General features: G+C 33.4%; 4 protein-coding genes and 5 pseudogenes across 4 annotated transcripts; 5 read left to right on the forward strand and 4 right to left on the reverse strand.

The window, feature by feature from the left end:
• Positions 1-1,083: 1,083 nt before the first annotated feature.
• LOC120139733 (glycerol-3-phosphate acyltransferase RAM2-like) lies at positions 1,084-2,880 on the forward strand. Its single transcript, XM_039154878.1, is given in 3 exon segments — positions 1,084-1,753; positions 1,873-2,742; positions 2,745-2,880. Coding segments are annotated over 3 exon segments (1,512 nt in total). The 5' UTR covers positions 1,084-1,138; the 3' UTR covers positions 2,772-2,880.
• A 6,913-nt stretch (positions 2,881-9,793) lies between these two features.
• Positions 9,794-13,269, forward strand: LOC120139701 (receptor-like kinase TMK4). The gene is given in 8 exon segments (XM_039154856.1): positions 9,794-10,599; positions 10,602-10,810; positions 10,813-11,803; positions 11,806-11,988; positions 11,991-12,044; positions 12,047-12,139; positions 12,616-12,777; positions 12,780-13,269. Coding segments are annotated over 8 exon segments (2,754 nt in total). The 5' UTR covers positions 9,794-9,887; the 3' UTR covers positions 13,130-13,269.
• Positions 13,270-15,074: 1,805 nt separating this feature from the next.
• On the forward strand, positions 15,075-17,625 carry LOC120139728 (pentatricopeptide repeat-containing protein At3g22690-like). The gene is given in 7 exon segments (XM_039154872.1): positions 15,075-15,725; positions 15,728-16,034; positions 16,036-16,068; positions 16,070-16,350; positions 16,353-16,562; positions 16,565-16,621; positions 16,624-17,625. Coding segments are annotated over 7 exon segments (2,496 nt in total). The 5' UTR covers positions 15,075-15,094; the 3' UTR covers positions 17,601-17,625.
• A 50-nt stretch (positions 17,626-17,675) lies between these two features.
• Positions 17,676-18,937, reverse strand: LOC120139730 (annotated as a pseudogene).
• Positions 18,938-19,616: 679 nt separating this feature from the next.
• LOC120139696 lies at positions 19,617-21,752 on the forward strand (annotated as a pseudogene).
• A 611-nt stretch (positions 21,753-22,363) lies between these two features.
• Positions 22,364-23,517, reverse strand: LOC120139694 (annotated as a pseudogene).
• A 2,748-nt stretch (positions 23,518-26,265) lies between these two features.
• LOC120139742 lies at positions 26,266-29,239 on the reverse strand (annotated as a pseudogene).
• An 11,641-nt stretch (positions 29,240-40,880) lies between these two features.
• Positions 40,881-44,747, reverse strand: LOC120139741 (sulfate transporter 3.1-like). The gene is made up of 12 exons (XM_039154884.1): positions 44,413-44,747; positions 44,121-44,328; positions 43,380-43,551; positions 43,238-43,303; positions 42,994-43,107; positions 42,604-42,720; positions 42,400-42,526; positions 42,039-42,325; positions 41,778-41,968; positions 41,611-41,696; positions 41,461-41,537; positions 40,881-41,363 (listed from the first exon to the last, which is right to left on the reverse strand). The coding sequence occupies exons 1-12, from the start codon at positions 44,729-44,731 to the stop codon at positions 41,190-41,192; spliced, it is 1,938 nt and encodes a 645-aa protein (XP_039010815.1). The 5' UTR covers positions 44,732-44,747; the 3' UTR covers positions 40,881-41,189.
• Positions 44,748-64,820: 20,073 nt separating this feature from the next.
• LOC120139737 lies at positions 64,821-66,911 on the forward strand (annotated as a pseudogene).
• Positions 66,912-72,089: the final 5,178 nt, after the last annotated feature.

The raw sequence follows: 72,089 nt of genomic DNA on the forward strand, positions 1-72,089 counted from the left end.
AACTAAACAAGTTGGTAATGAAATTGTTTGATGGAAGTGCAGGGATATAATGTTCATTTATTCACATGACAATTTCTCAGATAGTCTACAAGATTACGCTGGCCGCCGGCCTTCTTCAGCCATGGGATGGGTACAAGCTTAGAGTACTTGGTCCATTGTCTTGATGCTCTCTTCCCTGGAGAAGTAAAATGTAATATTTGTGTTATCTTCTTAGTTGCATATGGTTTACTATTATGTTTGTTGCAGGTTTCAAGAAGCATTACTCATTATGCCATTCGTAACTATTGGTAAATTTCATAAAAGCACTAAACAAGTTGTTTTTCTTGTGGATTAGTCCTTAGAGGATTATTGATGTTTACTTGTTAATTTGATTTTTTTTAATTGATGTGTAATTGTGACTAGAATTCAAATTAATCCTTCATTAAGAGCATGAACTCAATTTCCTTATAAGTTAGAAAGCAATTTTACTCTTGGCTCTAAATTATTCTGAAATCTGAATACGGATACTCTAAAGATAATAATATCTCTTTTTACCACTTAGATGATTCCAAAAGGAATAACTAAAATAAGATAATGCTCTAGTAACTTAGGCATGATTACAGCATGAAGCGTGATTATCTACCACTAAAGTGACAAAACAACCCAATAAGTTTACCCCGACAAAAAGAACATGTGCTTTTTCTCTAAAAACTAACGCACGAACACAGACATGTTTAGTACCGCTACATGCTCTAAGTGCAAGAAAACATGTGCTTGGGCTTGCTCGGCAAAACAAAATAATTGGGGTTAAAATACAGACAAACAGGTTAGCGATGTAATCTAAGTACCAAACTGCCTACAATGTTTTATTATCTTCCCTACCACACAAACAACAAAGGCTTCCCCTCGGTTCTTCCATTGGCTGGCTCTCAAACACTCGTGGGAATCACGGCGCTAATCTTCGTAATTCGTCCCTTTCTTGTCCTTTAACATCCCATTTTTATGTTATTTTAATGCCTCCTTGTCCCTTTCTATTTCCTTTAACCCTATATAATTCTACTTGACATTTGCAAACATGTATCAATAATTTAGTAGCAAGTTTTTCTACTTCTTGATTAATCAATCATTTGTTCATTTGGAAACTTGGTTTTCAGAAAACATGGTTACGAATAATGCTTTCCCTGCTGTCGAAAAATGTGCATCCATAGGCCGAGAGAAGCACACGGTGGTGGCTGACATGGATGGCACCCTGCTTATAGGCCGTAGCTCTTTCCCTTATTTCGCTTTGGTTGCCTTCGAAGCTGGTGGAGTCTTGAGGCTCCTTTTCTTGCTCTTAGCTTCACCACTCGCTGGACTTCTTTATTACTTTGTGTCCGAATCGGCCGGCATCCAAGTTCTTATTTTCACAACATTCGCGGGGATGAAAGTGCGCGACATCGAATCAGTGGCACGAGCAGTGCTGCCCAAGTTCTACTCTAGTGATCTCCACCCCGAGTCGTGGAGAGTCTTCGCCTCGTGTGCAAAACGTTGCGTCCTTACGGCGAATCCTAGGATTATGGTGGAAGCTTTCCTAAAAGATTTCTTAGAAGCTGATATGGTTTTAGGCACAGAGATTGGAACATACAACGGTAGAGCTACAGGGCTTGTTTGTAACCCTGGGGTACTTGTTGGGAATAACAAGGCAGATGCTCTTCAAAAGGCTTTCAGCGAGACAAAGCCCGATATTGGACTTGGAGATAGGCAAACTGATATTCCTTTCATGGCATTGTGCAAGGTAATCTTCTGAACTATATAACATGGCACTACCAATCATATTTTATTAAAAAATCAAACCGAATGCACACCTACCAATCATGTATGATGAACTAACAAATAAATGAAAAACTATTGCAGGAAGGTTATTTTGTGACATCAAATCCATCAACAAAGGCAGTTGCAAGCGAGAAACTCCCGAAACCTATAATTTTTCATGATGGGCGGCTTGTTCAAAAGCCAACGCCTCTAATGGCTCTTCTTATAATTCTCTGGACCCCCATAGGGTTCCTCCTGGCCTGCTTGCGCATTGCAGCCGGCTCACTCCTCCCAATGCCCATGGTCTACTATGCTTTCTTGGCACTCGGAGTTCGAGTCACCGTGAAGGGAACTCCACCTCCACCAGTACAAAAATCAACCGGTCAATCTGGTGTCCTCTTCATTTGCTCCCACAGAACCTTACTTGACCCAATCTTTCTCTCTACTGCTCTAGGACGCCCTATTGCCGCGGTGACCTACTCGATCTCTCGTCTCTCTGAGATCATCTCGCCCATCAAAACTGTTAAACTAAGCAGAGACCGAGCCACGGATGCATCCATGATTAAGAAGTTGCTTCAAGAAGGTGACCTTGCTATCTGCCCCGAAGGAACCACCTGTCGTGAACCGTTCCTTCTTAGGTTTTCAGCTATGTTTGCCGAATTAACCGACGAGCTTGTGCCGGTTGCCATGGTGAACCGTATGAGCATGTTTCATGGGACCACAGCCAGGGGATGGAAAGGGATGGACCCATTCTACTTCTTCATGAACCCTAGTCCATCATACGAAGTAACATTCTTAAACAAGCTGCCACCGGAGCTAACATGCAGCTCAGGGAAGTCGAACCATGAGGTTGCCAATTACATCCAAAGAGTTATTGCTGCAACTCTTTCATACGAGTGCACAAGTTTTACCAGGAAGGATAAGTACCGGGCCCTAGCTGGGAACGATGGGACTGTGGTTGAGAACCTAAGCTTCCACCCAACAAAGTGATGGGATGTTAATTTTTTTATTGCCCTTTCCACATTTTACATGTGAATTGTGATTGATGTTTGGGATAAAACTATGAATAGGCCAAAGTACTTGCTTTGAAAAATGTAACAATAAAAGTTTTGATTTAATCATTTTAAAGTAAGATGAATGATTTAAACATTATAAGGATAAACGGAAGTAGGATATATGAAAAATGATATCGAATTGTTAAGAATTGAAGAGTGAACCAACACTATAGATGGAGTGTTGACCCTATCTTTATAATGATTCAAAACAAAGACTGTAATTTTCTATGTATAAAGAATTAGGAGCCAGTCTGTATAAAAGATTATCTTAACAAGCCACAAAATTCAATTAAAAACAAAGGAGTGAATACTCACAATATAAATATTTTCAAAAAGTTTTGTTTTAATGACATAAATGAATTCCTATTTATAGAGTTTGCAAGGTCAAAGTAATAGAGCTCTGGAAACATATGAACACAATGAAAAAAAGCTTTTGACGATAAGGAACATACAAGGCTTAACGGTGTTCCAAAACCCATTGAAACTATCGAGACTCAGGGCCTTCAACGGGCGCAAGTAACTTATTTTCTCTTTCAAAGTGTTGCACCAGGCTGGAATTTCTCCTTTCATCACGGTTGGTACGAAGGTTTTCAAGCCAAAACATAATCACATAATGACAAAATTACTCCCAATAATTGTATAAATGGATACTCTATTTCTTTTGGGAGTATTTTAGTATTTGATGTTTCAAATTTTCTATCGAATGAAAATCGTTAGTTGACCAATGATCAACACATGTTCATAACGTGATATTTTTATATGTATTCAACTTATGTTGTTACACATATCATATCATCACTTTAATGACGTTGCGCATACCTCATCATAACTTTAGTTACATGATACGTACGACATTATTATTTTAGTGATATGATACATATCATATCATTACTTTAGTAATATGATACATGTCATATCATTACTTTAGATGATATGACACATGTCATGTCAATAATTAAATACATATAAAAATATCAAGTCAGTAACATGTGTTGACCGTTAGTTAATTAATTGTTTTCATCTAACAGAGTTTGTTTTGAAAAAAATTAAAATGTTGAGATTTAAAATACTAAAATTATAAAAGACAAAATGATCATTTATACAAACGTTGAAAAATAATTTTGTCATTACACCAAATATAATAATCTATTTACAGTTTTCAAAGAAGTCTCCTTTATTTTTTACTTTGTGTTCATAACCTACTATCTCAATTATGTGATTTTGGCCCATGTATTTTAACATTAATGAATTTAATACGAAAACAGATTTATGGATTGAATCATAGATAACAGTATTTAACTTTTGACATCAAATTTAACACGACAGATTATTTTGAACCATTTTGATCAAGAAGAAATTACTTAAGATACCAGAAGTTACTTACAAAAACACGACATTAGCAACTAAATGGATCATACAGAACCATGAAAAATCACTGTTGTCTAGTCTTGGTGATGTAACCCTATTGGTACCTCAAAACCTACGAAAGACAACATCGTGGAACAAGAAGGATAGAGACAATATCCAAGTATGTCCAGTCTCGAGGACCTACCAGCTAGACTCTCAAAATCAGCCACTAAATTTTGAATGTCTTTAACAATGTCACATATTTTAAGTGAGGTAATTTCATATATTTTACTCCTCTTCCTTGACAACAGATCTACTTGCTTTTCTTTTAGTTCTCTCAGCATCCTTTGGTTTTCATCAATTTCTTCATTCGTGTTGGTTAACTCATCAGAACACTATATGTCAAATTTCAAAGCAAGAATTCTGAAGCTGTGTTAAACCTCAATTTGCTGTTTAGAATGTTGGCAAGGATGAGGAATATTGGTCCTCATTCTGCTGCTTAGGAGGATAGAGAAGCATTGAGAATGTTGGCGTTATAGAAGTGCAGAAGATGGGTGAATGTAATAGGTTTCTATGAGTTTACAAGTGGTTATGAGTTAGTTAGTGATAGGTAGTTGAGTTTCTGTTATGAAGCTGTTATGCTTCTGTTTTCAATTCAGTTGTGTATGCTCATAAAGCTATAAGTAAGCTTTGTTGTAACCAGAGATGTATCTTCTTGAATTTGATTCATCAATAAGGTTTTGAGAGCCTCTTCTCTCATATCTTTTCTCTTTGTTCATTAAGCTGTGTTAATGAACCTTGACAAGCTGTACTTTACTTATCACCATATCTCATACCAAAAGACCTAGATTATTTTGATACTTATGTACCGGTGACAAGGATGGCTTCCATTCAAATTCTTATGGTACTTGTTTCCATTTATAAGTTATATGTACACTAAATGAATGTTAAAACGAACTTTTTAAAGGGTAATCTCAAAGAGGAAATCTATATGGAGCAACATGAAGGCTTTGTGTTTCTCGATAATTAACATAAGGTATGTAAGTTGGTAAGTCATTGTATGGTTTAAAACATAAGCCTGAACAATGACGTGAGAAATTTGACTCGTTAACTTGTCATACGTTATTTTTAACATAATGGTGTGTGTAATTGTATTTACACTAATTCACCGATAAGTACGGTGTACATTAATTGTCACAAAATTCACCTATATGGACATGAAGTTGGGCTGCTTCAACGGGAGTTTTTCTTTATGATTTCTCTAGTACTCGTTCATAAAATGGGATGAGCCCCATGGCCAACTCGTTGCTAAAGAAAATAAACTCTTACTCTAATACCTTATGATTATGTGTGTAAATTTTCCGATATTGACTTTAGGAGTGATGGTTCAAACGACTAGTCACGATTCACTTTGTTAATACTTTGAAAATTTGCACTAAAGGTTTAATCTTCGGACACCCTCCTTTACGCATAATCGTTGTGTACTTAAAATTAGCAATCTAACATGGAATTGTTGAAATATATAGATTGCAAATTATTTTAATTCAAGGTTGATGATTTATCATTAAATTGTTGAAAATAATATTGACCAATCTCGTTTGTTCCAGCTCTCCAATAGCCGGAGGCGGCGGCACCAGCCCTTAAGGCTGGTTGCTAGCAGCCGATCTTTTTCTTTCTTTTGTTTTTTGTTTTCCTTTTAATTAGTTTGTTTCAGCTGCTAGGTCGATGGTGGAGGCCGCCACCGCCTCTCTTAAGAGCGGTTCGTTTGTTCGTCGCCATTGTTTCTCTTCATCGTCTCTTTGCTTGATTTGTGTGAGTGGTAAGGAAGTGGGTAGTTGCTGATAGAAGTGTTAAAAATGTATGGAAACCAGGTTATAGGGTCGTTAGGTCTTTTCAGAGATGTTAAGGAAGGTGTTAAGGTAGTTGGTGGGTAGCTAGCCATACGAGATTTTTGAGGGTTTTCAGGCTGTGATTCTATTGAGGCGCTGATCTGGTTGTGTATGTTAGAGAAGTCAGCTCTTATTCATTTCCTGAGGGCGTTTTCAGGAACATTTTATTCCCCAATCAGGAGTTTCGTGGGCAGAGAGTTGTTTGGTTGGTATTTTTTTAAATCAGTTATAATTATGTTTTTATTCTAACAACTTTTAAGCTGTAGATCTGGACTTGAAGGTTTGTATTTGGCATGATCTGTTGTTGATTTCTCAGTTTCAAAAAGGTTTCGATCGCTAGGTGTGTTCTTTCAATAGAGATAAATGGAGTTGTTTATGGTTTGATGAGTTGGGTTGACGGTAGGATTTGAGAATTGAGTTAAAGCAAAAGTTTGGGTTTCTCTGATTGGTTGTCCCTCTATCTATTGGAGTAGGAATCTGCTATTGACATTGGTAGCTTGTGGGGAAGAGTCATTCTGATCGATAAGGAAGAAGCTAGAGCCTTCATCGATGGAACCTTGGTGAGGGGTGGAGTGTGTTGTGCTGAAGACGAAGAAGGAATTATCCTTTTAATATTTGAGGTTGAGCATGCTGCTGGCGTTGGTCTCGAGGGAGGTTTGGATGGGTAGGAGCAGATGGTGTCGTGTAGTCAGTGGTGTGATATTATTTTTGGTTTCTTGGAAAGTGGTTCGGCGCTTGCAGTAGCTAACGTGGAAGGTATGGGAGTCTCTGTACAAGGGTTGCACGTGTTTCCCATCTTATCTTTTTTTGTGCCAGTGGAGCAGCACATTCTTGTTGAGCGTGTTGGGCTTTAGCAATTTTTAGGGATCCGGTTTGGCTATTCTGATTTTGCTTCAGGAGTCTAAGGTTTCCCAACTGAGTGGTTTTTGTTAATAGGTGCGTTTTAATGGTGATTTTGTGGTGTGTTAATGGTGATTGTTGTTTCTGCGTAATAGCGTTGTAGGCTTTAGCTTAGGGTGGTCCTTTTCTGCTAGTGATTCTAAATTGGGATCCAGGTTGATTGCCGCTTGATCATAAGTTCTTTTCAGGTGTATTTTAGTGTTGGTTTTAGCCTTTGAAGATTTCATCATTGTTATTATTGGTGCAGTGATAAAGCTAAATCTTCTCGTTGGTCACCTTGGTGCTCGTTTTGTTGGCCGTTTTCTCGTTGGTGTTATCCTTTTCAGAAATCTAGAAGTCATGCTGGGGTTATACTTAGTGGTGCAGTGCAGTTGAATCCAGTTTGTGTGTTTCCTCTCAGTTCTATGAACTCTCCTATCACATGCTGTCTCGACTCATGTCCAATGATTTCTGCCAAAGATCCATTATCTCTTGTATTTTGTTCTACTGTGCCAGGGTTTTCAGTCTTTCCTTCTCTTCTAGATTTATAGTTGTGGTGGTGTGTCAAGCATCCTTTGTTAGGCTTATTGTCACGGACTTAATCGCTCAATAAGCCTCGTGTGGCCTTAGCTCCTTTTCGCCCCTCGCGATAGCTAAGTCAGCCTCACTCGAACTCGTGCTAGTGAAAGGATTGGCAAGGAAGCAAAGAAGAAAGGAAAGAACTTAGAGAGAAAGCTTGTTGAATGCTTGAATGCTTACAACTCTTGGATGATTTACAAATGAGGATTCTACACCTATTTATAGCATCCCACCTCCTCAATGGACGGTGGAGATTGATTTGATCCTACGGTAGGGAGAGATTCTCTAGAATTCTCCATTATTTCCTACCTAACATGGACGATTTTAGAATGCTTCTAGAATACTCTACATTTGTACAAGTCTTGAGTGCTTCTAGAATAATCTACATTATTCTATCAACCTCCAAGACTAAATGTAGCCCATCATAGCCCAAAGTGTGTGAAAAAGCCCAAGTTCGTGACATTGTGCTCTATTGTCTTATGTTCGGAGGATGTAGATTGGTTTTGTTCATTGTTTGGATGTGAGTGTTTCTTCTTGTTTTTCCTACAGGGGTAGTATGTAGCTATATTTTTGTAGCTTGTGATGGTCGTTCTAGTGGTGTAGTTTTCGGCTTTGTGTTGTTGCAAGTGGGACCATGTTCTTCTGTTTCTCTATCTTAAGGTTTACTTTTTTTTCTCCACTTAGGTTTAGAGAGATTTTTTAATGAGATCATTGGGATTGTGTACTTTGCGTTATAATACAAAGTATTCATTTTTCAAAAAAAAAAGATATATCCTATATGAAAGATTGTGATCTTTCAAAGTGGTGTCTATTGGATGCATATAAATAGATGATCCACAGTATTTTCCCAAACAATTCAATCTTCTATAATAAGAGTAAGAATAAGGGAAATTTCTTAATTTTACTTATGAAAGGAAATTGAAAGTTCGTTGTATCTCGGAAATTTTTTTTTATCTTAAGTGTCTATCACAATTTTGTGTGAGAACAAATAATTCTTTTCAAAAAACAGCATCTGTGACTCAAAGTTTTATTCTATATTGTCTCCGTTTCTATCGTCGTGGTATAAGTTTACCAACATTTATGATTTTATATTGTATTTTTCGTCAAATAGAAAAGAAAAGACAGTTTTATATTTGATGCATCAAGTTTAGGGTTTAGTTTAAGTTTGTCAACGGTCTGGAGAAAAAAGTCGAAAATTATACCAACAGCACATGGCTTCGGCAACTTTCCTTTGAAAAAGTATGACATTCGCTAGTGCCAACTGTTGTCTTTTTCTTTTTTATTACACACAAAAATTCTAATCTAAATAATGTTTAATTCTAAATTAAATAATGGGGTATCATTTGATGCTTTGATACGTAAAACAGATCGGCTGACCAATTAAGTTAGGGTTTGAAATTATGAAGATGACAACAAATATATATATATAAAAGAAGAAAGAAAGAACATTAGTTGATGTGAAGATGAAATCATCTGTCTTAAGCTGTTACTGCCACCCACACAACGTGGTGGTTGGAAATTTTCATTTCTGGAATTTCTTTGAATTTGGTTTATTTATTTATTAAACCAATTATTCTTGGATTATTTATCTGTATTGCCACCAACTCTAATATCTTAACACCTCCGAATCATAATTTTCAGGGGCGGAATTATGTGATAAAGTTTGAGAGTAATTTAAAATTTTAATAAATCAAGAGATTTAAATAAAAAATTTTAATTTTTTGAAGAGTTTAATTTATATTTTTCCCAAAAATTTAGGGTCTAACTAAATTTTTTGAAATTTTAAGATGCTTAATGATAATTTTTAAAAATTATGGGAGGTGATTTAATTAAAAACATTAGAAAAATTTAAAATTTAATCTAAATTTTTAAAAATTTTAAGAGGACCAAAGCAATTGTTTTAAAAATTTTAAAAGATTTAAATTATAATTTTTAGATTTTAAAGGGCATGACCCCATTAATCCCTCTTATGCCACCGATAATTCTCCTTATACTTGACCAATAAATAATTAAAGTTTATCAATAGAATATGAAACCATAAAGCGACTAACGGATGGTTCCCATTCCTTAATTTGGTTACAGATTTAAAACAAAAAGGAAGCTATCCCCCTCCTTTTAGAAAAAAGAAAGGATAATACTTTTAAATTACAACTAATAAAATTCCCTTTGATTATTATTATTATTAATGTTTTCTGTTCCTCTAGTCTCCAACCATGCCCATTACCCTAAAAACATTGCCTTTGTTTTCACTGTTAAGAAATTTAAAGGAAAAGAAGAAGCAAAAGCATATTGAATAGACATTCCAACAAACGCCAACGTTGTCGGATAATCCAAATGTTTATGGTTTCCGAAACCAACCCAGAAAGATATGCTTAGCTGCCACCATCTCCTCCTTCCCCTCCTCCTTTTCTCTGTCGTTCTTGCTGCCGGTGACGACGGTGCAACAATTCTCAAGATAGCTTCATCCTTCCGTCCTACCCCCACTGGGTGGTCTTCCACTTCTTCTGACAACTACTGCAAGTGGCCCGGCATTAATTGCGACAATTCCAACCGCGTTACTTACATCAACCTCCCCTCCAAATCCCTGTCGGGTACCCTTTCGCCCGACATTGCTTCATTGTCGGAGCTCCGAACTGTTTCACTCCAACGCAACGCATTGTCCGGTACCGTACCATCTTTCGCCAATCTCTCTAGCTTACAAGAGGTTTTCCTAGACAGCAACGCGTTCACCTCTATCTCCACAAATGCGTTCTCGGGGTTGACGAGCTTGCAAAAACTAAGTTTGAGTGATAATGCCGGTTTAAGTCCATGGAGTTTCCCAGATTTGTCCCAATCGACTGGCCTAGTTGAGATTCAACTAGACAACGCCAGCTTGTTCGGTCCCTTGCCCGATATCTTCTCGTCTATGAGCAGCTTGAAAAGTATAAGGTTGTCTTACAACAATTTGAGCGGCACATTACCTGCTTCTATCCGTGGTTCGATGATTCAGAATCTTTGGATCAACAATCAGGCTATTGGATTCACTGGCACTATAGAGGTTTTGTCCAACATGACACAGTTGTCTCAGGTTTGGTTGCATAAAAACATGTTTACGGGTCTGATCCAGATTTGTCTAAATGTCTGAGTATTTATGATCTTCAGCTTAGAGACAATCAGTTGACAGGCCCTGTCCCGAAATCTCTAATTGATCTTCCAGTCTTGAAGAATGTTTCTTTGTCTAATAATAAATTGCAGGGCCCTTTCCCAATTTTCCCCAGCTCAGTTGAGAAAGTAGTTGTTGATGAAAACAATAATTCTGTAATAATGATGGGACACCTTGTAGTCCTCAAGTTACTACATTGCTTGAGATTGCTGGGGGTTTTGGGTACCCCGTGTCTCTTTCTGATAGTTGGTCCGGAAATGATGCCTGCCAATGCTCTTTTATTACTTGTGATGCTCAAAAGAATGTGATTACAGTAAATCTGGCAAATAAAAACTTGGTTGGGACGATTTCTCCGGCGTTTGTGATTCTCACAGCATTGAAGAACTTGAATCTAAATGATAACCAATTAACTGGTTCGATTCCTGATGGCCTGACTAAGTTGAGTAGTTTGCAGCTGCTTGATGTGTCTAATAACAATCTTAGTGGTGACATCCCTCAATTTTCGAGCTCGGTAAAATTCAGTTACTCTGGGAATAGTTTACTTGGAAAATCTAGTGGTTCTGGTGGAGGAGGTTCAGGATCTGGAGCATCCGGCGGAGGTTCAAACGGTAACATAAAAAGTGGAGGTAGTGGTAAGAATTCAGTTGCTATGATTGTTGGTATTGTTGCTGGTGTATTGATTTTTATTGTTGTTGTCTGCTTTGTTTCTTATAAGTATGTTATGAACAAGAGGTATGGAAAATCCGATAATGTAAAGGGAAGTGATGTTGAGAGGGGTGTAGTTAAGAGTCCAACAAACATTGGCAGAATGAATGGGAATGGGAGTGGGGAAGTCACCGGTGAAATGCAAAGGCAAAGCAGTGGTGGTGATCGTAGTGACCGCCATTTTTTTGAGGGTGGAAATGTAGTAATCTCAATGCAAGTACTAAGACAGGTGACAGATAATTTTGACGAGGCTAATATTTTAGGAAGAGGTGGTTTTGGGGTAGTGTATAAAGGGGAATTGCATGATGGTACACAGATTGCTGTCAAGAGGATGGAGTGTGTGTCGACAGGTACTAAAGGAATGAAAGAGTTTCAGGCTGAAATTTCAGTGCTTACGAAAGTTCGGCACAGGCATCTGGTTGCTCTCCTGGGTTACTGTATAATGGTAATGATAGGATCCTGGTTTATGAGTACATGCCTCAAGGTACCCTTAGTCAGCATCTCTTTGAATGGCGGGAAAAATGGTATGCTCCGCTAACCTGGAAGCAGAGAGTCACCATTGCACTGGATGTTGCACGAGGGGTCGAGTATTTGCACTCTTTAGCACAACAAAGTTTCATTCATAGGATTTGAAGCCCTCCAATATTCTCCTTGGGGATGACTTGAGGGCAAAGGTTGCCGATTTGGACTGGTTAAAAATGCACCCGATGGCAAGTACTCTGTCGAGACAAGATTGGCAGGAACATTTGGATATCTTGCTCCTGAATACGCTGGTACGTTGATTCTCAATTTGAAATGTTGAGATTTTACATAAGCTGCATATTTGCTTAGTGTTATACATATTCTTTGATAATTTGCTCTAGGCAAATGGATCCTTTCATTGAAATTTAGGTGCATCCTTAATGTCTCAATTCTGGAATAGCTAAGATATTCGCAGTCAATGATTGCGGCTCTTTGTGGCATGATTTTGCTATACATGTCAAATGGTGCTAATAGCCATTTTTTAGACTTAATTTACTCAGTAAAGGAAAATGGGGTGACCTGATCTTAAACAACATGCTTATAAGTCATGAGGCCTCAAAGAATATTCCATATTCTTGTTATAAAAGATTGTTAAATTATCTTCTTTGGGTTTTGTTGAAACCAATCTTTCTGGTTAAATCAGCAAGTGTTTTTTTATCTTTGCGTTTTACCTGGTTGTTCTGTTTCTGCAAATTTTAACAGATATACTGTTTTTTAATCTTTACAGCAACTGGAAGGGTGACTACAAAGGTGGACGTGTATGCATTTGGAGTGGTGTTGATGGAGATAATCGCAGGCCGAAAAGCTTTAGACGAAACATTACCTGATGAGAAGTCACATTTGGTCACATGGTTCCGCAGGGTACTTATCAACAAAGACAACATTCCTAAAATGTTGATGAAACATTCAATTGTGATGAAGAGACAATGGCAAGCATCTTCAAGGTGGCTGAACTGGCAGGACACTGCACAGCTCGTGAACCATATCAGCGTCCCGACATGGGGCACGCAGTAAACGTACTGGGCCCCCTTGTTGAGCTGTGGAAACCTTCCAGCCAAGAGCTTGACCAACACTCCGGCATTGGCCTTCACATGAGCCTTCCTCAGGCTCTACTAAGATGGCAAGCCGATGAAAGTACTTCAACAACGTATTCTGATATATCATACTCCCAAACCCATGCAAGCATCCCCGCTAAACCCTCAGGATTTCCGGACACATTAAGCTCATCCGATGGTCGGTGACGGAAGTCGAAGAGTACACTCTGTAAAAACCGTTACGAGCTGCTGTCGAGTTGATTACCAAGTGTATTGTGTTTATTTTTTCAGTTTGCTCTCTTTGTTTGGCTGAACATGAGCCAAAACAACTCGTGTTTCTTATTATAATCTTCAACAGCTAACCAAATGACTTGTTTTGATGGGAGTATTGCAGAGAGGAAAAGAAAATTTGTATCTTCTTTTAATATTATCCACTGTAATGTATAATTATTGTTTCAAATTATATTGAATCATGTTTGGTTCTCTTTTAAGTAGAAAAAAGAAATAAAGTTGCATCTTGGAGACAAAAGAACCTATTATGTAAATAATATTTAAAAGAGTAACATTTTAGAAAGAATTGTTTAGAAAAATAGTATTTATTTTAGAAAAATAATACTATCTTTTATTATTTATGTAAACAATATTAAAAGAAATATTTAGAAAAAGAGTATTTATTTTAGAAAGAAAATTTTATTTTACTAGATGATCATCATTTTTCAATGTTTACACTAATTAGAGTCGAAACATAAAAAAATAGTACGTATTTTATATAAAAAAAAGTGCACATGATACATGTTAAAAACATCGTATTGTAAGAGTCGGACAAAATTGACATGCATGCATGAATATTATCTTTCAGTTATTTAAAGTGTGCATGTTTTTTTTGGTTATAGAAGTGTGCATGTTTGAAAGACTATTTAAAGACTTGAAAAATGATATGTAAACAATGTGAGGTTTGAGGATCTCAGCGTTAAACTTGTCAATTTTAAGTTGTTAAAGACATATTATGAACTTTGATCAAACTTACGTCAGAATAATCATTAAAGATAATATTCAGTGTGAAACTCATTTCTTTTAAAAAAATAACAATATGACATATATCTAATCAAAATGTAAGAATTATCTTAATACTAAAAAGTTAATAAATGTAATAGTAGATTTCTTAAATCTCATATTGTTTAAATGTTATTTTTTATGTCTTTACTATAATCTTGTATTTATTGAGTAATTGAAGATAAGACTAATATACATGTCTTGTCGTTGTTGAAAGCGTAGGTGAGCACTTAATAATTTTTATAATTCGAATTATTATTGATACAAGATAAAATATGCTACAACGACATTAACCCAATACTAACTTACATTAACCCAATACTCAATACTAATTTCGGCAAGTTTACAAACAAATCACTATTCAAAACTTTCAAAAGCCTATCTCAATCTCTCAAATATATATATATATATATATATAATATATATATATATATATATATATATATATTTTACTCATAAATCTCTCGTACATCTATTCTAAACTAAGGCTACGACACATATTTATAGCCTTGGTAAACCGTCTTATTTGCTTAGTCAATTTCCACGAACATTGCTTGCCGTAATGAAGTTTCATGCTTCAATTCTTTTTGATTCCATCCACGTTGCAACTTTCATCAATTGCCATAAATTTTGTTGCCATATTTCTTCCTTGGTGAATTGTGATGCCAATTCCCAAGCTTTTATGGCATCAATTTGCTACCACGTTGTCATTTGTTGAAGCTTCTTTGCCGATTCATTTAGATAGCTACTGCTGTAATTCATTTTCCATGTGCTTGTTTCTACAAGGTGCTAATCTTATTAAAGAATCAAGTTTGATTACAACAGTCGTTACCTCCCGGCTCGTGCACATTTCTTTTTTCCAAAATTCTTACATTTTTTATATTTTTGAAAATTTCTTTTCCTTCATCTTTAACTATAATTAGTGCAAACATAATTAAGATTCACATGTTGATTTTAATTATAAATAATAAATTAAAATATTAAAAAATCTTTTTTACAGTAGTATTTTATAAAAATACGATATAACTTATTTATAATATAAGCCCTATCAATACAGAAAAGTACTAACTTAAATATACCATTGTTTCATCGTAGCACCAAAAGCTTACACCCCCAACAATGGCAGTGACCTCTCTTTCTCCTCTATTAACCTCTCAAACCTTAAATCCTCTAGCAAACAAAGCCCTACCCAAATCCAATGACTCTCCAACTACTACTTTTAAAAATTGCAAAAACCTGATTCAACTCAGAAAACTGCACTCTCGAATCACCAAGCAAGGACTGATTAACCATCCCTCTACCATAACGAAGCTTATATCCACATGTACTGAAATGGGGACTTTTGATAGCTTAGTTTACGCTAAAAACATCTTAAATCAGTTTTTACAGGATAATCAGAATGGTGCTGCTTTATATATGTACAATTCATTGATTAGAGGTTACTCTTCCATTGGTCTTGGTAATGAAGCTGTCTGGGTTTATCTGGAAATGCTGAGTCTGGCCATTTTACCTGATAAATATACATTCCCCTTCTTATTAAGTGCGTGCACAAAGGTTTCAGCGTGTGCCGAGGGTTTTCAGGTTCATGGGTCGATTATAAAAATGGGTTTTCAAGGGGATGTGTTTATATTAAATTCTTTGATTCATTTCTACGCAGAATGTGGGGAGATTGTGTTGGCACGCAAGGTGTTCGATGAAATGACTGTGAGGAATGTTGTATCTTGGACCAGTTTGATTTGCGGCTATGCAAGGTGTGCTTTGCTAAGGAAGCTGTTGAATTGTTTTTCGAGATGGTGGAGGAACGTACTATGCCGAATTCAGTTACGATGGTTTGTGTAATTTCCGCCTGTGCAAAGTTGAAGAATCTTGAATTGGGCGAGAGAGTGTGTGAATATATTAGTAAGTTGGGAGTGAAAATCAATACTTTAATGGTGAATTCCCTTGTTGATATGTATATGAAATGCGGTGATTTTGAAACTGCGAAACGGCTGTTCGACGAATCTGAAGAGAAAAACTTGGTTCTTTGCAACACAATAATGTCAAATTATGTGCAAGATGGCGAGGGAAGCACTTGCTATCTTAGATGAAATGTTGAGAGAGGATGGTGCCTGATAGGGTTACTATACTATCTACAATCTCAGCATCTGCGCAATTAGGCAACATTTTGTGGGGAAAATGTTGTCATGGTTATGTTTTGAGGAATGGACTTGAAGGTTGGGATAGTATTTCGAATGCTCTAATAGACATGTATATGAAGTGTGGTAAACAGGAAGTGGCATGTGCCGTTTTCTATCGCATGGCTAACAAGACCGTTGTGTCGTGGAATTCGTTAATTGCAGGTTATATTAGAAATGGCGATGTTAGTTCAGCCTGGGAAATCTCAATAGTATGCCAGAGAGTGATATTGTGTCTTGGAACACCATAATTAGTGCTTTGGTACAAGAGAGCATGTTAAAAGAAGCCATTCAACTTTTCCGAACAATGCAAAATTGTGGCATAAAAGCAGATAGAGTGACCATGGTGAGTATTGCATCTGCCTGCGGATACCTAGGAGCACTTGATCTTGCTAAGTGGATTCATGCTTACATAAAAAGAACAATATTCCATTTGACATCCGTTTAAGTACAGCTTTAGTCTATATGTTTGCTAGTGTGGTGATACTTCGACTGCAATGAAGATCTTCAATAAAATGGGGAAAAAAGATGTGTCGGCTTGGAGTGCTGCCATTGGAGCAATGGCTATGGAGGGAAACGGCAATCAAGCTATTAAGATTTTCAACAAGATGCTCAGGCAAGGAGTCAAGCCTGATGGAGTAGTATTCGTGGGGTTGTTAACAGCATGCAGTCATGGAGGGCTAGTCAAAGAAGGACAAGATCTTTTCCAGTCAATGAAGTCGGTCCACAAAATCTCTCCCCAAATTGTGCACTATGGCTGTGTGGTTGATTTGCTAGGCCGTGCTGGATTGTTGGAAGAAGCTCTAGATCTAATAAAAAACATGCCGATGGAGCCTAATGATGTAATTTGGGGGTCTCTATTAGCTGCATGCAGGATGCACAGAAATGTTGATATGGCAGGATATGTAGCTGAAAGGATCAAAGAATTGGCTTCTGATAGAACTGGTATCCAGGTGCTTCTATCTAACATATATGCCTCTGCTGGGAAATGGACCGATGTTGCAAAGGTAAGGTTACAGTTGAAGGAGAAGGGGGCTCGAAAAGTTCCCGGATCTAGCTCGATAGAAATAAATGGAGAAATTCACGAGTTCACTTCGGGTGATGAATCACATCCAGAAATGGTTCACGTAGAACTAATGCTGGATGAAATGCACTGCAGAGTGAAAGCTGCTGGCCATGCTCCAGATCTTAGTAATGTTCTACTTAATGTTGATGCAGAGAAAGAATCTTTACTTGGTAGACATAGTGAAAAACTAGCAATGGCGTTTGGGCTAATCAGTACCAACCAGGGAATGCCACTTCGGGTCGTTAAGAATCTCCGAATCTGCTCTGACTGTCATTCATTTGCAAAATTGGTATCGAGAACATATGACAGAGAGATCATAATCCGAGATAACAATAGATTTCATTTCTTTCATAAAGGACTCTGTTCTTGTAATGATTATTGGTGATACCAACTTGCAACCTTACTGAGTGTAAATTCCTCGTGTAATGATCATTTCATTGATATACGATTACACCTAAAATGAACTTCATAATCATCTTCCATAAATACATACAAGACATTAGCAAGCTCGACATCCAGACTACAATGTTTCCAAAGGTTTATGCAATGTAGGCTATGTAGTTCATAACTACAGACATGCATGGACAAAATGAAACAAAACTAACTTGTGCAAACCTTTTTCATCCTGAATTGATTTCATCTAATCTGAACTTACATTAACAACTAACAAACATTTTACCGGACGAAAAGGAAGGAAGATGCTCATGTTTCAAAACTCTCCTACTACTTCAGAACCATCGCTTTTGTTGAGTCATTAGAACAATTTGCCCCAGAATCAGACATGGGGTATGTGAAAACTTATGGACCTTCTGCATGCACTTCACAATTGCGGGAAAATGGAATCAATAAAAGCATGGCACATTGGATCTGACTGCCACAGTTTGGCTATGTGATGATGAGATGAGGTACGCCGATGAAGTTCTTCAACGAGCCAGATGGTGGCTTCAGCTTTGGAAGGATGGACAACAATGTCCAAGGGCCTATGCTCATCCTCACTGCCGATTCTTAAATGATCCCACTGTTTTAGGAGAATATTAGTGAGGTAATGCAAGGGTTGCCCATATAATTGTTTGATGGATCTGCCTAATCCCATCCATGTGGTAAACGGAATGATGGAGCCCCGGTGTGTCGGGATTGGCAATCGCTTCATATTCCTGATAAATTTCAGCCTTTCTGATCAACAAACCTGATTGAATGCAACACAGATATTACAATAACGAAATGTATCATAAAGAAAGCGGTTTCCATAAAAAACTATTCTTTGATGAATAGAAGATGAAATTGGGTATAAACTCCCATATCACAAAAGGTCAGATTCTAAAAGGGGAATGAAAGAGATTACACTTACAATTAGTTGTAGGCGTCAATCAAATGGAAGAAGAATTGAAACCCATATAACAAATTACCTTCAGAGGATAATTCTTTTGGAGTTGATCAACTGCGACATTTGTGGTTCCATCATTGACCGGAAAATCGACATCTAAAGAAGAGACGATGAAGAGAAGATTCATCTGATGAAATTACATCAACCTGATCACCCCATGGCAATGTCCTCTTCATGAGGTTCATACAGCAGCCTTCCTGAAACAAAACAAATACCCCCCAAGATAATCAAATCCGAAGCAACCCCAGATAGAAAGAAGAACAAAAATACCCAATGAAATTGAAAGAAGAAACGAAATAGAAGACCAAGATTTCAACGCAGGGTTTTAAACCCAGGAAAATTGAAATATTCTTACCCGAAATCTCTCTTGTTACAGGGAGTGAGTGAAAAAAGGAAAGGGTAGGCTGAAGTTTCGTTGGATAAACCCTAACTAACTAGTCCTTTTAGCTCTTGATTTTTACTGATGACCTGCTTGGTTACTAGGAAAGTGAGCACATGGAATTTCGAATATTGACCATTTTTTCTTTAAATTGCAACTTTTTATTTTTCAAGGTTTAATCCGCAATTTGCTTTTTAAGTATAGTCCTTCTTTGATTTTGCACCCTAAATTTTATATAATTAAAAAGAACAACAGAAATATGTCATGTGAGATCTATCATAAGAATTATACTACTCAAACGATCCTCAACTTTTAGCGTATTAACGGTTTGATCACTTAAATTCAAATACTTTCAAATTAGTCATAATCATTAAAGAAATTTATCAATTTGGTACCCAAGTGTTAACCCCTAGCAACAATTAATGTTTTAGTCACCCAACTTTTAGGTGAACTACAGATTAACATACATATAAATACATTAACAAATTTAATATCCAAGTCAATATAATAACAATAAAAAAAGGTTGATTGTTGTAGTTAAATGATTTCCAATATTGATTTTTGAGAAAAGCATTTTTCAATTGAATGGAAGGTTGATGCGTGTTTGTAGAAGTGAGTCCAGGTTAATGTCAAACCTACCCAAGAACAAAACAAGTCCGGAGTCGCATGTCTTCATGAACCGTCTTCTTCCATAAACACCATCCAAAATGCTTCCTAAGCACCAAATCTTGAACCTCGTCTCCTCTTCCCATCCCCAAAGAATCTCAATCTCTGTGGCTTCTCCGCTCTCTTCACCACCACCACTAACCAATCAGATTCCCCTGACTCACCCCTCACATCCGAGTTACCCGAAATCCCGAGTTGGGTCAGTAAACAAAACCCAGGAACTCAACACTTGGGGGACGACGAATTTGTCATCCCATCACTTGCCACTTGGATCCAAAGCCACCCCAAAGTTAGAATCTTTCCGTCAAAAACACCTGAAACCCAGGTCGACAAACTCACAAAAATCCTAAAAATTCCGTACCCATCTCCTGAAAAAGTCGTCCAAGTCTTGAATTCTTCTAATTTAAGTGTTTTCCCATGTTTTAGTTGAGCAATTGTTGAAACGGTTTTTCTAATAGTTGGATTTCAGCATATGGGATCTTCATTTGGGCAAAACACAATCAGGTTATAGGCATACTCCTGAGTTGTATAATCTCATGGTTGATGTGTTAGGGAAGGCTAAACTGTTTGGTTTGATGTTAGATATGATTAAGGAAATGAAACTGTTAAAAGGGTATATTAGTTTGGATACAATCCTCAAGGTTATGAGGAGGTTTGCTAATGCACGTCGGTTTAGCGAGGCTATTGAGTTTTTCAGAAGGGTAGATGAATATGGGGTTGAAAAAGATGTTATGGCATTGAATGGATTGTTCGATGCATTGGTCAAAGGGGATGGTGTAGAGTATGCTTATGAGGCTTTTGGTGAGTTTAAGGAATGTATGCCTTTGAATTCTAGTAGTTTTAACATTTTGGTACATGGATTCTGTAAGGCTAGAGACTAATTGATGCTAGGAATTTTGAATGAAATGGTTAACTGATTTTCAGCCTTGTGTTGTCTCGTATACTTGTTTCATTGAGGCATATTGTCGCGAAAAGGATTTTCGCAATGTATATGCTATTTTGGATGAAATGAAAGAGAAAGGGTGTAAGCCAAATGCTGTGAGTTACACTATCATTATGCATGCTAGAGGAAAGGTAGGTGAGGTTGGGAAAGCATTGGATGTTTATGAGATGATGAAGAATGATGGTTGTTTACCTGATACATCATTTTATAGCTCTTTAGTTTTCATTCTAAGCAAGCAGTAGGTTTAAGTATGCAGATGAAATCTTTGTGGACATGGTAAAGCAAGGTGTTAAGCCAAATACATTGACATACAATACAATGATATCTCTGCTTGTAGGCATTCACTTGAAGAAAAAGCTTTGAAGTTGCTTAAGAGGATGGAAGAGGATTCATGCAAGCCAGATATTTCAACTTATGCACCTTTACTGAAAATGTGCTGCAGGAAGAAGAGGATGAAGGTACTCAGTTTCTTGTTAAGTCACATGGTAAACAACGATGTCAGTATAGATCGTTCACCTATACTCTTTTGGTCCGTGGACTTTGTAACAGTGGGAAACTTGAGCAAGCCTGTGCCTTCTTTGAAGAAATGGTGCTCAAGGGAATGAGACCCAAGGATTCCATATGTAGAATTCTGGTAGAGAAACTTGAGGAGGAGGATATGACTGAAGCAAAACAGAAGATTCAAGAATTGGTGCCAAATGAGAAAGAGCCAGAATGAACATAGTCTTTCTCAGAGGATGGGTTATAAGATTCAGATTTCATCACCGGGTTGGACAGTTTTTGATTAAGTGAGTAGGAATGACAATTTCCCTGCACCTGGAAGCTGTTTGTGCTATTTGCAATTTGTCCATTTCAACCAACCAACCATGATTCTACATTTGGCTGAACACCAAGACGTTGTTCATGATTTTTCTTGAATTTGGTTGTCACTTGAATCTTGTTCATGGAGATGATATGAATATAATTTCTTCAGACTTTATATTATTATTCTTCGATGTAGAAACAGCAAATTCTTCTAGTTGTAGACTGTGGCAATCGACATCGGTTCTAGTTTGATGAGCCAAATGGGTGCAAAGATTTGTTGATTAGAACTTCATGGGCATGAAGTGCTCGATGACCTACATTTTTTCATCAGAATTCTGGCTCTCCCCTGCATTTTGTATGTTAACCCTTCTAAATTATGGGATAAATTACTTTAAAAAATCAATATACTTTAAATAATTAACAGCCAAATGATTTAAATAAGTCTGAATTCAAAAATTTAATAATAAAAATTAAAATAATAGTTAGAAGTTAAAAATAAAATCAAACTAAACATTAAATGACTAATGGTATTTTGGCTAAAATCACACTAAAAATTAAAATTTAAATAAGTAATGTAGTTTTAAGAAAAAAAGAATTGCGGTAGAAATATTGGAACACAAGACCAGCGGTGGAGAGTAGGTTAAGAATTATTATTTTTAGTTCTAAGTCTAATATTTTGAAAAAAACAGACTGATTCAAAATCCTTTTTAATTTAGGTATTTCTACCTACGGCTTCCTTAATATAAAATTAAAGAAAAACGTTACCTAAAACATTATTAGCTACAAAATAAATGTCAGAATTTAGGTACTTATTTGTTCCTTATCTCCCAACCTCAATGGTTGACTATGAGTACGTGATTAATAAAAAGAGGCAGCTCACCTCGACGTGCTTATGTACAAGGTTGAACTTTTCATTATTTTTATTTTTTGGCCAAAACTTTTGTTTATTCAAGAAGCATATTACATTGGGGGAAAAAAAACACCGGAGCTTTGATTTGGTCAATGGCCTGATGGCGAGTGATGCAGGTGTGGCAGCGGTGAGCAGCCAGAAATAGTACAATGAATTGGATGTGCATAGAAAGACTTGCAGTTCATGGGTGGGTTCTGCAATGGCCTATAAGGAATCAATTCTGCTATCATCTTTGGCTCGCAACTGGAGGCATTTGGAAGGTTCGGAACGAAGAAATTGTTGGAGAAGTTGAAGTTGTTTAGATTAGGCAACGAACAAATGCTTTCAGGAATATAACCAGATAGTTTATTATTAGCCACATTAAGCTGCACCAGCTCTCATTTCCCCGATAGCATCCGCAATGGCCCAACAAGCTTGTTGGAGCTTATATCAAACACCGTCACTCCCTTTAACGCCCCAATTTCTGGTTTCAAACACCCTGTAAATCCATTGTTCATCAAAATGATCTCCCTCAGAGTTGATGCCATTTTCACCAAACTCGACGATGGAAAGCACCCCGTGAGACCATTGTTGGCCATCACGATAACCGACACAGGAGAGTTTCCGAATTTTTCCGGTATGGATGATTGAAACTTGTTTGTCGTTAAAGAACAAAGCATCAAGTTTCAGATCAAACAACTGCGATGGGATTCTCCCACTGAATTGGTTGAATCTGATGTCAAGGTATTTGAGTGACGGTAAATATAGAACAACGTAAGGGAACTCTCCACTAAACTGGTTATTACTAACATCGAGCTCATGAAGAAGGTTGATTTCCTAAAGCTTTGGGTAGGGTGCCATAGAAGCGGTTGGAGTTTACGTGGAAAAGAGCAAGGTCAGTGAGGAGGCCAATCTCATCAGGAAAATAACCGGCTATGTTGGCATGGTTTAAGTCTATTCCGGCCACCACCGTAGCGAAGCGTCGTCCGGTGCCGGTGCACAAAACACTCCGGTGTAGTTGCAGACGTTCGGACCGTACCATTCGAGGTGAAGCCATTGGGGTCGGAGATCATGGCATGTTTCCAAGCTTTTAAAGCTATATAGGCATTGAGGATCGAGGTTTCAGGATCAATGGCGGATTAATGTCGATGTTGACAAGGGCATGTGAGGGTGTAGAGGAGAGAAATATGACAGTGAGGATCGCTCCAGGAATGATGATAGATGGTGTTCTCTCCATTGTTGACAAAGGGTTTGCCATGAATGAGTTGGTATTTATGCTGAGAAACCATATTAAGGATTATATATAAGATTATTCACCGGTATTGCATTTCATCGAGTCGAATTAAAAATTTCAAATTATTTAAATTGATCAGTTCTATTTTATAATTTAAATTTTATTTAAAAAATTCTAGTCAAATCACGTTTATAAAATTTGAGTCAAGTCGAGTCGCTCGAGTTTTTATTTAAATTTAATCATAAATATTTATATATTATGATAACTATTTAATTCCAATTAAAAGTTTTCTATAACCATATACATTTCATATTTTTTCGTATATGATATACATATCATACAAATTGAAAATCTTGATTCAAACTTGAAAACCAATCTACTATGTACAAAAAATTTAAAACTTTTTTAAATCGAGTATGTTTATAAAATTATAAATCGAATTAATTTAAATAAAATTTTTAAACTAAATTAAATCAAAAAAGATACATTTTTCGAATCAAGTCGTTATTTCTATTATTGACAACACTTGGAGAAGGTTGCATGTTGTTATCATTGAATTTTTTTGCCATGAGCATTAAAAATTATTAAGTAAAAGGATGAACAGCTTGACTATTTCTCGCCCTGTATTGTTTATCAGATATTGTTTGGAAAACTGAGGATATGTTTAGTGGAATACAGACAAAGCGATTTTGACTTTTATTAAAAGCAACCACCGCCAACATATTCATCTTATTCTCGACTTGCTTTACATCCTGTGTGCCAATTTACTGTCATATGGTAAAGTTTGTTGTTGTTGAGTAAATCAATCCTTCATTCATTTAAAATATTTGTTTTAGGGTATAATGTTTAAAAATGTTTTTTTAATATTTACTTAAATAATTATTTTTATTTTTTAAATATTTTAGTTTTAACATTTCATTTTAAAGAAAAAATATTTTTAATGTTTGATTAGATAATCACTTTTATACATATTCATTTTAAAAATATTTTAGCCTTAATATTTAATTTTAAAGAAAAAAACTCATTTTTGGAGTGTTATTGTGACTTAATATAATTTTTATACATTTTTTATCCTAAAATAAAACATTAAAAGTCAAAATATTTTAAAAATGGATAAAGATTGAAATATTATTTTATTAAATATTATATATTTTTTGATATTATATCTTATTTAAAAATATATATGTATTTAAAAATATTTAATATAGCATATATATATAATATTATTATTCAAGATCTTTCTAAATATAAAAAAAATTCAAAAATGATATTTAATATTTATATTTGAATTTAAATAACGAAGATGAATGGTTCAACGGACACTGAAAATTATGTTACAAAAAACATGGTTTTCACCTTCTGATGGACTAAGCGTATTTATTTAATATTTTTGAACAAAGAGCTTTATATTAGACTCTAAAGTTTTATGAATACAGGGTGGGGTGGAAATCTTATTGAAAAAGCAAACAGGTTTCGGTTTTAGTTTTTTTTAATAGTCTGGGGACTATAATATTATATATTTAGAATTTCTTAACATATTAACAATATGTTATATATTGGTGTAACTTTTGAATTTAATTTTTTTACTATCTAATTTGTTCAATTGGTTCTAATTAAATTAATGAGTGAGCAAAATAACATGCATGCGTATTGAAGAAAACAAAAATAATGGGCTAACGGCTGCCCTAGAGTGAGCAAGGAGGTCTACGGAACAGTATGTGGACAGGAAATTGGAATATGATAAATTAAGAAAGTTGCATTTGTTTAATTATTAAAGATTATAAGTTTTATAAATAAAGGCTGTCAGTTGTTCATGTTAATTATTTTAATACACGTTGTCTGAGTTACAAAAGTAAATGTTTGGTTAAAAAATTGTTGATCGTTGATAATCAATGATATAATTCACAAGCTGATTAAGCTTCCTTGGAGGTTCCACTTTTCTTGTTCTAGTGGTAAAACAAGAGCAGATAAGATTTAGATAGACACAAGTCCAATCTAACTTTTAGAAGATTTAGATATGTTAGGAAAATTTTGAGTGAAAACAAAATATTAATATAGATTATGATAAATGTTTATGAGCAGGTTATATTTATGATCATTTGATTCTGTAAATTATATTTTGATTATTAGTATTTTAATTTTATTAATTAATTAATAATAATGATATGTGTCATTATCTAATTAAAGAAAAGATAAGTAGAACAGATTGTTAGAAAAAAAAATTAAATATGAGACATGTGGAGAGAATAAGAAGCGACCTAATTTGTGGACTGATTCATCCATTCAGTTGTCTGTTCATTTACTTGTCCTTCTTTTAACCGTACCTATTAAATTGTTGATTGAGGTACTCTAAGTAGCTAAAGCTTATCGGCTGTAGACATTCGCCATGCATTGTGCATTGAGACTTTCTGCATTATTAGACCTTGTAGGCTGTTGGTTCTCATGCAATAGTGTATGTATTACCGGTTTAATTAATTGTATCATTCATCTTATAATAAATATTGTATTAGACGTTGAACATAATAATTAAGGATATATCAATATAATACATATAGTTTTATCAAGAGAATTGAAGTAGTATTCATTCAAAAGAGAATATAAGGCTAGAACATCACATGTTTATCACAAAGGTTGTCCAGAAATCCATCTATCAAACATTGCAAAACACTCTAGAGGCTTATACTCAGGAGCAGTATGTCCTCCTCCCTACAAATTCAGCATAAAAATAAAATTTACTTTAATGTTTTCATTCAAAAGAGAATATAAGGCTAGAACATCAACATGTTTATCACAAAGGTTGTCCAGAAATCCATCTATCAAACATTGCAAAACACTCTAGAGGCTTATACTCAGGAGCAGTATGTCCTCCTCCCTACAAATTCAGCATAAAAATAAATTTACTTAATGTTCATGAACATGAGCATAAAAATAAATCTCTCACCTTGACTGTAGCAAAAGTCATCCTATTAGAATATGTCCTTGCGTATCTACAAATTTTATTCATCCCAGTATACCAAGTTAGCTTCTCCCCAACACCCCTTCTAAGAAAAAGAGAAAAAAAAGAAGAAAATTTCTGAGTCATATATATACTGACCCTGCAACTTGACTTTGTACCATCCATGGTCGCCAAACACCCCTTCTAAGAAAAAGAGAAAAAAAAGAAGAAAATTTCTGAGTCATATATATACTGACCCTGCAACTTGACTTTGTACCATCCATGGTCGCCAATCATTAATAATTGAATAGTTGAGGGACCTTATCCAATCTTGAGTTGCCAAATGTGGTACCTGCATGTCATGGTCGCCGCTGCATGGAGATCAATAAAATAATTATCTCATCTGAACACAAAATATTACTTTTTTTTAAAAAAAAGTAGACTTAATAGTTGTTTTGCCCATGTATTATGATAAGTTCTACAATACAACAACCTTAATATACAATTAAAAAAATATATTATCGATTTTTTTATTATTTAAAAAATAAAATCGGTAAAAAATTACTTAAAACATTATTATTTCTAGTAAAATGTCCAACAATAACAAAATCAGTAAAAAAAATAACAAAACCAGTAAAAATAATAATGTTTTGGTAATTTTTAACGGTTTTGTTATTTAAATAATTACAAAAGTAGTAACATATTTTTTAGTCATATTAAGACTGCCGCACATGATCATTTCCCTTATTATAGTTAAAGTTTTCATATATGTTTGGCCAGTATTATATTTTTCTGATTAAAAAAGTTGATATGACCCAATGACATGGTACCTAGTGTAATAATGGAATGATAGTTCAAAGGTCACTGCTAGAAAAATTATACGAGTACCAAGTTGATAATTTAGTTTAAGTATAGGACTAAAACTTGTAGTAACCATATAAACTAGCTAACCTGTATATTAAAGAGCGGAAGCCACTCATACTGAGGTTTACATGATACGGAAAGCTGGTTGGAACATCTATGTCATAAGGTAGTTTACGATTGCACCGATGCCATTTCCTATGCTTCCCTGCATCATCATCAAGTCACGAAAGTTTCTTCTTTCCTTATAAAAAATATTTATAGTCGTAAATATTAAGATTCAAATCTCAAATTCAATGTTTCAAAAATACAAATAAAACATCATACCTTTCTAATATGAAGAGCCTTTCGGACATCATCATCGTTGGCCCAAAAAGCACAAAGGTAGTACGCATAATTCTGCGAGCATGAATATTTCATGAAAATTGATCAAATTTGAGTGCAGGAAAGTCTGAAAGCAATGAGCATTTCTGGAAAACGTGTTATTTACTCGGCAGAATAAGGGTGGAAGTAGTTCTTGAAGAAGATGTTGGTGGTGTTCCTCCGACCGGTGTCTAAACATCAGGTAATTATCGCGACCACAGTTCGGTTCCAAAATGTGGTCTACGTTAATTCTCGACGTACACTCACCTAAATATTGAATATCTTTCAGACACCTGGTTACTTGGATCTACATTTTGATACTCCCCATTACAGTTTCTCTTCAATGACTGGGAAGAAAAGAAAGTGTATAACGTACTTGAGCATTGGAAAATAATGTACATATTAGGAATAGATAACTCCACCTCATAGAGTTCATCAGAAATTAGTCCCATCCGATGAGCATAAGGAATCTTGAGGTTCTCTTCGAGATTTCGCCATGTTACCGGGTTCCCTAGTATATATCCCCGTAGAGTGATTATCGGTTTGCTACCTTGTTCATTTCCTGCATGATCAACTTGAAGGGTTGAACAGGATTTTTTTTCTCAGTTCAGGTTTAGTATTTTACCACTTGATATCTCTTGAACAAGGACTGGGACTGGAATCCCAGAATATGAATCTCCAGCAATATAGAGTGGGTTGGAAATGAAGTCTGGATGTCCATCAACCACTGGATTTCAAATTGATAGTTTTTTTGTTTCAGATAATGATTATGATTACATGATAGTGATAACCAAAGAAGGTTGTTTTAGGATAACCTTTAGAAGAAATTGATGGAGGTGACCAACTTGTTTAGAGTCGCTTGTTTGCATAGCACGATTGTTTCTCGGATAAGAGAAACCTGTGCCGACCGGTGAATCAATGATATGATGTTTGACGCCTGAAAACAAATCATTATTGTCCAAAAGAACACAACAGCTAGTTCTGCACTAAATTTCATGGCATGATCACCTTTGTCCATGAGTAAGGGTTTAGAATCAATGTAGGCAAGCTTCCATTGTACTGCACAACCTCGATTTCAATGGACCTGCAATACAAGAAGAGCACGATACGGATATGGTAATACGAGAATTTAGTAATGTCGGCTCTCTTGGTTGATTACCGATTTGGAAAACAAGACCGGAGAAGGCGGAGCAGCCAGGGCCACCGGTCAACCAAAGTAGAAGAGGGTCCTCCTCGGGTTTCCTCTCCGACTTTACAAAGTAGTAAAAGAGCTGAACATCTTCCGAGTCACCAACACCAACATACCTGACAAACAAAGAAAACAACATATATGTATAGATAATTACATCGATCAAACAAGTATTTTCAACCCCAGAAGTTTCTTGAGATTTACCCTGTTTCAAGTTCAAAAGGGAGAGGGCCCTCAAACCCAGGAAGAAACTTGATAGCAGAATGAGCAAAAGCAGACTGTGACCAAATCTGTAAACGAAAGAAGAAGAAGAAGAAGAAAAGCAGAGCCATCTTATGATTTGTTGCTTCCAGCAATGATGCTCTTAAAGTATCAATCCTTAGTGTGGGCAGGGATAAAAAACGAGTGGCGATAAGATTATCGTGCGTGTGTGAGAAGCGAGAGCAGGTGAAGTGGGATGACCAGCTGACTCAGATTTTTTGGGTCATTCATTGGATTTTGTTAATGTAAGAATTATTTTCTAAAAGATTAAGTATATAACATATTATTTAAATGATTGTTTTTGTAATTAATTTTTTAAAAATACAAAACGATTATTAGATTTATAAAATTATTTTAAATATTTGTAAATATATTATCAAAATTATAAAATTTTGATAATCGAATAAAAATATTATACTAATTTAATAACTATTTTATAATAATTTAATAATATTTTATAATAATCCAATAAATTAAATAATTAATTTTTAAATATTAATAATCAAAATAATTTTATGCTCTATTATCTCTTTAATTTATTTACCTTTTAATATTTTATAACCAAAATACAATTATTTTGAAATAATTAGATATTTATTTTTATGTTCAGTATTAAAAAATAAGTAAAATAATAATCCTATATTTTAATCATAAAATATGATATAATGAATGTTCACCTCGTCTCTTAATGATTAAAACATCATAATATAGCTTGCTGTAGTGGTTATACTCCCTTTACTCGTATTATCAAATTGTTCCTGATATGAAGTTAAATGTAATTGTTTTAATTAACTTGTAATAGAATTTATCAAGTAAATCCGGTGATTAACAAGAGTATTGTTCTTTTTTAGATGATTTGGATTCAATTAGTTAGGTTTGTAGGCTTATGCCTTTTCAATGATTAAAAAAATTCTAAACATATAATCTCTTATAATCACTTATGCTATTAAACAAATTAACCTACAATGGTCCCTCGATTATATGTTATTTTATTGAGTTCCGACTATTAAAAGTTACAAAATGATTATTTGACTATAGAGCGTCGCTTTGTTATGTCCTTTAACTATTAAAAATTACAAAATGATCACTTGATTATTCATATGTTCCAAACTCGTCCTTTTTGTTAAGTAATTGATAACAATTTGAGCTGGACATTAACCTAATACTGAGATAGTTAAAAATCTAATCTTAGAATCTCAAACGACTATATCTTATCCAGCATATTAAAGTTCAGTTTGTATTACCTCAATTTTTTATCCAAAAAGGAAGAGTTTAGAATATATGAATAGTCGGTTGATCATTTTATAACTTTTAATAGTCGATGGACATAACAAAACGACACCTATAGTATGAATCAAACTACTTCAGTGGTTAAAGAGATAGTTGTTATCTCTAGAGGTCTCAAGTTGAGCATTAAATAATGTAAAAATATTTAAATTTCATTATTAAATAATTAAAAATCATTAAAATATATATTACTTGTAATCCACTTTAGAATATTAACAAAATGTTTTCCAATACTAAGAAATGATAATTTCTATTCGTTTTTTTTAGCTAATCAAGTAAACACACAGACTAGCAATTATATCTCAACGGTACAAAGAAACTATCAAATTAAATGACACCAATTTTGTTCCTTCTTTTATAAATTAAATTAACTTTTTTTTAATTTTGTTTAGCGAGGGAGTTTTGATATTAGTTGTCGTTCTTCGACTTTATTTTTTGTTTATTTTTTAATAAGAATAATTCTACATTTATGACACATTTTTTCTTTATTTTAGTGACATATTTTTGTCTTTTTTGTCGTTTGACCGTTTTTTTATTTTAAGTTTTCTCAGCGTTGGATTTAACGATAATACGACTGATAAATATGGCTCTTATTTGTAATCTCGTTGATCTTCCCTGCTATGAACCATCAAATTGAATTTGGAAAAATAAATTTACATTCGTTGATAGTTTCTCACGACACTCGACTCTAATTTACGATTTTCGATAATCTTTCAACAATTTAATCTTATTATTATTTTTAAAACAGAAATTCATATATAAATTATATATAATATAAAGGAGAGAAAAAAGACACCATTCCTGCAAAAGTTTTGAAAAATTATTTAATAATATTTAGTCTCACCTTTTTAAGAAATTTTTTAATAATAAAAAATATAAAAAATTTAGTTTCAAAAGATGTTAGAACAGGAGAAAATGGACAAATTGGCCCATTAGGGCAACCGGTTAAATAATTTAGCTCATTAGGACATCCAAATATTTAATTTGGGGTCTACAGTAAATTGAACAGTTCAACGTGACGAGTTTCATAGGATATAATTTTTTTAATGGGTCGTGTTAGGTGGGCCCCATAGCCTAATTAAAAAAATTCTTGAGGGACTCGTCACGCAATAAAAATATTTTTTTATTTTTTAAAAGAAAATTAAAAAAAATAATATTTTATTCTGGAATTTGAGCAATTTGGTAGTATCGATACTTCCACTATATTTGGTATCGGTACTCCTTTGGGTACCTGTACCATTTTTGCATTCTGGAATTTGAGCAATGATGGTAATATCGATACTACCTTGTGAGTATCGATACTTCACTTACCTTTGGTATCGGTACCATATGAACAATATCGGTACTATGTGTACAAAAACGTATTTTGTGCTCAATTACAAGTAAAATGAACTTTGAAAACCTTGAACAAATTCAATTCAATTCCAAAAACATTATGCCTTAATTGTTATATCAAAATATAGTTCAACATTTTGTAACGCTTATTTTAGCGTTCAACACGATATTTTGAAATATGTGGACAATGTTTTCTGTTATGACCTTCACCTCTGTAGTGGCCACAAAGTTTTGGTTAACCTGGCTCTCTTTGAGGATCATCAATATCGGTATGAATTCAGCTAGATTCAGGTCGACCCTGTAACTTCCTATGCAATCGACGATTTGGCAATCATTCCTTAAAAATTGTGCATGTAGGCCAGTATGCTTCATTTGGGAGGTACTTGAAGTCACAACTGTAAATGTTACGCATAGTGTGTAGGTTATAACAGTAATCAGTATATAAGTATGGGTCAGCATTGATGTGCATACATGCAACAACAACGTGAACGTATGGGAACCTAAAAGCTTGAAACCAACCACAATCATTCCATCATCTATTCAGATTACTAGTGTATGCTATAGAATTACCTCCCTCATGTGGTCGAACTAGAGCTTGGACAACGAAATCAAAATCAAGTCTGGCAAAATTGTGGACAAACATTGATGTCGCATGTGTTTGATTCTTTTGCATTGCCTTCTCTAAATCTAGAGCCCAATTTCTCCCATCGTTGATCAGGGCATCAATTTGTGCACTTTTGTCTGCCCATACTTTACCCAACCTAAAGTAAGTCTCCCTAACAATACTTACTATCAGGAGATGTCGAGTCCCTTTCAGCACTGAGTTGATACATTCAGCAAGGTTGATAGTCATATGGTCGTAACGTCGACCCTTAACATCATATGCTTGTGACCATCTCTCCCTTGGTATTTCAGCTGCGAACTCATACACATCGTCTCCGTATCTTCTCAACTTTTCAAGTCGTGCACGGAAGTTTGGTTGGAGTAAAGCATACCCTAAAAAACAGTAACTTAAATGTTACTAAAAAACATTAATGAAGCATAAATAATTAATCACAAATACTAAGGTACTTACCCATGTTGATAATCTCATTTTTGATATTTTTATGCTTAAACCTCTTCATTGAATTCGACGCGATATGACGTATACAATATGCAAGATAAGCGTGAGGTGGCTTCCATCTATTTTCGGGTCTACCAATTGTGCTTAACAACTCAAGCGACCGATCTAAGTGACAACATGGGAACACAAGTTAGAGAAAAAGAAATTCCAAGTTTCCTCCGATTCATTTTTAACAATGGCGAAAGCAATGGGGAAAATATTTTTGTCTCTATATTGTGCAACGACTATCATCAAGACGTGTTTTGTAGAGCCTATACAGAAAAGTGTCATCGACTTGAATCATTTGTTTGAAAAATCTAAACCCTTCGATAGCTGGCTTAATCGCCTAGAACAAGCCACCAAAAATTCTCTTCCCGGGATAACGTCTCCCTCAAGCGTGACTGCAGGATGAGTATAGTACCTAACAATGGTTCCAGGGATGAAAAAATTCAATTGCTTGCAGCAGACGTGGTAGCTCATTATATGACTGATCACAATCATCATACAACAAGATTATTGCTTTCCGTTTAGCCATCCATGTCTTGTAATAAGTCAGAATATAACCCAATGTATTCCGAATGGATGCCACTAACACATTAACGGGCACTCTTGGATTTTTTCCACCAACAACTTCACATAAGAGCATATGACATCTGAATCTAAATGTCTGTGGTCTTGTGTCAATGAGGTCATTGTACATGTGTACTCTGCATTGAACCTTGTGACTTCCCACAACATCTTACGTTGTAGGTATGATACTCGTATCCTCCATTTATAGCCAACATCATGGTGTATACACCTTACGAAATAAGTTTTTTATTTGACTCTGCGATATAGAATTAAAGATGAGCTTTGATACAGTACTCTTTGATTGCTAGTTGTGCATTTTTTTGTTTCAAACTGAGACCCAATAGCCAACTCATATGATAGCTCGTTTGAAGAACCCCAATGGGTAACACATAACTCTAGCATATCAAATATTTCAGGATTCCGCATAGCATCGTAGTTAATGTCATGCATGGCAATTGCATGATGATACCGAGGCAAATCATGATGATTGAATTCAGGTTCAAGGTTTGTCATTACCCAAACATTTGGAGCATTCTGCAATCCTTTACATCGTGAAAGAGTTACCTCCCATACGTCTTCCTCAACATCCAAATCTTGTCCCTCTGAAGCAGCCTCAACAATATCAGACTCATCAACTAATGTTGTGTCGACATCATCTACCAACGGAACAATTTCTTCATCATCCTCGCTAAATTCAACAAGGCTTTCACCGAACCGTCCATAAAGGTTCTCATCACCATAACTTCCATGTGGTTGAGAGGGTCATGCTTCTTCTATTCTTCGAGCTGGTACTGATGACGTCAGAATATCAGTTGCATTCATCGTTTCGACGTACATCACCACTATATTATTATCTGATGATTGATGAAGTCCAACCATAACAACAACATCGTCATCATCATCAAGCTGAACTTTTCCATAAGTCATTGGATTTGAGGAGATCAAGTGTCGATAACTTAAACATGAAACAAAAGCTCCAACTTTTCTCTCAATTTTTTGCTTCATTTGGCGATGCGATACATCTACAGGGAACATCATATCGATCGATCTGTCTGACTTAAACACAACACCAACATCAGTTTGTAGAATTTCGCCATTATAATGGACAACTGTGAAAAATTTGTTGCTCATTGTTTGAAATGTTTTTAGTTAGATGAAAGGAGTTTTTTTGCGTAGGAAATTGAAGATGAAATGAGTGTCTAAAGTAAGAGATTGAAGATGATCTGCACAACTTAAAGGGAAAACATTTTTTCCCGTTAGAACTCGTCATGCTGACGTTCCTGACACAGCCCATTAAAAAAACTATATCCCATGGAACTCGTCATGTCTGCGTGACGAGTTCCATGGGGACTGTTCAATTTGCCGTAGATCCCAAATTAAATGTTTGGGTGCCCTAATGGCCTAAATTATTTTGTCGGTTGCCCTAATGAGCCAATTTGGCCGAAAAAAAGCCATTAGCAGGCTATTCACAATTATAACTACTGGGTTGTTAGGATAGTTTATATTGGGCTATAAATAAATGTAACTATTGGGCTAAAGTTCATGCAAATTGAGTTTCAATGAAATACCCTTGTTTCTTATCAGTTCACTTTCCCCTTCTGTCTTCTCTCTAGTCCTTTCGCTATTTCTGCAGATTTGTTTTTAACTTTTTTGACAATTTCTAAATGCTTAACATGATTTCATTCGCCGTTGATTGTACTCACTCATCATCTATTTAGTTCTTTGTATCAAAGTATTCATGGAACGTTCATCTGTTCATCTACAAACTGTTGACAAAGCAGCAGCTTGTTGATTCAGGTGTCTCAATTTTTTCCAACAAGTGTGTCAATGTGTGCCTAGAGATGCTTAATGAGTTGAGCAGCTCGAACTCAACTCGATCAAAATTCTGTAAATGTTAGATTCGGGTTGATTCAAGCTCAACTCAAGACCTTAACGAGTTGAGTCGAGCAAGGACCAACTCGACTCGATGAGTTCGCGAGCTGTTCGTTAATTTTTTTAATAATTTTTTAGTAATTACTTTAAAAATTATTTCATTAAAATATCTAAATAATAATTACTAATGTGCTAATTTATAACAAAAAAGATGATAAATTACTAATTAATAATTATTACTATTTTACTAATCTAATTTACTAGTTTAACAAATTTGTGGATTGCTTTTTTAAAGTTTAAACTTTAAAATTATTTCATACATTTTTTTATTATTCTTTTGATTAAATTTGTTAATGTATGCTTATATTAATCTCTATATAGTATCGGTAAATTTTAGCTATACTTACAAAAATAAGGTAAATATTTTGGTGAACTTAACGAGCAGCGAGTCGAACAACAATCTTTTTAACGAGCACGAGTCAAGCAAAATTTTAACGAACAATTAGTAGAGTCGAGCAATAATTTTTTTAACGAGCACGAATCGAGCACTACACAACTTGTGATCGTCTCACTCAATAAGCACCCGTATGTGTGCCTGACATAGTACTCCAATTATCTCATATGGAAGCAATTAGAAAATTTTGATATTTTGAAATTTTAAGGCATATTTTCAATGGGCAAATATAAAAATTTAAATTATAAAATTACGATTTTATATTCTATTTTATAAGACTTTTATATCAGTAAATCATATGCTCAAAATGATTGAATGATGAATAAAAAATTAATATTCAAAGTAGGTTACTTGTGAATTGTGTTAAATGAAAAGTTTATATTCCGTATTGATTGGATAAAAGCATGGAAAGTGTTTATATACATGAACTAATTTAAGTGTATAAAATATTCACATGGGGTGAATTCAAATCTTGTAACACCCTCAGACCGATAAGGGTAACCCGATCCGATCTGGAGTGTCACATTAGGGCCACCGGAGCGACCCACTGTAAAATAGCGGAAGATTTAAAACTTTTTATCAAAACTTGTAAACTTATAAAATCTTTAAATAGGTATATAGAATTAAAACAGATTTTCAGACTCATATATAAAACAAAACACAATTACATGCCCCCTAATCACATGTACCATACTCTGCAAGCAATGCCGGAAGAACTCCTTTACTGATGTTGATAGTTGTACTGGTACAATTCTTTTAACCTACAATGGTGAGTAATAGAGTGAGCTTCGGAAAACTCAGTAATACAGAACTACCAGATGATGCTGAAGAACATGCAAATACAGATAAACGTATTTTTCCTTATTGGTTCAGATATTTACAGATTTCTTTGGATGAGCTAAGGTCCCATTGATATTTCAGGTAGTAGCAGATAATATTCAGTTCAGATAGAAATATTTCAGATGTCTAGGTTCAGGATATCAAAATAGGTTATCTAGTGTGTTCCCGTAAAACCAATAAAAAGATTTAGATCTTTTAAAACATATTTTTAAAATATGAACACTACCCCCATCTGCCAAGTCCAATAGGTGTAGGTTCCCCAGAACCATACACCCACCATTAAGTCCAGTAAGGCCCTGAGCACACAGCCGAGGAGCCGGTAAGTAAGGCCCTGAGCACACAGCCGAGGAGCCTCCATGTATTCTTCCTCCAACATTACCCCCCAAATAAAACATGTTCTGTCCGTAAACGGATATATCAAAAATCAAATCATAATTCACATCAAGTATCATATCAAAATCCAGGTCAAGTATCATATCAGAATCCAAGTCAAGTATCATATCAGAATCCATGTCAGATATCATATCAGAATCCATGTCAAGTATCAGATCAGAAATCAAATCAAAAATCAGGTAAACTATTCATGTGAGTAGGGTACACACCAGAATTTACATATAGTATTCAAATATATTGGATAATCTTAACAAGTAGAGGAACACGGATCTTCAGTATACCGATAGAATATCGAAATTCAGAATCACTATTGGAAGAGTTCAATAACTAACAGAATCATCAGTTATTCATAATGTGACTTGAGCTGATAAGGAAGAAATGAAGGTTCAGGACATTTACATTCTATGTCGATTGATCGGATTATCGGACAACTCTTAGATGAATAGTTCCCAGAACTAATGCTTGTCGATTGGTCAATTCATTGTTCTTCCAGGGTATTTACTCTTTAATACCACAAATTCTTGTCCATAAATCATTTTTTTTGAAACCATCGCTGAATAGATCTTCCAATGTCTTTATGTCATTTCCACGCTTCCACAATATCATGTAATGCTGACGTTTTTGATTATTTTGTTCATAACCCATTGTAATTGTACACTATGTAAACTCATCAGAGTTTCCAGACTTATCCAAATCACTTACTAAATCCTCAGTCATTGAGGTTACCTAGTTCATTTAGCAATCATGTCCATTCCAGTACTTTGGGATTTTCCAGAGTAATTCAAATGTTCCTGAATTTTAGATACTTATACTTCCATTCCACTCAATTTGGTCTTCGTGGTTGATTTGTCGAACAAACGTCCAATTCTTAGTACTTAATGCGATATAGAGTTGAGCTGAGCTGAATACTTCCAAAATTTATCATCGAGCCAAACTTGAGAAGACGAACACGTGTTCAAGTAATATCTATGCCATCCAGGTATTGACATAGCTTTAGGGTTGATCTACTCACTTAAATTGTGTTCCATTACTTTTAAAGGTAGTCCAACACCTATGCTTATTTGGATTCCTTAATTAATCCAAGACATTTACGTAGTTTAGGCCAGAAGGTTATTTTGGTAATTTTGGTGTTCAATTTTATTCCATTCATTTCAGAGCTCGAGGATAACCAATCATTCCTGAGCTTGGTGATATTCTTGGGTTATTTCCATTACAAGGGTATTCTGGTCATTCTATAGATCTAATGTATTTCAATCATTTTCTTTCATCCTGTCTTATTATTTAATTCCAATTTATCATCTATTTCAGTTCCTTCGAACAATTCTCATAAAAGAGCACCCCGATAAATTGTTCTTCAGGTATTTACTCGAAACTCGGATATTTTCGGGTCAAGTGTCTTCTCAGATTTTTACCAACGGAATATCAAGAATTTTCTGCACTAAGTCAGGATCTTAACAATCAAATTCGTACTTAATCGAGTTAAGTACAAATTCTCAAAGTACTTTCTCATTTAGGGTCAACTCGGACTATTTTACCTCTCAGGGGCATTTTTGTAATTTCCTAACCAGATAATTTCGATATTAGCTCTTAACGAAAATAATTATAATTTAAAGATCCTATGGTCAATTACTTTCCCGAATATTCTCTAATCTTGAAATTATTCCTTAACAAACTTATAGCATCTTGCGCAAACCCTTTTTGGCATTAAAAACAAGTTATCCAAATTTTCTAAACAAAACCATTATTTCTTATGCACATATGTAATTATATCGGATCAATATGTCTTTTCAGAGTCATTAACCAACTTACAGGGACAATTCTTGTCATCCTACAACATAAAGGTGTTTTCGTACTTTTACCCTACCGGAGTATTCGCATAATTTTTCGTCCAAGTACCTTTAACATTTAAATTTTGATGATATAAAATATAAGTTACAAATTCAGGGTTGATTTCTTTATCACCAATCACAAACTTGTAATTTAATTCTAACAATTCCTCAATCTCTTATATTAGTCATTCGATCCGTAATCAGTTACATAATTTCTACCACATTCATATCGGGTATATAAATTATTCAAGTCCACTAAAGTGATCAACATTATCTTATTCATGCATTTAGCAATATCAACATGTTCCATAAAGCATAAAGAGGTAGTGAAGTATTACCTTGATTTCTATGCCATACTGGTCGATCATTTAAAATATATTTGAATGCTCTCGATCTTGAAATCAACTTCCAATAATCCCTCCGATACAAAGCAACCAAATGTACGTCAAAAACTGAACTTAATTGAGAAGGTAACTTGAATTCGAAGGTAAAATATGGAAAAATGGCTTAGCGAGTGCGAATTTGGCAAAACGAACTTCGGATTCGAACCCAGGACGTTGAAGAGAATCCAAAATATTTTTTTTAGGTATATTCAAATACGATGCCAGAGCCTCATTTTTTCTCGAATTTGAACTCATTATAATTGATTTCGAGCTTTCAATTTTTCTTTCACGTACCCGGACCATCAAATATACGAACTCGATTCCAAATAATTTCCTCGCCATAAAAATAATTTATTAGAATCTAAATAATAATAATTTTAGGACCCAATTGGTAAATCTAAAAACTTGTGGAGCCAATATAATATCTAATTACTAAAATTAGGGACTAAATTGAATTAACTTAAATTATCATAGCATGATCAAAACTACATCATAACTAGAGGACAATTTCAGAACTTTACCAAAAATTGATGACTGAAATTATGGTTTGCCCATCTTCCTTTTCATTATCTACCACCACGTGATTTATTACAAATTCAACTCAATTTCAAGTTGCGTGAAGTTTCATTTCTCACGCAACTTTCAACTATTTCTTTCTCTCTTTTCACGCATCACTATATTTCTTGGAAATGGCAGATTCAAGAGAGTTGAGGCCAACATCAGGAGCAGCCGCTAATGAAGAAGAAGATGATGCTTTTATTTGCAGTTGCAGCTCCGATTTCCATGGTACTTCATCCATCGTAGTTCCACTTGGGAAGCTCGGACGGATGTTCAACCGACTTTGATATTTCTCGAAGAACAAGCATGATACGTGGTACCAGCCATGAGATCAACCGGGAAATACTCCCACCATCTGTACATCCGAATCCAACGGCAACAAGGAAGGAACATCTCGATCTAAACAATAAGCGTCATCCGTTTGATCTTCCCCAGGACTTCAGAAAACAAGGAGTTCGACCAAAACTAAGACGAATAAGAATTGTCGAAGCCATATGGGCTACCGCACGACGTTGTATCGGGATGCTAGAGAGGGATGATTTACCTGGGCGAACCAACATGGTGGATCCGGAAGCGGTGGTGGAAGAACGAAGCAAGTCGCGGAAATTGGGTGATGCGTAGATTATCTCCATGCGCACCATCGGGGTGCAGAGTTATAAGAGGGGTGGAGGCAGGTGCTTTTTGGTGGCGCATGTTAAGAAGGAAAGCACGGTTCGAGACAACTCTTAGCCACTTGTGATTCTTTATTTTCCTACAATTATTGAAATAAATAATACAAAATATGGTGGGTGGAGGTTGAGGTGTAGACTGGGGTAGGGTGGTTGAAGATAATACAAAATTTGATTGATACATTAAACCCCCACATTTAATTAAAAAAATTTAACCCCATAAATTGGGGTGTTACAAATCTGATAGGGTTAAGGCCTTAAGGGTGCGCCGTACAATGTGAGTGACATGAAATGTTTGGATTGGTAAAGTCCCTGGAGAGCTTGCATATATTCTAAAATTATTTTTATTCTAATATGATCGTATCTTGTAAAAATAATTATTACCTTAATTTACAAGAGAATATTATGCATTCATTTGGTTCGCCTTTGCGACTATGTTGAAACTTCACTCCTGGGTTTCAGAATACAATTAAATCCTGCTTGTATTTAACAGTTATTGCTTGTATCCCATCATCACCACTAGTTAAGCAGAGAAGAAACCCAGCAGGACCTTCAATATGGTGAAAATTTAAATACATAATTCATTTATATAATATTACAAAGCTTAATCACTTCCTCAAAAGTGTCTTCTCATGCATCAACCAGAACAGGTGAATGATTTTCACGAAGCTCCTTTCTTGGCATCAAGAAGTTTACTAGTTCGATTCGACTGGCATATATATATATATATATATATATGTGAGTATTATATATATTTCTATGTAATACTAGAAGCTTAGACGTTGTTATCTTGTACAACACGAGTCGTCTTGCATGTGTGTAGCAGGAAATTACAAGCTGAAACAGCCTCTCCTACTGTCAGGAAGATCCATCCTTGCCCAATCTTGTCGATGAGTTTCGACTTGTCTAGCTTCTTCATCACCTCGCTTCGTGGGTTAGCCAATGCAAGCTGATCAAATCAATGGCAAAAATATTCATTTAAGCTTACAATTTTGAACGACAGAACAATGCTTAAGAACTGAAATACGACAGAAACTGGTTTATACCTGTAGATCTTTTCCATCGACATTCTTCAAGAGTTCTTCGAGCATGCTAATGCCACTAGTATCAATGCTACCCACGGCTGTAAAATAAATTTCTCTGGAATGTTACAAGTATAGATTCTTATATATATTTCCTAAGCTTTCTTCACTTACCACTCAAATCTAATATGACATAGTGTAAGCTTGATTCTCCTGCAGATTTCAACCTGCCTTCCTCTTCGTAAATCCATCTCGAAATCCTAGAAGAAGAAAAATATGGTGGAAAGTACAATTACATAGTAATCATCTAAGTAGGCTTAAATAAAAGTGCTTTTTGCTACCTTTCTCTTAGATAGCTTGCATTGGCAAAGTAAATAGGGGCATCAATCTGAAGTATGAGAATCCCGGGAACATTGTTGGCAACAGGGTATTGATCCATACTTGTATAGATCCCAGAGTTGGGAATATTACCGAGAACGATTGTTCTAGGCCTCGCCACAAAGAGAATAATCCTTAGCAAGGAAACAGTGATCTGCATCCATGGTTATATATTAATGATTTTTGTGTTAGCTTAGCAAGTGCAAAGATTTAACCGAGCTTACTGCTATGATTAGACCAATCTCAACGCTTCCGAGGACAACGCCTAAATATGCCCCCAAGCAGATGAAGAAGTCGAATTTGTCAATTTTCCACAGGTGAATTGCTGCTTCGTAGTCGAGCAGGCCAAGCATGGCAGCTATGATTATAGAGGAAAGCACCACCAGAGGAGTGTAATGGAACAATGGTGTTAGAAATAACAAAGTGAACATCACAGCTGTTGCCATGACGATGTTGGAGACCGCACTTTGGCTACCGGCGTTGAAGTTCACAGCAGTTCTAGAAAATGGTCCTGCAATTATACAACTTGTAAGTAACTGGGAGCATTTCTCAATGGCTCAAATCAAGCAGAGGCATGAGCAGAACCTGCAGTTAAGTAGCAGGAGGTGCAGGAGCCAGCAATGTTCATCATTCCAAAGGCTATCATCTCTTTGTTACCGTCAATGTGATAGTTCTTGAACATGGCGAAGGTTCTTCCCACTGCAATCCCTTCCTGTATAATTTTATCACAATCAGAATCTTATACATTAGTGCTCAATTTATTACTCAAAGCCAAAAAAGATGACTAACAGCAAGGCCAATGATGCCAATGATGATTCCTGTTTTTATAGCCGCCATCAAATGCGGCGACTGGAACGCCAGGTCGGACGCAGACGGTGGATTCAACCCTTTCTTCAAGTGCCCAATCTAGACAGAAAACCAACAAAATTTCCTTATATAGTATTACTTATCCACAGAGATTTAAATAGCGTTCCGCTATCGGAACAGTGGCTGCTATATAACCAAAAAAAAGCATCGTTCAAAATTGTTATTATATGACTGTAACACTCGTAATGATCACAATAACACCTGTTATGTTCGTAATAACAATAAACATATATATATATATCTATATAAGTACATGCTTATCCATAAATATCACCCTGCATAGGGGAGAGAGAGAGAGAGAGAGAAACTGACCACTTGAACCCCATGTTTTTCTGCATGCGTCAGATAAACCAGAAGGCTTCCCAAAATAACTGAGGTGAGCGGTGCCATGGCGTTTATCCAAAAGAAAGCCGCCTTTCTCTTGCTCTACATGGAATCAACACATCCAAGTATTTCGTATAAATTCAAAAAAAATTAAATAAAAAATTGTACAATGGAAGAATTTAACTTGTGAGTGGAAAATGATTAGATGGAAAAGAGGAGAAGATGCACTCACAAAGTATCTTGTGAGGAGAAGGAAGAAAAGGAAACAACAGCCGAGAACAGCACTCTCCCACCTCCACTGCAATTTCACAAATATAATTAACTAATTTTCAATAACCACGAGTATTGAGTAAATTAATTAAAGTAAATTGAACCTGGTGAATTTGGCCGAAAACGGAGCGCATAACGGAAACAATATCAGTCTCATGAGTGAAATGGACTAAACCAAGTATCCCTTTGAGTTGTTGTAAACACACAATCGTGGCTGCTCCACCCATAAATCCCACTATGGTTGCATGTGACAGAAAATCCACCATAATTCCAAGTCTACAATGTTTTAACAAACATAAATCAACCAATAATTAGTAATTAAATTAGAATAAAGTATACAAATAATTTCCTGACTACATGACGTTATTTTGTTGAGTCCACTGATTATTAATAGCTATAAAATAATCCCCGACTATGAGATTTTTTTGTTGAGTCATCCAACTATTAAAAGTTACAAAATGGTCACTGGATTATTCATATATTTTAAAATCATCATTTGTCATTAAAAAATTGATGTTTCTCTGAGCTAAACGTTAACTTGTTGATTGAAATATGATAAAAACATATTTTAATGATGTTTATTGGCACCGATGTTGCTTTCAAACACTGGTTAACGTTCATCTCAAATGACCGTAAATTTTTTAATATAAAAGGACGTGTTTGAAACATATGAATAGTCAAGTAACCGTTTTGTAACTTTTAATAGTTGGAAGACTCAACAAAGTAATGTCCTATAATCAGTGGACCATTTTTTAGCTTTTAATAATTGTGGAATTCAAAAAGTAACGCCTATAGTAGATGACCATTTGTGTAATTTACCCATTAAATTAATATTTTGTTTATACCTTAAGATGCCGAGGGAAGCTTGGAACAGACCAGCAAAGAAAGTGGCGGTGAAGACTAACTGAACATATTCCTTGGGGTCGTTAGTAGGGCTAACAACCTTCCCAAGCATTGAAGATATTAGAAGAGATGCGACGGCCACAGTCCCCACAGCCAAATCTCTGGAACTCCCCAACATGGCATATATCAGTGGCGGAACAAAGCTTGAATCTGCAATCCAAATGGAGTTTGTAAAAATGGTGATTCATTAAGAAAGAAGAAGAAGAAGAAGAAGAGGGGGATTGAATAAGTTACAAAGTCCAATAATGGGTGGAATGGAAGCCAAATTGGCATAGCTTATCCCTTGAGGAACAGCAAGGCTAGCAATGGTGATACCGGCAATCAAGTCGGCCTTGAAGAAGTCGAAAGTGTAACGAGGAGCCCATTCCAGAATGGGTACAAAGTAGTGTAATCCCAGCAAAAGCTTCCTGGGAGTAGGCTGATTCTTGAACTGCTTAAAAGGGTCATCGGGGAAGAAAGTCTCCTTCAGATTTGTTCGTAAAGACTTGAGGAATGGCTTTGAAGGAGGAACAGGTACACGGCGTTGGCTTTCATAGTCGCCTGCACTTGCCATTTTCAAGTCAGTTTTCTTGTTGCAAGATAAATTAATAATGGAAGCTATGAAAGCTAACGAGAAGGTGCAGCCTTTTTATAAGGTGGTGGAGACTGCCGGAACTTCTTCTAAGTGCTTCAGGTGACCCACACGTCAACTTACATGTGGCATGTTTCACCTTCCACTTTTTCCTACCCTTTTTATCTACTTTTTGTTTAGGTCTAATTTTTAATTTTGTCATTCTTTTTTTACAAAACGTGAAAAAAAATTAACACTTTAATCGAATATAACTATTAAACCCCAAACCCTTAAATTAATCATTCATAAATTAGTAACTCAAACAATTTTTTTTTAAAATACCTATATCTAAACTCATGGATGAATGTAAAATTTTATGTTATGACATAAATTTATAAAATTTTAAAAAATTATAAAATTTATGAGGCAAAAACATATTCTCAATCAAAAATATAAATATACGTATAGAAATTTGAGGTCTAATTTAGAGGTGATAGCCCCCACCCGTTCTTCTATCTATTTAACTCCATCTAAACCTATGCATATATATACATACTATACTACTCAAATCTAGATTATTAAAGAAAAATAAAATTTTCTGACTACTTTAAGAGTTCTTTAATAAGTTAAATACTTCAAATTAATAAAAATTTAATAATTTATGTATAAGAAATTTTTTAAAAAAAACACCTCTCAAATTCATACATTTATTATCAATATTAATAATCGAATCAACTTCAACGGTAGGTCGAGTCAAACCTACACATTAATCAAAACCCTCTCATTGTTTTTTGGGGATCTTTAAAAGAAGAATTGAAGATTTTCTTTTTGAAAGGATATGTTCAGTATCACTGCCATGATTGAAGGCGTGATAAATTATGTGGTGGTATCGGCAGGCACACGTGGTGGTTCAGTAACGAGAGCGAAGAAGATAGGCGAAATATTTGTCTTGTTTATAATTGAGGGACATATGCCCATATCCATATGGCTCCCAATTTCTGTTCAGTGGGATAATTAGCTGGTTGCGAATCCATTTTCATTTACATAAAGTATTTCTAAATAATGCAAACTCGTACATGATCATCTTCATATCATATAAATAATAATTTACAGGATTTTAAAAAAATTCAACTTACTTGGTAGAGAATTGGAGCCAACACCACAAATTTCTTCCATCTAACCTTCCCTCTTTAACGATGGCTTCCTACTAATTTATGCACAGCACATTTCTGGGCTGTTTTTGGTTTTTTCAAGTCTGAGCTCTTGGCGTGTGTGTTCTAATAAGCAGTTTTAGGCAGCTTTTTTTTTATGATTGGGTTGCACTTGTTATTCTTGCTAATTTTTTTAATAGTTTGGGTGAATATAATGCAATACTTTTTTTAAAATATTCTTAACTAATTGACAATGTATACACACTCTGTTGACACAGCTGCTCTAACTCATGACCTCCATAAAAACCAACATTTTCTTTTACCACTAAAATCAGTTGATGAGCTTATTTTGATATTCGAATTAAGCAGCTTAGAATTGCTATATTTTTCACTTGAACTAAGCATCATGGTTCTTTAAACTCATAACTTATTATCATTTATTCTTATGCATCTTATCTTGTATTCAACATATATGACTACTAAACATGCAACATGAAAATACCTCATGTACAACCTTAACTACCATAGCAATCATTTCATCAATCCTTCATGCTTAAAATTCAAATAAACCTTCTCAAAATTAACCAACATCACCATAATAACATATAACATATATACACCAAATATAGACATTCAAAAAGAGTATATGGCACGACCTAGGAATTTAACAAAATGACATTTACATTGATTTTACTAAAGTAGCTTGCAATCCCTGAATATGATCGTATTTGAAATGATCAAAACAAAGATAAAAATAAGCTTATATAGCTTAGTAATGTAGATAACAAAATGTAATATAAAGATGTCATCAATTTAACCGTTGTCAACTTAACACTATCAATGGTAGTAACTTATCAACATCACTTTAGCTTTCTTGTATGCATAAATTACATGCCATGCATGACCGTATCATATAGGAATTCCATAGATATGATCATTAAATTGAGTCTTTTTAACTTAGTTAATAATTTTGATATTTTACTAATTTTTTTTTATTGGATTGTGTAGTCTGAAATGTGTAATGTAAGCTATAATATTAACATGATTAAAATCAACTGTATGTGAACGAGAAATAATTATCAAAGAATCTTTGATGACGAAATTTAATATTCGAATTATAAATTTATCTTGTGCTCATGAGTTTGAGTTCGTTAAACAAATTTTCAATATAAATTCATATATATAATTATTGAATTACGAATTTAAAATATATTAAGTTTAATTTAAAATATAAAAATTTAAACTCATTTTTTATTTTAAATCCTTGATTAACTATTATTTAAAATATAAAAAAATATCCATTTGTAAATCAATTATAATATTTATTTCAATGATTTAGGTGCTCTCATGCTCACCAATTGTTATAGGTTTGAGTTATCACCTATTCACCTGGCCACTTTTAATTTTTTTTCTCTATCATTAGCTACAACTAAGATATATATAAAAGTTGTAACCTAAAAGCCAAGTGTGGATCTGACCCAGTACTTAGAGCACACCCCATATTCCTAACATGTATAATTTATATATTAAATTAAAATTAAATTAGTAAAATGTAGAATTAACGAGGAAAAAATATATAATTATACTAAATGTATTAATTGTCACATCAATTCTTTAATCAAATTTTATCAATAGGTGGCTAGATTGATATCATTTAAATAATTAAGTGATTTAATTGATAAAAATAAAAGATTGATAATTAGATTATAACCCTATCATAATTAAATGACCATCCATATAGTTTATTATTATTATTACACTCTTCAAGCTAAATTTATTTTTTTAGAATGCTGGTGTATTATTTTTGTATTTTTTAATGGTTTGAAGTGATTATAAGATAGTATATGCTCATAATATTTTTTAAACATTGATAATATAAATATATCTTTTAGATATAATTATTTAAACTCATCATCTTTAAAGAGAAGAATATCATTTTAACCAGTTAAACTATTTCACGTGATCTCCGTGCGAAGGAATGTGATGCGTAGATAGTAATGAAAGAGCAAATGTTTGGAAATTGGTGGAGTATGTAGTCAATGAGCTGTGCCAACCAAGTTGGAGGATTAGATCGGTGCTGCAGTTGACGTACTGTCTAAATCTATCATATTCCTTAAAAATGGAAAACTTGGCCCACAATGTTGATCAACATGTTGCCGTTTCAACAAACTCATTGTTTGCCCTACACTGATTGTGTAAAGGTGAAACACTTCTTCTCGCTTGCCCTTCACTTAAATTATTATAAACTTTCAAAAATTATTAGAGGAATAATATTGTTCGTTTTCTTATATGTTTAAAGTTTCTCAAGCTTTCAAACTTTAAAAAAATTTGAAATTGAGAAAATTAATTTATTAAATATTAAATTAAACAAATCAGATCAATTTTTTGTCTAATTTTCACTTTAATTCTAAATAAAATTCTTTCCGAAATATTACTATGTATCTAGAGATTTTTTAAAGAAGAATTTTAAAATATATTAAATTTCTAAAAAGTATTGAAAATTAATATATTTATAAAAATATATGTGAATATATGGTGATGCGACATGTAATATCAACTTGGCTAAAAAAAGTTGAATAATCAAATCAATTGGTTCAATGGATAGGTTCTAGGTTCTCCCCAAAGATTCATGATTTAAATCTCCTTCAATAAAATGACATTTTGTTAATTTTCATTCAACAAAACGAGATCGTTTTACACCGTGTTAAACATCAAAATAGTCAAATCAAAAAGTCGTTTTGTTTTAACATCTACATCAACAATCATAATTTATATCATCACGTCGATATAGAGATACACTTCATTATTATTTTAAACTAAATCTAAACATCAATACTATAATTGAAACAATTAAAAGTTTAATAATATAAACAATATAATATCTAAAGTTTAATAACATCCGGTATAATATACTTTTAATAATGTCAAAATTACTTTATATAAGATATACTTTTGTATCCTTCGATCCAAAGCTTTAAGGAATATATGCAAATTAGGTGGCTGGCTAAAAATATACGATATATCGATCGCTATCGTTAAAGTGATAGTTGTTATCTCGAGGTTCTAAATTTGAGAATCAATTGTTACAAAATATTTGAGTATTCATTATCAAATGGTTGTGAATTTTTAGAATAAATATTACCACTTGTAATCGCTCTAGATTAATCGATTTTTTATATGTCCATCGATAATGATTACAAGTAAACAACGAGTCTCAATTTTGTTAGTAACAATTAATGGCATTCATAAATCAATAACCCAAAACATAATCATATAACAATAAAATTTTGAAATTTCATTCGAAAATAAAATAGATTTTTGAAATTAAAATATCTTGGCTTTGGCTAATGAAATTATTCCCCTCTTTAAGATGTAGATTCCCACATAATTATATATGTTATATGTAGTTCATAATTTTTTCTTCTTGAGTTTTCTAAATATTACAAAATATATTTTTGTAGGATAAAAGGAAAAGTATTAATCAAATATATATGGATTTTACATATTCCAGGCCGTGTGGCGAATTGTCACGGCAGAGAAAAGCATGCTTTGTACTCAAAAGTCAAAGGCAACGACAAACAAGGAGTTCTATGGTTAACTTTTGGGAAAAGAAAATGAGAAACACGCCATGCCCTATTTAAAAGGAAGGTCAAACTATTATGATTAAAGGGATAAGAGCAATGACCATCAAGATTCCCTTGTTCCCACTTCCTCCAACTCACATTGCAGTACCAATAATTTGTTTTTGGTAAATTCCTCTTACTTTTTTAAGTCACGTGGATTAATTATAAGATAGTGCATCTTTAAATTTCTTTTATTTATTAATAACACATACATCTTATAATTAGATCTGTTTATATATAAGTGCGGTCTGTGACATGTTACATGATCTTAAAATTTAAGGGTTACATGAATATTAGTTCATGTACAACTTTTGTGTCTTAACGATATTTTCGTTTGATTCTCAAGAAAGTGGTAGAAAATGTTGTAAAGAAAGATTTTGACAGCATCTTTAATTGTTTTACATGATTAATTTTAATAAAAATACCTCGTAGATACCTCATAATTTTAAATTTGACAAATAAATCTTTATTATAAAATATTTTAAGGCCCATATTTTAAAAAATAGCAAAAAACCTGCATATCTTTTAGGACGAGCCTGCCTGCAGCTGTTCGAACTCAAAGAATGATAACATTCTCTTTAACCTTGGAGTTCTCTCTATAAATTTACAAAAAAAAAAATCCACTTTATATTTATTAGATGAGTTATTACAACTATTGAAAATTTCAATTTTATATTTCGGATCAGATCCGATCGGAATTTTTTCTCTTTCACCTGAACTCGATCTGAATCTAATTTTTTTAAAGGGATGTCGACGTTATCAAATCTATTCAAATCATAATTTATCGATTTTGAATTAAATTGTCATCCATGTCTATCACCGAGCTTCCTCCCATAACGAACAGAATAAAACAACTCAACATTTGGAGTGTGCTTCGTCTTATTTAGCAAATATATATTACAATTGATTCTTTATTCCTTTTCAGATGGCACCTAACCAGATTAAGCTAATATTAAGAATTTAATACAATTAAATCTTTGATTATGGAAACCAACGATGATGTCCTCAAAGAAATCACCTCAATTATTTGTAAAGTGGCCATTAAGAGTTAATTAATTGAGATGCTGACGACATATTGATGATACAAAAGATTCATCATCAACTTGAAACCCTTTTAAATTCTAATTAAAGGAGCTTTACTGTGTGCTTTTTTAATTAAATCGGTGATTATAAGATAAAATATATTCGAAAGATTTTAAATTAATTAATAATAAATACTTATATACCTCTACAAATATTAGTGTTTGAATTCAAATTTTTTAGAAATAATAATTATATTTTTAATTAATGAGATAATTTAGTTTGTGCAAAGTAAAATTACTGTTTAAAATAAAATAATCAATTTTATCACATGCTAACAGCGATCTGTTAGATCTAACAACATCTTTGTTACGTTGATCTGTTTTAATATCATAATTTTTAAGTTATTTTATAGGGTAAATTACATCATTCATCACTGAATTTTATTCTATCTCCTATTTGACTCACTATATTTTTATTCTTTTAATTTACTCATTGAATTTTCGAATTACTCCTGTTTTGGTCACTATAAATTATTTTACTATTATTATTCTATGATGTGGCATTTATCATTATTATTAAATATAAAAATAATTTAAATAAATAATAAAATAATGTTTTATTGTTATTAAATTTAAAAATATATCATTGCTCCTTCTCGTCACCGTCAACCATCATCGACTTTTGGATTTGGCATTCATTCGATCCCAAATTGTACCAAGAGAATCTCTTTAACACACTTAGTCCGTATCTAGTGATTGTTTCACCGAAAAATGTCCAAAACTCGTGAATCTCGACTGAAACATTTCAATTTTCTCATTTTTGATCTTCAATTTGTGGACTTCAAAACATATTCCAATAAAATGGAGGTCAAATTTGGATTCACGGGTCTAGTTTTACTAAATGCTCGTAACATGATTGAAAAAAAAAAGTTAAGAGGGCTAGTGGAAGTTCTGCTAATATTTCTTAGATACTTTACAATAAATTAGAGTTTATGATTTGATCATGGTAATGATTAAATTGCAATATGGAGTGGCTTTCAAGGGTGATTCCTAAAAGGATGATTTCTGCCTCAGTTGAAACCTTCACTCAATTCTATATATGTATCCAGGGATGGATCTAGGCGGGAGCGAATAGGTGCGGTCATTTCCTTAAAAAAATTAATTTATATTTATTTTAATTTTTTTATTAAAAGCCCATTTTCACTTCTTTAAAATTTTACAAATTTATTTCTCCTTAAAATTTTATAAATTCGTTCCTCTAACATAAAATCCTACATCCGTCCCTATATACATGTCTTCTTCTAATCTTTCTTTCCACTATAATTAATGATTAGGAAAGTATATATATTGAATTATTTGTAAAATAATATATGATAATAGTAAACGATAATGATTATGATGGATTTATTATTTGGATATAATATTTTCTTTTTTATTTATGAGCATAGAACGCAAAGATTGGTTATAGTTATCATATAAAGCGAAGACGTGACTTGCAAAAAACACATTTTAATGGCACACATTCGTCTTACAAAACGTTGATTAAAAAGAAAAGAAAATAAATGCTTGTATGTGAAGCAAGCGATTTGAACTACACTATTTAACGTTGAAATGGTTTTAATTAGGGAAAGGGAGTGGACAAAAATAATGCAAATGCACATTGTTGTCTGTAAGAGGGCTAGCAGACGATGTGGGGGGAAATACTCTTGAAATGTTGGTTGTGGGAAGCACTGTTGTTTAGCATCTCTCGCCATTGAACTCATTTGATTATAAAATAAAGAAAAGACTTTAACATTATGAAGCATTTGAAACTTTTTTTTTTTACTTTGATGGACAAGTTCAAATGAAAGAGAACCAAGTGAATCCGTTGCTTTTGTGATCAAATGATTTCTTCTAGGTCAATATAGGGAAGGCATTACTAAGATTTAATTGGGGTTTCGAGTGACTCATAGCAAAGGACCGACCACTTTTTTTAGTGGGTGGACAAGAGATTTAGGATCTTTCTGTCAGTAGATTTAGGTCAATATAGAAAAGACTTATGTTTGGTGTATATGAGACAGGTGAGTATGAGTTTAAACTATTATCATTCATTATTGCTTCCAGCTGCTTAATTTATAGGGTAACCTAAATCAGATATATTAAACTTTAAGTATTGTGTCGTTTTACTACTGAACTTTTAATTTTGTTAATTATAGTATTGAACTGTTAAATCGTTAACGACGTCATGATGTGGCTGACGACTGTTGATATAGACAGCTCACCAAAACGACGTTGTTTTGATCTGGTTATTAACGATTTAACAGTGTGGTACTATAATTAAAAAGAAAATCAAAATTCAATATTATAACTGACAAAATTAAAATTTAATGATATAAACGATACATCGCCTAAAATTCAGTGATATATATAGTTTACCCTAATATATATACTCCGAAATAAACCAAGCCAATCCATGTCGGGTTTGTTTCCGAATTGGTTATTAGGTGAAGGTTTTTAGAATAATGGAGGGTATTTTAATACATATAGTGCTAAAAGTCTTTGAATGGAAAACCTGACGCCCACTATTGAGAGTATAGACAAATCCAGAACGATTTCTTCTTTATATTCCCAGGTCACTAAGACTTGTAGAATGTAGGGGACCAAACTCAAACTTGTTGGCTGTGGAAGTTTTTAAGCATCCTATCAGATTTTGTTTTGATCCAATTATAATATAATATTAATATATTTTAGATTTATTACGTGAATTGGTGTAATCTCAAAAGTAGACATTATCTTTCATAGTTAATACAACTTTTCAAATTTCCTATGATTGAAATGAGTAAATAAAACTCTTTTGTGCTATTATTTCCATCAAGAAAAAAAAATACTAAAATTATCATTCATATTTCAATTAAGGAAAGAGATTCTCTCTTTTATAGGAATGATAGGGGTGTAAAATTATCAATCGTTCATTCTGATTACTCGTAAAAATAATTCTTTTAATATTTGCATTACTAACAGCTTTAGCTGGGCGTGAAGAGTCTTTCATAGTTGATACACATTAAAAGGAATTGTGGGGCTGTCATTGGCAGATGAAAACAACAAGACTGATGAGTACAGTGTTGGGAAGAAAAAAGATGGTCCAAGAAGAACAGTATGTGGATGGATTCAATCTCCAATTAATAAAAAAAAAAAGTGGGAAAAGTTATGTTACTGGCGAAACGTCCACCTAAATCGGGAATTTTAAGGGTTCTCATTTAAATTGAGTATTTTCGTATTTTAAAGAATTATAATTTGAGAAGTCGTCATCAATATTTGATTAGGATGTGATTGAACACACAAAATAATTTTATTATTTTAATAAAATTTAATTTTAAAAATTATCAAAACAACATTTTTCAGATCTGCATGTCAAAAAATTGAGTTCGATAGTCGATTACGCGTGGGAAAGATTAGCATCCCCACAACCCCTAAAACCGGTACCTAATCGATTAATTATTGTCTTTGCAAGTAAGCTTACGAATTCATATTTAATTTAATTGAAGATGACAAAACAAATCTCAAATTATTAATTTAATAATTGTGAGAGAGCATAACAATATCTTAGTATTTCTAATTTTTTAAGAAAACAAGTCTTTGTGTTTCGAACATATGAAATGATCCTTTTCTTATTCAAATCGAAATATCAAAATATTATAGCTTCGTTAGTAATTTTCAATCATAATTATTATCGAATATACTTAAGGAAACTAAATATGATGAATGTACATGCATTATAAAAATTTACGCGAAAATAATTAAGAAATTATCAATCCTTTAGAGTTGATAAAGAATGTTCAAATATCTAAAAAGGCGAGAAAAAGTCTTTGGAACAAAACAATTTTTTCTAGATCAGTTTAAATACAAGAACATATGATTTTCCCTTCGATTGTGCAAATTTTACGAATAGTCAATTTTAGATGACACTAAATAAGATACCACTTTTATTCTATATGATCGAGTCGGATCCTCAAACCATGAGACAATCCTTCGTGATAATATAAAACAAAAAGGGTAGTACCTTTAATCAAATTATGAAGTTTTAATCGAGTTATGTTTACGAGGCTCATGCATATTATGTAAAAATGATTTTATGTAACTAAATTTATATAAATAAAAATATTAAAAGATGCTTAAAATACTTATGTACTATTAAAAATATTTTAATACATAAAAGTAATAGATATAAGTTATAAAACTAACGCACATATATATATATTCTTATTTAAGATTCCATGTGCTGTACAATAAAACGAGTTAAAGCCCGAACAAAATTAATTATTACAGTTAATGTAATAGATAGTTGATGCCTTTAAAATAAGGTATCAATTTATAGGAAAGCAATTATGGGTATAAGAAAAATGAAGGACATTTCCACCAATAGAACATGGGAGAGACTCAGTCTTTCACTATACTCTCATTATTATTTTAAAACAATTTTTTTGATTAAGGTAATATTTTTATAGATAAATATATAATCCATGTAATGTTTTCCAAAATCTATGTAGTAAATGTAATTTCTTTTAATAATTTATGGTGATTACAAGATATTATCTATTTTAATATTTTTTATTTTATTGATAATATATATAAATCCTGTAAATGCATCCGCTTAAACTCAGAATTTCTAAAAAAATAATTTTCATTTTTATCACCAAATCACTTGATAAGTTCAATAAATATAATATTTAAATGATAATTAAATAACTTTAATGGATAATTATGTTGAGAATTAGGTTTCCATCTCTTTTTTTCTTAAAAAAAATAGTGACTAGTGTGTACAAAAAGAAAAACAAAATAAAAACCTGCCTCCGTTTATTCCTTCTCTTCGCAAATGTAGCGCAACAAATTTTTTTTTTACACGATAAAATTAATTTTATTGATCTTAGTAAGATTAAGCGGGGGCCAAAATGCTGCAAATCAATGCTTCTGTGAAGCAGACCATAAAAATAAGTACTGAAATATACCCTTACAATAACGACAAAACAAGAGAAACTAACCAAACGACCAACTCAACACGACCAAAGCAACAAAACGAATAAAAATACCATCACAAACTGCTAACAGCATGCAAATTATAGCAGAATTTAGTATCTGACAAACCCCTAGAAGCAGACGCAATTCACCCTTGTTAAACTGAAAGTCCCCGTGCTCGTCTTGCTACCTCTGCTGAGCATGGAACGTCAAAAAGTTCAAGGTGAAACTGACCAGACCAATGCAGCTGCTATCTCCCAATGTTAGTTTGCTGAGAACAGAGACAAAGATAGCAGTCTTCAAGTTCTTAACATTCTTTTCTTTTCTTTTTCCTTTGCCAACTTTATCCAAATAATCAGTTCATCGCTCCTCCACATCCAGCAACCAACAGCCCCTACTTTGAATGCCCCGACAAAATAAATTTTAGACATCCTTGCTTTGGCATCATCCACCCTCCACCGAACTTTATCACAAGATTAGGTGCCAAAACATTGTTGAGAAAACAGCCACCAAGAATAACTCCCACTCATTTCCTTATATCAACAACGCCCAACCACCATCACAAATAGCCATAAACCCTCTAATGAACCTTATACCAAAACATCTATACAAACACAAAATAAAGTCTCTAACTGTCGAAGTAGCCTCCATATCAGATCCCACCATGCGAACACTTCGGTCCAAAGCAACTTTACATAGCCGCACGCCGCAAAAAGAATATCCGAGTTGTAACACCCCTTATCATACCGAGACATTTAAGCAACTAAGAGATGACACATTAGACATAGAAGCAATGTATACAATCTAAAATAACTTATTATTCAAAATTTAATGAACAAGCAATTTATCACGCCATTTAAGCTTCTAGAACCATTTTCAAACTACCTTTAAAGAATCAAATCGATCGGATTTTAAGATGATAGTTAAATGATAATTTATGAACTTTAGGGACTATATTATAAATCTAAAAGTAATGAGGATCATTTAAAAAATTATTTTTATTAACTAAATATTGATTTAATAAATATATCTTTCAAAAATAAAAATTAAGAAAAACGACTCATTCTGACATCATATACAAAAATTATGCAGAAAATACTAATTTGAGAGGGTTTGGAAACCAAGGTGGTTTCAAAACTACTGGGACTTTAAGCATTCCGATACTCAACCCTCGATCCAATGAACAATATAAATACCATCATGAACATTATCGATACTCCTGGTTTATTTTGCTTAGATTTCTTTACAAATTCATACGATATTGATATTATCTTTAGGTACTGATACCAAAACTTAGAATTGCTTATTTCCAAACTCAAGAATCATTATAAAACCCTTCCAAATCCTCTAGTTTATTTCTAAATCTTATGAGGGTTACATAGGGTCATTTAACACCAATATAACACATATTTGATAATAAATACCACTGAAGCCAAGGCAATAGGGCCGATTTTGGGCCTGTGCGGATTGCCCAACCGCACAGGGCCCAATTTTTTGTAAGGGCCTTCAAAAATTTTAAGTATTTTGTGTATATGTGTATTTAGGATGTTTGACCCAAAAATTTTCAAGTTCAAGGCCCACATTATTTAAAAATATTTAGTTATTATTACTTTATACATGAAGATATTTTTACCACTATTTAACGTTTTCTTATAGTTGTAATAAATTTTGAAATATTAGTGAACTTTATATATCTAATATTTTAGTTTTAAAATGTCTATTTTACTGTTATGGCATAGGGCCACCAAAATTTACAAGACGGCCCTGAAGGCATACTTAAACACTATAAACACTCAACATGCATATACAACAAGCAAACCATCACATTTAAGAAGTACACGTAACATTGCAAAAGTTAGAAGTGTACTACTTTGATGCTAAAATCTTGAAATGAAACTTGTTGCTCGACTGTCACTCACTTTCTTCTTCCCTCTTGCAGTTGGATGTTCTCTAACTTTGTACACTAATCAAACAAGTGAAAAATAAATTACTAACATAAAAGATAACTCATAAGGAGTATAGAAATACTCTTATAACATTAAAAACAAACTTAAATCCACTAGATAAGTTTAAGGGTGTAAAACTCTTCTTAAACCTTCCACCATGCTATATATGGAGCTCAAATGAAAGCTCTATGGATTCTAGAGTTAAATCTTACCTTCTTAAGCACCCAATCCTCAACAAAATGTTTAAGCTCTCACCTTTGAACTATAGGTTTTAAATTTTACCTTCTTAAGCACCCAATCCTCAATAAAAAGCATTCAGCTTTTTCCATATAACCCACGTATGACCTTAGCTAAACCAATGAAATTTAAGCCTCCTATTCATAAATGGGCTAATTACTTCTTTGGTTCCTCCTCATTTGCTTTAAATTAAAAAAATCTTCCTTTTATGACTAATCGGACCCATATTGCATCTGAATGGGCCCAAATTCAACTCAATGATCCTAACCACACTCAAATTGATCCATAGATCTCTCGGGTCAATTCTATGCGTTGACCCGAAAATTATGGACCTTACATTATTGATTTATTGATTCAACATATAACTTGAAATAAATATAAGTATTATTTTAATGTGAAGTTTAAAATTTATAAATTATATATATTTTATTTTATTTAATGTTGCTCGTATTAATTATAGTTTTGCGCACTAGATTACCCCATCCCGTTTTTGGCTGTGGAGACGAAAGAAAGAACAAATAGAAATCGAAACGATCCAAAAGCAACGGATGCAAGGAGGTGCAGATGTTGACCTCTCCTTACTCTCCACAGTTGTCCTAACATTTGTACTTTGTTCCATAAATATGCAAGTATTTATTAAAATTAAATAAAAATAATATTTTTAAAGTTTAACCTCTTTTATTTTATTATGGTAAATGAAATAAAATTCTGATCTCAATCGTATAAGATATGATGCCAACCAATAAAATTAAGACACGATAACCTTTATTTTCTTAATCATAATGGAGAATTTAATCTTGATTTGAGAAAAATAAATAATTAAAATTTAAAATCTAGAAGTAATGGTGATTAAGAAAAAAAGGTTGATGTGTCTTAATTTTATTTGTTGGGATCATATCCAATATGGTGAAGACTGAAGAGGGTTTATAAAATAATTTTCCTTCCTCACCATATAGGATATGGTTCAACCAATAAAATTAAGACACGTCAACCATTTTTTAATCATCATTACATCTGAATTTAAAATTTTAATTATTTATTTTTATATGCTCATCAAATCAAACAAATCTTCGATTCTTAATTTGATCAATCCAAGTGATGAAACCAATCCATTTTTTGCCATGCACATGAGGTGAAGCATCCTAATATATACCCCAGAAGAGGGTAAGAAAGTTGCAAGCGAAGAAAAGAAAAGGCATTATTCTTGAATCAACCAATACTTCACATGCCTCTTCAAATCTTTCTTCTTTTTTATTCAGTTCATGTGGTTGACAACTTAAACAATCCAAGATGAAGCATTCCCAGTTTACTAATGGTTTTTCTGTACTGCCTATATGTTTTTAATTTCCTTGTTTGCAATCATTTCATAACATAATTAAGACAATAATGCATTCAATAATGTGATTCCATTACCACCGTCATTTATTGCCTGACAGAATGTCTATGAAAGGATTTGGACTGCTTCTTTTTTCTCTTCTTTCCCCCCCCCCCTTCAGAATCGTAATTATTGATTTTTTGATAAATTACACGTTTAGTACCCCAATTATTACTTTTGTTCCGTTTTAGTTAACCAATTGTTTTTTAAAATCATATCCAACATTTAGTTTTAATTTCATTTTGATCGCCTACCGTTAAAAAATAAGGGTAAACTATAGGATTGATCATTTTCTTTTTAGTTTTATATATTTTTCCTCGCTAAATTAAAAAACATAATATTTGGTCACTTTCATTTTTATTTAATTAAGACGTAGTCACTTTTATTTAATTTCCTCACTAAAGGTAGTCAAAATTTTAGTGACTAAACATTTAAAAGTCGATAAGATAAGTAACTACATCTTAATTAAATAAAAACGAACTTGATCACATCTTAATGAAATAAAAATGAAAGTGATCAATCTTAGTTTACCAAAAAATTAATGGTGATGGTGATATATCACCATAAGATAAGATAATGTAGTGTCATCATTGATAAAAATAAAAAAATGTCACATCAATAGTTAAATTTTTAACAAAAAAAAAATCATTATGGTAAAGTCAGGGACAGGAAAAATGGATATTATTTCTACTTTTGTGGTAATTAGCAACTTCCTACTTTATAATTTCATCCAAAATACGCAAATTTATAATGGAAATCTCATAACTGAATCCAGATTAATAAAACAAGTTGTGTACTCCATTAATAAATCACATAACTGTTAGCAAATATCTCATAATTTAACTCTTTATTATGTAGGTCTGCAAATTTAAACCAGTTAAAGTCAAAAGCGTAGAAATCAATGTTTGTATAAGGTTGCATCATCCTTCCGTATAGTATATAAGTGATTGGCAATTATCATTCTATTGGTTGAATATATTTTATTAGAACGATTACAGTCTTGTAAAATGAAAAGAGGATCCCACATTGTTTCCAGGACAGAGCATCTAGTCAAAAGGAGATAATATGATAAATTTGTATAAGTTTGCATCATCCTTCCGTATAGTATATAAGTGATTGGCAATTATCATTCTATTGGTTGAATATATTTTATTAGAACGATTACAGTCTTGTAAAATGAAAAGAGGATCCCACATTGTTTCCCAGGACAGAGCATCTAGTCAAAATGGAGATAATATGATAAACACACCATGTGATGCCAACTAATCCTTCCAATTTTATAAAATTACATAATAATCAGACAAATTATTCATGTATAATAGAAAAGATTGCTCCAAATCTCATTATTTCAATGTTCATATATTAGCCAATAGTGTACTTTTGTTGTATTTTTATATTCTAGCCAATAGGATCTAATTACATTATGTACAACTCTTTTAATTTAACACGGATTTAAGATCATCAGTTTAGTGAAAAATAGATGATTGAGATTAACAATAGAAAATAAGAAAATATTCACTGAAAAAAGAAATAAGGAGTTAATTTTAACCATTTATTTTCACTCATCCAACGATCTTAAATCTGTATAAAATTAATATATTTTCACTAATCCGTATGAATTTATAAATGAACAATTTAATTTGATATTCAGCTATTTAAGTTTCCCTTTTAATATTGTATTTTAAAATATAATTAACTTAGCTTTGTCAAGTACTATATGAAGTCATAAACGAGACATCCGTATTATAAGTTCTTTGGCTGTAACTCGAAAAAACAATTTTATTACATTGATTGCAGAGGGGTTTTTTTTTAAATAGTTTGGGGTTATTATAAGATGATATATGTTTATGTTATTTCTTAGTCAGTGACAATGCACATACAATATACAGACACAACTTCTCGAACTCATAACCGTTAGAGAGAATAATACTTCTTTTAATTACTGATTTTTTTAATGAGTTAGGATTGTAGAGTTAAGTTTTGAATTATTGAGTTTATCAAAATATTGAAGAGTAATTAATGAATCTAATTGCACTTTTTTTATTTTTAATATTTGTCGACTGCTATTAAGATAAGATGTTAAGTTTCCTGTCTTTAAACACCCCAATAAAATCCGTATTCAATAAAGTCCAGCAATTTAGTGGCCCTTATACTGAGAGAAATTAAATACAGTCCAAGCAAAAGTAGACAGTGGTCTGCAAGCTACACTTGTCTCCCCAACAACTGATGTATCCAAGCCATAATCATATCTTGATACCTGCAGTGCAGTGGTATTAGATCTATTGGACAAAGTGGTGAATGTTTCTTAAGTAAGTTTTTGTTTATAAATCTGAGTACGATATAGAAAAATTAAGTGTTGTTGACAGAAATCTCTCATTTAGAATGACTTCTGACTTCAAAAAATTGAAACTCAATGTAACTATCAATGAAGGATCTTAGGTAAAATAAAAAATGTATTGAGCCCACAGATTTGTTGATATATGTATAATAAAGAAATAGAAAACAAAAAGCTGGTGAGATGACTTGATACAGGGTCTTGGTATATAAGAAAAATATAAAAAATGGCTGTCCCTTTTTCTCATATGTATGGGGTAAGGGGGAGGTAAGATAGTAGGCTACCCCTAACACCAAGTTGAGAGCAGCTTCCGTAAGAGACCTCCGAATTATGAAATACCCTCCGTAAGACTCGATCAGCAGCAGCAGGTATGGAAACATGCATGTGCTCACCATCCCATGCTACCCTACACTATCCATTTTTATTACTATTGGGAACATAACATTTATTATCCTTTGTCAACAATAAATGTAACATTTATTATCAGTCATTCAAATTAACTATCGACCATAAATGTCATCGGTAAAAAAATTTAACAGATTTCGGTGATAATAAAATCATTTTGTTGGTTACTGAGGATTCAATCTTTTTAATTAAGCGAAGATTCACTATCGGTAACAAAACGACTATTGGTCCGTGTTAAATGAAGAAGAAAATAAGTTATCATGAAAAAGAAGATTAAGAAATGTCTTTATTAATTATGGGTTGTTGATCCCTTTTGCCAGTTATAATTTTGAGTATTTATAGTGGTTTTTAGTACATATGAAAAAAAAAGTGACACTCTCATTAATTTTATCAAAAGAATTGTAACTATATTTAAGAGAATATCAATTTATCTATACAAACTGCTATGGTTGAGGAAACCTGTAATCTAACAAATACCGTAATTGTAACACCCTAATTCGATTCAATCTGACTAGGGCGTTGCACAGAGTCATCGAGATGACTAACCCATTATTTTTTTTGAAAATATTCATCACATTCATCATTTAAGATCATAGTTTAAAAGCACAAGTATAATAAGTTTACAAAAGTGGGGAGTCCCCAATACAACATCTCAAAACGATGATAGTAATAACTATAAAAAATAGAGTTGCGACTCGAATACATAAGGTTAATGAATAGACATGCCCACTAAAATATACTCAAGACGTACGCTGATGCCTCGAACGATCTGAAACATGAATTGGGTGATAAGTTCCTCAATAATCCTTATAAGAACTTACACACGGAAACAAATTTCAAACGCTGAACTCACAAGTAACTCTACTAAACTACATGCATTCATCACATGAGTATGCTAGCAGATATAGTTATGAGCACACAAGAACATTAAACACGCAAATAGGGGTAGGCATAATTGTGTAGTGTGGGGTCACTTATTCGGGACTCACACTCCTCTAGCCTACCTAAAGTATCATCATGCTCATTACCTAGGGTGAGATCTGGGTTCACATAGCATCGGAAACATACGCTTGGCTAATCTACTCATTGTGAGTACTCGGAACAACCTCCACCGACTAGCAATTTAAGTGTCTTGGCTCTAACTTGAATATGTTCGGATATTTTCTAACAAACAAGATGATCGTTAAGTACACACGAGTAATTCAGGTGTCCTCATCGTTTACTGAGTGTTAAACAAAGGTATAAATCTTATGGAATCTTACCTTATAATATTCTTATGCTTAACACACAATTTATTCAATGTTTTTGCAACCTTTATTGAGTGATTTTGGTGGTCCTTAACCCCTCAAATCCTTAAACCAAAATTAAGCTTCATGTCTAATTTAGTGCGGTGGTACCGATACTAAGTTCGTAGCATCGGTACCGATACCAAGTTCACTGAGTAAAGATTCAAGCCAAACAATTTCAGTTGTTGCAGCTGCTATACTTCGATATTCTACCTCAGTCGTAGAACAAGACACGACATGTTGCTTTCTAGATCTTCAAAATACAAGATTACCCCCAAAAGACATGCAAAATCCTGTCGTATACCTACGATTGTCACTGTTAAAACCCCAATTTGCATCAACAAACCTTACAATAGGCAATTGCGATGATGGGGTGAACTTGAGAGCAAAATCAATCATTTCTTGCAAATATCATAAAATACATCTAACTTAATGTCAGATCAGACCAATGGTTCCTAGTTTCAAGTTATCTGCTAACGAAGGCAGTCTAATTGAGAATGTAACCAAGTATAGAAGCATAGTTGATGCTCTTCAGTACATAGTGATTACTCGACCTGAGATCGCGTTTATAGTTAATAAAGCTTTTTATTCAAGCAGTTAGATTATCTCCGAAAATATTACAGATAATTTTACTATTCTAATAATTAAATAAAATTAATGCCATTTTATTAAAACATTAAGTCTTTATCTCTTTTCTAATTATATAAAAAAAGAAAGCAACAAAATAATATAATATGATTAAAAGATTGTTGTTTTCTATACCTAATTGATAGATCTCCACCCTGAAATGAGTATTTTGCACGGATTCTGCATGTTCTATACCCATTTTCACATGGTTTCTGAGATCTCCCCTTCCTCATTGGCAATGACGTAGTTACCATAACACCCTTGATTATTATATGACTAAAGTTTTAACTGCGAGGACAAACTGGGAAGCTGAAGAAATTTAAATAAGGTAAGGATTCTTGGTCAATAATCTTCCAGGATGGTGGCAAGTGGCTTGACGACGCAGCTTCTTCCTTCCTTCCATATCTATTATTCTGAGCTTACCTAATCAGCATTGCAGAATCATCCTCTGAACATGGACACACAAGGAATAATGCAGCAGTAACATTATTCTGTCAATAATGACAAAAAAGTAATTAAGATAAGTTTTAATGAGGTCTCTTTAAAATGAATCCTTCACGGACACACAAGGAATAATGCAGCAGTAACATTATTCTGTCAATAATGACAAAAAAGTAATTAAGTTTAAATGAGGTCTCTTTAAAATTAATCCTTCATTTTAATTTCGCAAATCGTATTTTGTAAAAATTAAGAAAATACCGAGATCATAAACTCATGGCATTAAATGACTTTAGTGGTAAAAAAAATGTTGACCTCTTTAGAAGTTTTGAGTTCGAGTAACGGTGTCTGCAAAATGTGTGTGCATTGTCAATAAATAAAAAAATATAAACAGATACTACCTATTAAAAAATTACCGTAATTATTGGCAAATACATTAATTTAAATGGCCAATTTTTATTAATGTCATATTTAAATTATTAATATGTTAAATTTTAGGTTCACGATTTAAAGATAAGGTTCGACTGTATTATTTAATTGGATTAACTTTTAAATTTTCTTAAAACAATATCTTTAAATTATGATATATTAAGATAATTAAAGTTTCATAATTTTCGTAAAATAAAAGTAAATGGATGAACTTAATAATTTTATGGAAGCACATCAGTTGGTGAAAGCTAGTTAGTTTATGGCCAAGGAGATCTATATATCACCTGTTGCTATCTTCTTGTCTGATGAAATGGTAGAAATTGGACTGGAGAGATTGTGAAGGAAATGGGGAAGACAGGGAAATGGCTTAAAAGCTTCTTGATGGGAAAGAAAGAGAAAGAGAAAGGGAAATACACAACTAATCAGAATTCTTCGGTGAATCCGAATACTCCAATTTCGATCCCACCAACTTGTTCTAAAGAGAGGAGGAGATGGAGTTTTCGGAGATCGTCAGCTACATCAACACCTACGAAGGATATGAATTCTACTGAACAAGTTCCCACTACTCCACCACCTTCACTGGATGTCGCACGAGGATGAACAAAAAAAGCATGCCATGGCTGTCGCAATGGCCACGGCGGCAGCTGCTGATGCTGCTATGGCAGCTGCACGTGCTGCTGCAACCGTGGTCCGGTTAACCGCTTCTGCTGCTGCTACGAATGAGAAATCCAGTGCCATTAAAGAGGCTGCTGCCATAAAAATTCAATCCGTCTTCCGCTCACATTTGGTACGAAACTTCTTAATAGTCCAAAGTATAATTTGGTACCTAACAATGTAGATATTTGACACATCTTAATGTGATATGAACCTGGAATTCGGTTCCATTGCCGTTGTAACAGGCTAGAAAAGCTTTGAATGCATTGAAAGGACTAGTAAAGTTACAGGCACTGGTTAGAGGTCACCTGGTGAGAAAACAGGCGACTGCTACTCTGCGGTGCATGCAGGCATTGATTACAGCACAAGCCAGAGTTCGAGCTCAGAAGATTCGGATGGTCGAAGAATCCAAGCCCACGAGCCAGCGACAATCACCCCACAGAAGATCAACACAAGATCATCGGATCAGGCATGCGTATCATGTAAGTTTTAGTTAGAAGCATTGCGAAAATTTCGATTTAGATCGTTCTGATTCTTATACATTTAATTTGGTATGTGATTTTGGTTCATGTAGGATGGATAGAGAAATGGAAGATGACATTAAGATAGTTGAGATGGACCTTGGTGATTCAAAGGGAAGTTTGAACAGCCGAAATAGCTATTCACACACCCCGCAGGAAAAACGAGTCGTCGAACATAGATTCTCGAGTCATTATCCCTCGAGTCGCGCATTCTCCAAGCAAGAAAATTATCAGTTGTCTCCAGCGGCTTCGGCTTTGACAGACATGAGTCCTAGAGCATGCAGCGGTCATTTTGAGGACTATTCCTTCACCACAGCACAAAGCAGCCCCCAATACTATTCAGATGTCTCAAAACCACCATTAGCATTCCCAAGGCCTGAATATGCAGAATCCATGTCCTACGACTGCCCCTTGTTCCCCAATTACATGGCTAACACTGAATCTTCAAGAGCCAAAGCCAGATCACAGAGTGCACCCAAATCAAGGCCAGAATCTTTCGAAAGGCAACCAAGTAGGCCAAGGGCATCGGTTGAAGGCCGGAATCATGTCCCGAGGGCCGTAAGGATGCAGCGGTCGTCTTCACATGTTGGAGCTACCGCTCAAAATTACCAATACCCTTGGTCAATCAAACTTGATAGATCAGCTGTCTCTCTTAAAGACAGTGAGTGCGGATCCACCAGTACGGTACTCACAAACATCAACTACTGCAGATCCCTTGTTGCATATAATGTAAGTATTGAATAAACCAAAACAAAACCATCAAAAATGATATATCAGGAGATTTCGTTCAAATTATTGATAATTTGGTTGATTTCTTTGTCGGTGCAGCCTCTTGCAGATAGGAACTAATAGCACATCTTTGCTTACCACTGGGATCGAAATACGCTGATAGATGCCAAATAATGATGGGACAAAACAAAGAAGCTGACATGTATGGAAAGTTTTTCATTACCCCCAACCTTTGTAGAGACGTTTTTCTTCTTTGCTTTTAGATATGTGAGTTATTTGGATGTCTTCCTCTTGCAAACCATGAGGGAACTGATCTGCAATAAATTGTAGGGCCTCTGTTTTACTGATTTATGTCAATAGAAATTCATGGTGTGGATAACTTGCTCTTATAAATGTTTAACTTGATTTGAGTTTAGTGGAAATTATTGCCTTTGACACAAAATTCTAGAATTCCATGCTATCTTTATGAAGGTCGACTCAAGAGGTATTTTATGTTTCCCATTATGATTTATAATATTTTCAACGGAGTTTCATTGAATCATTTTGTGTTTGAATTGGATTTTATGGAATTTAGATCATTCTATGTCATATTCCATTTAGATTTTTTATTCGGAAAATTTGGTTAGACCGCTAGAGTGCAGAGTTTTGGTTGAGTTCAGACAATTTTAGGTAATTTTTATTTTAGACAAATGTAATCTGTTTAATTTAAAAGTTCAAATTCAAACATACGTATGTAGTAACTTTTGTATAAAATAAAGGCTCAGTACAAAAATAAGTGCTTAAACTTTACCTAAAAAAAGTTTCAAGTGTCTAAAGAAATTTTTATTAAAAATAGATGTTTAACGTTTTCATCGGAGCATTTTTAGGTGTCTGGACGTAACGGCCGTTAAGTGATACGTGTCACGTTCTGGTACTTTTGAGAATTTATTTTATAATTTTTAAAAATAACATATTGATATAGGTTGTGTTCCAAGGCAAGATGGTAAGGTGGTGGTTTACACACCAAGATAATTGAAACCTAATGAATGTAATTATCCTACCTATGATCAAGAACCGGAAGCATAGTCTTTGCACTAAAAGTTTGGAGGTACTACTTGTACAGTAAGAAGTGTTATATCTATACAGATCTTAAGAGCTTCAAGTATCTACACTCTCAGAAAGAGTTAATACATAGGAGAAGAATTGAGTTGTTAAAAGACTTGGAGTGTGTGATTCAACACCTTCTATGTGAGGTTAATGTTGTGGTTCATCCACTGAATATGAAATTGATGTATGATCTAAGAGAGAGAATTGCTTATCTGAGTCTGGTTTATGAAGGTAGTCTTCTGGTTGAACTACAAGTGAAACCCACCTTGGTTAGCGAGATCAAGGTGAAACAACCTTTGAATGTGGCCTTGATGCTCAGGGTCAAGCTATTGAGTATGTCATCACTATATATTTTGAGTTTAATTAGGATAGGATTCTATACTTACATCGAAGACTTTGTATGTCTGATGATAAGGAATTGAGGCAACAAGAGAGGTATTGGTGGTCTAGCCTGAAGCATATTGTGACTGATTTTGTGGCGAGACGTCTGATATATTAGCAGGTGAAGGTTGAGCGCTAATTCCCATTTAGACTTGTACAATTGATCAAGATCCCACAATGAAAGAGTAAGCGAATGACTATTATTGTTTTTAGCGAGTTTACCTCGAAGCAACGAAAAGGAATTGATTTAGGTTATTATGGAAAGACTGAGCAACATTAGTGATTGTTGCCGGTGTTTTTACCTTGAGAATGGGAATGGGAATGGGAATGGGAATGATGATAAAGGGCAAGTCGGGTGTGGTGAAATTTGGGGAGATATTAGGCTCAAGGCCGAGCATTTCAGGCTAGGTGCGGGCTGGCTGCTTGAGATATCTGGATTTGCCTAAAAAAATTAAAGGTTGGATTATTTGAAATTAAATTTTAACTGATTCGTATATATTTCAAATTATCTAAAAAATAAAAAATATAAACCAGATGTTTGATGTGATTAATTATTATTACAGCTATTATTATTATATTTGAAAAATTAGGAACCACAATCCCGAGATATTCTCAAGGGTAGCTTGGTTTTAAAATGGGGAACGAGGAGGAAAAAGAAATACAAGCTTGAACCGAACCCCAAAATAGTGACCCAAACAAGAGAACCGATCGGTTCGTCGGTACAGTGAACCAACCAGCACTCAAGTCAAACCCCATCAGTTCAACACCCATCAGCCCATATCAACGACCCAAATGACAAATTGAACAACAACAATCTTCTAACGGCAACACCCACGGCGGTGGGGGTAACGGCACTAGTAACGACGGTGACGATGGCTGTCTTGTTCCTCAGGACAACCCCTGCAAATAGAGAAGTTTAAAATCAACCCAAACCACAACATGTTCTATTTTGGTGGTCAACCGCCTTATATGGTCGATTTTAAATTTCATGGATCGTTTCGTCTCGATCTTGAGTTTGAATCTGACATCTATTTTGTCCAAACATGCATCGAAATCCACAAATAGAAATTAAAAATGACGAAACTGAAATGTTTTTCGGTTGAGATTCACGAGTTTTAAGATATTTTCCGATGAAACAATCATCAGATTCAAACTCAGCGTTTCAAAGTTAGTCTCTCGATACAATTCAAGATCAAACGATTATCTGTTATCGATTTCAAAGGCCGACTATTGTCAACGGTGACGAGAAGATGTGATGTTGTAGATAGTGAGAAGTGAAAATATTATTTTATTATTTATTTTAAATTATTTTTATATTTTAATAATAATAAAAATGTCACATCTTAGAATAATATTAATAAAACAAGTTATAGTGACGAAAACAGAAATAATTCAAAAGTTCAGTGAGTAATTTAAAAAATTTGAAAGTACAATGAGTGAAATAAAAGATAAGTAAAGTTTAGCAAAAAATGATGTAGTTTACCCTTAAATTAAATGAACATTTTTATAATTTATCGAATGTCTATAATTTTTTTTCTTTCAAATAAAGTCATCAAAGCTCGTGATATAATAATAAACAATTTTACTGAAAAAAAAATTAATTAATGCAAAATGTTAATTTTAATTTTAATTAATTTTATCGTAAAAAGAGTTAATCAAATAAAATAATTTTATAATCTAACTAATTGAATTGAATAAAATGATAAAGTTTTTGTGACTATAAGGTATTTATTTACTGAGTACATTGACTATTAAAAGTTATAAAATAGTTTTAAAATTATTAAACACTACTTTTTCTAGTCCCCAACTATTAAAGTTATAAAATGATCATATGACTATTCATATGTTTTAAACTCGTCATTTTTTTGTTAAAAATAAATAATCGTCTGAGCTTAACGTCAACTTGTTGACTGAATATGATAAAATCTGATCCCAAAATCTCGAAAGATTATAAAACTCAAACGGTTATGAGATCAAATTTTATCATATATCAGTCAGTAAATTAACATTCAGCTTAGATTAACAAAAAAAGGATGATTTTGTAATATAGAAATAGTAGGTGATCATTTCATAACTTTTAATAGTTAAAGGACTCGATAAAATAGTATTTTATAGTTAGAGATTATTTTATAACTTTTTAATAATCATAATATTCAATAAAATAACGTCCTATAATTGAGAGACTATTAATATATTTTATCTAAATAAAAATATTGGAAATTTTAAGTTTTGTGTGAAATAAAATAATCTGTAGTATCATAAATAGCGAAAGAGAAAGGAAAGAGAGAAAAAAGTGTGTATGGCATTAATTAATCAGAAGAAAAAGGCATAGGAAACAAACAAACAAGCAACCATCTTCTCAGATGAGAAATTAGGGATGGCAAACAAACAACATGTCCCCGTCATTCCTCTCTCTACCTATTCCCTATTTATACTCAAAATAGAAAAATAATGCATCTCTTTAACCATTTCCCTAATGTAATTTAATCATTGTCCTATTAAATCATAGGCTAAATTATTATTTAGTTATATAATTATTCTTGCAGTTTCCTTTTAATTATTAAATTATTTTTTTAAATAATGCATAAAGTAACGTTTTTATTTTATTTTAGTCACTTATCATTAAAAATAAACAAAATTATTAACATGATATTTTTTTTAATGATAACGTGATATTACCTTATGATAATACATCAACATTACCGTTACCTTTTTAATAGAGAGTGATTCAAATAAAACAAAAACGTAAATTTAGATATGCTTTTTAGAAAAATGTTAGATGATAAAAACAAAACTGAAAAAATAGTTGAATGACTAAATATGTAATTTACCTAAATCATTTGCATTTGTTTCTCCCTTATTGATGCAAATAAGAAAATTCAATACATGCGTTATAACAAAAAAAAATCATATATATGTTTAGTACTTAAGCTATTATTTTTGTTATGCTTTGGTACTTAGAGTTTTTTTGTTTCAAAATCATTCATGACGTTTAGTTTATGTTTCATTTTTGTATTGAGCCGTTAAAAATTTAACGATGATTTGAAAAAAATATAAAAAAAACCACATCATCAATTTTGTTAATCTTTTAACGACGGAGTACCAAATTGAAACATAATTTAAACGTTAGCTATGGTTATAAAAGAAAATAAAGCTTAAATATTAAATAGAATAATAGTAATAGTTTAAGTACTAAATGTGTAGTTTACCCTAAACATTAATATGTACTTTTAAAATCCGACGAATTACATAAGTTGGAAGTTGTAATTACAATTTTACATGATCAGTATTTTGAAAATTTCTTAATAAAGTTATTATGAATGTACATGTTCCCACCAATATCTAAACCAAAAAGTATTAATTTATTTAGTTGAATATTGGTGGAGTAAATTGAACATGACCAAACAGGTAATTGTTACTATTTATAACAAGTTTGAATAAAACACTAACGATGGCGTTATCTAGTGTTGGCAAAATACCGTGTCTTGTAGATCACCACAAAACAAAATCTTGAAACGCACCCCTCTCACCAGCTGTACGGCAATACCCTCTTTTTCTTCTTCTTCTTCTAGTCAGGGATGGATTGAAAAAGAAGGTTGAGGTAGTAGTTACTAAAAATTTAAATTATTATATATTTAAAATTATTTTAATGTATTTTTAATTAAAAAATATTTGTCTTTCTAAAATTTTATAAATTCATCAATTCTTAAGATTTTAAAAAATTCAAGCTACACATAAAATTTTACTAGTCATGTTTAGAAAAGAACATGAGATATTGCTGAGTTCTTGATAATAATTCACATGGAGGGAATCTTATACTGAGGGATTTAAATAGTGGCTTATCAGAATAACGGTTATTATATAACAGTAAAGATATCGTCCGAAATTATTATTGTACAACCGTGATACTTATAATAACACCCGTTATTATCGAATCACAATAAAAACAACATGATCGAAAATGCAACCACAAGAACAGTTTAAATCTCTTTCTTTATCATTACTTATATTCATATTCATGCATCTATCAAAGGAAGAATTACCACATCAAAATACTGCATTTTTTAAATTCTTCTTTAAAATTATTATCTCTACGATGGGAATATGATAATAGAAAAGTTACA

Source organism: Hibiscus syriacus, unplaced genomic scaffold (assembly GCF_006381635.1).
Source record: "Hibiscus syriacus cultivar Baekdansim isolate YM2019G1 unplaced genomic scaffold, ASM638163v2 tig00110770_pilon, whole genome shotgun sequence".
Classification (NCBI taxonomy): Eukaryota; Viridiplantae; Streptophyta; class Magnoliopsida; order Malvales; family Malvaceae; genus Hibiscus; species Hibiscus syriacus.

Bases quoted from the DNA above. Each gene is read 5' to 3' on its own strand.
- LOC120139741 (XM_039154884.1), bottom strand. From the start codon at position 44,731: ATGGCAAGTGCAGGCGACTATGAAAGCCAACGCCGTGTACCTGTTCCT. The intron at 44,329-44,412 runs GTAACTTATTCA...TTTGGATTGCAG, and splicing joins TCCACCCATTATTGGACTTT to ATTCAAGCTTTGTTCCGCCA. The intron at 42,527-42,603 runs GTTAGTCATCTT...AAAATTATACAG, and splicing joins TTGGCATCATTGGCCTTGCT to GAAGGGATTGCAGTGGGAAG.